Source organism: Staurois parvus, unplaced genomic scaffold (assembly GCF_062004578.1).
Source record: "Staurois parvus isolate SC_StPar_1 unplaced genomic scaffold, SC_StPar_1.0 ptg000048l, whole genome shotgun sequence".
NCBI classification, from domain to species: Eukaryota; Metazoa; Chordata; class Amphibia; order Anura; family Ranidae; genus Staurois; species Staurois parvus.
The window spans coordinates 17,899,926-17,972,014 of NW_028317844.1; the positions used below are offsets into that span (position 1 = coordinate 17,899,926).

Genomic DNA, 72,089 nt, shown 5'->3' on the forward strand with positions numbered 1-72,089 from the left:
AAAATGGGAGTGGGTACCTGTCAAATTTGGGTACCCACTCCCCCCCCCCCCCGCCCCCCAAAGGTGCCAATCCTTAATGGGGAGCGGGGAGCAGCCCTTAAAGCAGAACTTCCCCTTTTGGGGGAAGCTCCGCTTTAAGAGAGATTTCCTCTCTTTTCCTGTTGGGTGTCCAGGGCAAGAAGTGAAAGATATATCCTAGCTGGACACAGACAGAAAAAGACAGGGGTGTTAGCCCCTTCCTACTCTATAAGAAATATTTAAAAAAAAAGACGGTTTTGGGTTTACATAGACTTTTTTTTCTGCACAATGAGTTGTAATAAACAAAGCATGGAATAGTATAAAAATAATATTTTTATGCATGGTTTGCTGTTATAACATGTTTTATTGATATTTAATATACAAGTACATAAAATATTACAGTGCAGTAAACAAAAACACATATGTTTCAAAAGATTCCAATCTGATGTAGTCCTTGTCCCATCACTTACTAGTGCTTTTCTAGCTATTAGTCACTGTTTCATGATAGCTCTTGTAGCCCAACTCTTTCACTTCCTCTTCCCAATCTCCTTCTCATCACTTACTACCATGTTTTCCCATCAGATAACATTACAAACATTACAAACACATAACATAAGTGTGTAAAGTAGAGTCTACAATGTGGCATAATCGCTGGTTCATATCAGCTCTGAACACCAACATCTATCAGTTCCAATAACTGGGAACGTTTACACTGCTTTTGATTTATAAGTCCATGGCAACACTCTCAATGTGTAATTTTGTATCGCAAGATAGGATTTATTATATATCACGTTTGGTTGGGTCATTACACACTTTTAGTGGAAAAATATGGAGGCTGCCATTGCTGACCTCTCCTTCTGAAAGTGCTTATCATTTGATTGCAATATTAGACTTTCCTGTAAGGGGATCAACATTGGCAGCCCCTATATTTCCCTCAAGACATGTTTACATTAAAGTACATTTTGTTCCTATTGGGACAAGCTCAGGTTTTTTGTATCACTAAGTCCCTGGTCACACCGGTGTGATTTGACTATCTATCAAATCGCATGACAAGCCACACCCTATTGTCCCCATTGCAAGCGGTCATTTCACTGCAATTCCAACTCCGTCGGTGTTGCACCAATTTCGAAAGTATTTCATGCACTACGTTTTGCAAGTTTACATGCGACTTACATTGTCATCTGTGCATGATGTCGCACAGATGTCTTCCAAACTCCCACTTGAAGTTAGACTGACATCCACCTTTAAAATCGTGCAAAATCAAGTGAAGTTGCACGGTTTCAAAGTCGGATGTGGTGTGACCGAAGACTAAGAGGATCTTGCTACAGTTATCTAGAGAAGACTAAAGAATGCTTTGTAAGGATCTACAATTTGCAAATGGCACCAAGCATCTTCCACTGGACACGAGCAATTATATATGTAAATATATTTTTGCAGAATTACTTTCATCTTCTTTGGGTTGTCAGTTATCTAGAAAGGTATGCATGGCTAGAGTAAATTTTATTAATGGATTTAAAATAAACCTGTACTTTGCCTATGCACAGCAAAGCAACATGTTCACATTATTGTCAATCCCACCAGAAGCCTATATCTGTGTAGCACCCTCCTAGTCAGCTAGGGGGAGCTAAAGTTCAGTCAGAGGCTGAGTAGCACCCTGATGCAACAGTCAGAGGGGTCAAATTTCGGTCAGAGTTGAGAGGCTCTCTGAGACTTCCCCCTGCACTAGAACTTTGGAGAAGATTCTAGAAGAAGTGGGAGGGAGTGAGGAGTGGCTGGTCTGCACTCTCAAGGGATCCTTGCCAATCCCAACAAGAGGTTTGGCTTGGGGCCAGAACAGCCCTTAAGAGTTGCAGAGCCTGCTTAGCAGAAGGAGAAATCAGGTGGAAGATGGAGGGCAGGACCCTGGGACGGGGCCCAGATAGAGAGGGGCTTACCTACAGGCAGAGGATCTTGGGAGGAGGAAAGCTTGAGACTTCACTGCCCCCCACAGGGAGGACCACCTATTCAGCAAGGAAGGAGCAGTCCAGTTAGAAGGCCTGGTAGCAGCCACCAACCCACCAGCAGCATGAGAGAAGGACAGAGTGAGTAGACCTACCCCCCTGGGCCAGTAAGAGAAGAAAGCACTTCAGTTGGAAACTGGATTATCTTACTACCTGGGACTGTCTTCTTTTAAAAGTAGCAGATACTGGATCCCCTGTCCAGGGATTCTTTCAGGCAGCTAGATAAAGGAGGATCTGGGGTCTAGGGTGGTACTACAGGAGATGCTGGATAGCTCTCTAAGAAGATAATTTTTTGATGTAAAGGCTTGTATATAGTTACAAGAAGTTTGTCCTCTGTTACTGTTCCCTTAGGCATCCCATACACCCCTTACCCCATCCAAGTTGAATTTCCCCTAATAAAATCCCCAAAAAACAAGCTCAAGAACTGGTTACTGTCTCCTGGATGCAAGTCTGTATGGAAAATGTGTGTTGCCTGGCTGTGCAAGACTATAGGGGGACCCAAATCTCTAGCGACTCCTAAGGGAGTAGTGCTACATCTGTCTTTCCTGCTGTTCCATTCAGGTACAGGGAGTGAGGAAAGTCACAGCTTGGAGCTTACACAGGGCTCCCCTATCCTCATGTGACAATACTGGGTGTCTAAATGGCCAATCATGTAGGAGGAAGGGGGCTAAGTCACAATTTCTCCACAGTTGAAAGTACTTGGTATATTTCCCCACTTGCAGAAGCACAACAAAACATAGGGAAATATGCTTTGTATAAGCTGCTGCAAGTCTTGCCATTAAAGTGAGACATTGCTTTACTTTGCATTGGCATAGATTCATTAGCAATTTGGCAATTTGGCTGTGCATTAAAAAAAGCTATTGACTGTCTGAAAACTAGCAAGCAGAAGACTTCTTTGTTCTTTTACACTTGATACATTATTATAACATTTATATAGATCGCTGCTTTTTCAAGCACCTTACAATTTTGTAATTATGGACACAGTTTTAAAAGTTTCAAGGTTGTATTTTATACAGTTTTGAACTTTTCAATAAATTTGCGTAAGTGCGGAATGCTGTAATATCTAAGTGGATAATTTAAGACAACCAGTGATAAAACTAAGCCCACATGGTATGACCCACATGGTAGACATGCATGCTTATGTGCGATTTGCTTAATAAAAGCTTAAAACTACACATCAAACATCTATGAATTTATACATCATGACCACACTCAAGGCACAGTATACCATTATCCCTTTGGAGAAATTTTTGGCCAACGAGTGAAGCAGTGCATTTTGAACAACTGAAGCAGTCTGTGTGCCAGTGAAAATCCTCAAATGAGATATATTTGCCACCTCCTTGACCTGCAATGAAAAGAAATGTCAGATTACTGTGGCAAATGTGAGAGGTGATACATTAGTGTTAGCGAAGTACATGGTCCATATAATGCTGTCAAGAAGTCATTATCTCAATATGTGTCCAGAATTAACTGTCACGTAGCAACCAGCACAATATTTTGCTTGGTACCTATTTTAGTATGAAGAATGAGTCACAAAGAATCTGACAACGGGAAGACATACGAGAACTGATTCGAGGTGTCCTGTGCCTAATAGTAGTTGTCAAGTTGATAACATTGTACTAATTCTGTTCAGTTCCACAATGATGGATACAGCTGGAAATGTGCTTAAGAAGTTTTAGTATTTCAAAAATGTTAAATGGTAATCACAGGTCCCGTTATACCAACTAGAAGAGATTTACAAGTATAAATATAAATTAGAATCTCTATGCCTCCATGCACACTGGCGTTAAAAAAAAATGCCAGTTCCCTTGGCAGAAACAAATGCTCGGACAGAGCGTTTTTGTGCACTTTTAGGTGTGTTTAGGAGTGTTTAGCATTTTTTTCTGCCAGAAAACTCCAATCACAATCCAGAAGGGTTTTTTTTCTGCCTCTATATGCTCAGCTTAAACTATGCCTCTAATCCTCCTATGTACATGGACACATAAAATAACATTGAGCTGCTTCTACAGGCAAAACTTCTATAGAAGCAACAATTTTTAAGCCAGTGTGCATGTTTCCCCAACCTCCAAGAACAGGTTTTCTATTTAAATTAGCTACATTTTGTATATTTCATATGAATATTACATATTCTTATATCCAGCCAGCAGCTAAAAGCTTTATACTCCATATTTTGTGTTTTTTTTTTCCTTATCTGCTGTTGAAGAAGCCTGTTTTCAGTGCTCAATAGCCCAAACTGTCATTTACACAGAGAAGCAGAGTCAGAGCAGTCACTCATCCCCTCTTCTCAATTCGTTCCAGTTATATTGAGAAGCATTATGCAATAAAAAGAGATAACTACAGTTGTGCTTTCTACACCCATAGCATTGTTTGCCCTTCACTAAACTTCACTTTAGTTCTTCCCGCTCTTTTCTTGATCTTGAACTGAATATGTAACCTTGCAAGCAGCAGCTTGACATATTATTCCATTTGTTATGTACAGGTTTAATATTGTGCTAAGCAGGGCTTTTTTTCTCAGAGAAAAGTTACAGGAACTCACCCCCCTCCCCTAGATCACACTTGTCTCTGCCCCTAGAGCCACCCCTAGAACTGCCCCCTTTAGAGAATAGGAAATCAAGTATAATTTGGTGGGCTAGCATGAGCCCTTAGAGCTGTTATTGAAGTAAAAGCAATAATGGACCCACTACAGCAAGAATAGATTCCTCCAGCACACAATAGACAGCCCCCCATATCCAGCAATAATAGATAGCTCCCCCCATATCCAGCAAAGTGGCAGCCCCCTATATATCTAGCAAAGAGACAGCCCCCATATATCTAGTAAAAAGACATCCACATATATTCAGCAAAGAGACATCCCCATATATCCAGCAAAGAGATGGCTGATCCAGTAGTGAGACATCCCCATATATCCAGCAAAGAGACAGCCCAATACAGCAAGGAGACACCCTCATACAGTCAAACAGACAGTCTAATGCAGCAGAGAGACATCCAAAATATTCAGAAAAGAGACATCTCCCTATATTCAGCCAACCTATTATTCATATAGGTTTACTGGGGTTTTAACAACACACTCCCACCTTGTTTTCACAGTCAGAGAACAGTGATCAGCTGTGGAAAGCCAGTTGATTTAATATATCATTCTTTATATGAATGTTCTGGTTTAAATAGAATATATATGGGGGAATTCAATAAGACACTACCAACAGTTTTCTTGCAGTATGGCCCTTTAAAATGGCTTGCACCAGATTTACAAAACCCTACTGCCCGTTTTGATAATTTTATTGACATGTGCAGCAGATTCAGGTACAGTAGTTCCTAAATGCACCACTTTTTACAAAGTAACACTATTAATGCACTAAATTAAAAAATAATTATCTCTAGTTCGTAGATAACAAAACTGGAAGTAATTCAGGTCTACTCTAGCTTGCTGCACAGAGAAAGGCAGGGTGCCAGTCCCTGTACACAGTGTAGCACAGCAGCAAATATGCTGCTGCTACCTTCTCACTGTCACTGGTTGTTAAGGAGGTCATCGGCTTCACAGCCAACAGCCTCCTAACAACCAGTGATGCTGCAGTGGAAAGTTGAGAAACTAGTTCCTCATCAGGTCTGTTCTTACTTTCTAATTGACAGAAGACAGTGGGACGATTCTATAGCCAATAGCGGGCTGTCTATTGGCTAAGGGTCAACCCACTGCCAAATTTTTAACCACAAGGGGAGTGAGGGTGGAGTGTCTCTGTATGAATGCTGTGGTCTCAGTGCACCTCCACACTCGGTGCATGCCCCAGATTCATGTACCTGGCTACAACAGGTACATGAATCTGTCACCCACACCAATATTTGTCACTCTGCTTACGTGCCTTTGTCACAGAACTGCTCCCTCACCACTGGGACAAAAGACCAAAAAATTATAGCCGGGCATTGCACCCAAGGACTAGAGGACACTAGCTTAAGTGCAACTGGAACTGTTTATTGAACAGAAATACAGGTTTTTATAAACTTCAGAAATAGGGGCAGTCCGCACATGAACAATAAAAACAAATATTACACATTGGGATAAACATCACACACTGATTAGTTAACAAGGTAAAGTTGACACCAGACTAATCCCATCATGAAGGGACCTCCAGGAGGACTAGCCAAAGGGACAGAAACAATAGGTGACTCAATTAACAATGGGACAAATACACATCAATAAACACGTTGCACATTGATAAACAGATTACAGCAAGGGACTTAAGCATCAGGTTGTTTTGAGCTGATTATATTAACATCTGCTTAGAGTCTAGGAGGGGGGTTGAAGCTGTCAATGGTGGTTTGGGCACAGAGACTCCAAATCTATATACTGGTCCTCCAATTCTCAGAGTCTGTGTGTTTTGCGGACACATGGTCTTGAATCCGAAGTAAAAGGTGCCTCCAGGCACACACTTCCCAAAGAACAGAACCCCCTCAAATACCAGGGCCCAGGGGTGGACTGACCATTTGGAAACTCTGGCACTGCCCGAGGGCCCGTGGTCAGTAGGGGGCCCCATGAGATGCCCCTGGTACCTTTTTCATAGGTTTTTTGAGCTTGGGCAAGGACACAGGGGCCCCATGAACCCCTATTGCCCAAGGGCCCCATGAGTTGTCAGTCCTCCCCTGCCAGGGACCATGGTCAGTAGGCAAGAGGCTAGCCTGCAGTACCCTCCAAAAGCCCCTGTCCTGGTTGGTTCTGTCAATTGAGGCATGGCACATTGGACACTATTTTTTTAATTCCTCTGGTAGTCTTTTTAACTGTTTTAAGTGTTGTACAGTGCATGAAAATTAGATAAGTTTTATGTAATAAATGTTTATAATTTTCAGTCATTACATATGCAGGCTCTGCTTTTTGATTTGCAGTCTAACACAATGGGGTTGATTTACTAAAGGCAAATGGGCTGTGCACTGCAAGTGCAGTTGCTTTAGATCTGAGTGGAAGCTCTGAAATGAGGCGAAGCTCTGCTGATTTCTTTCATCCAATCAAGTGCAAGAAAAAATGCTGTTCTTTTATTTTCCTTGCATGTTCCCTTCAGATCTAGAGCAACTGCACTTTCAGTGCACTTGCAGTGCACAGCCTATTTACCTTTAGTAAATCAACCCCAACGATTGTGCTTTGCTGCTCCTTCTCACACCGCAGTGCAAAGTAAGTTTGTGAGTCTACCAATGCATTGAAAACCATGCCCCCCTCCCCCCCCTAGTTTGACTTGTATCTGAATTTAACAGTTGTTAAAACAGTGATGGTAAGTAGAATTAACCATTGAGTGTCTGCAGGCTGATCTATAAATCTGTATATCTAATACAAAACAAAAAGATGAAAGAATAAGCTTTTAATGTAAAAGTAGTATCAACATTTACTATAAGGTAATAGTAAAAATTATCGTTACAAATGTATTTTACGTAATTAGAAATGCACGTATTTTAACAGAAATGAAATAACATGCACACAATCTCTATCTCTGTTTTCTAAAACAATATGGAACTTACCAGTAATAGGTTTAGCACATGCAGTACACTTTTTGGCATACAGATTACCAAAGCACTCTAAACAGTATGGATCCTCATCTTGCTCTGTGAACTCTTGTCCCGCCAGCTTCTTCTTACAATTTGTACATACAAAGCATTCACTGTGCCATGGCTGATCTTGGAAAGAAATTCCTGATGTGATGATAGCCTTTTTAAAAAAAAAAAAATGAAAGGTACATGTCAGTGCTTTGCTACACTTAGATAATCAAATGAGAAATACAAACAGAAATATATTTAAAACAGAACTTCTGCCAAATATACCACGATAAAAATGAATTTCCCTCTTAAAGATAAAATAGCAAAACCATTTTGCTTTTTCTTCAACATTTAGCTCCAACCCAGATATATCCCCATCAGTACTTTTTGTCACTAAATGTCCTCAGTCTGAAAGATAGCATCATTCAATAGTGATGGGCCAAACACCCCCCTGTTTGGTTTGCGGTCGAACATTTGAACATACTGAAAGTTTGATCATGAACTTCGAACAGGGAAAATTTACTGAGTGGTATCTTACTGCATCTGAGTATGCGGTAAGATACCACTCAGCTAATAAAATACTCCATAAGTTATATTATTAATTATTTAACAAGGGGGCCCCCAGATCCCACCCCCCATCCCATGTGAATGAGTATGCGGTACCGCTGCCCATTCACAAAGAAAAAAGTGTAGTAAAAAATTATAGGAGACAGTCTTTGACAAGCCCCTTATTAAAAATAAAACAAAAAAAAATGTTTCCTGAAGTAGATCCAATATCAATCACAATGCCCCCCACCACCACTGACCTAAAAAAGAAAAGAAAAAAAAAAAACGCTCTGCTCTCTACATTGACTCACGGCCATCTGACAGCTGCACCGGAGTGACTGTTCTTAAATACTATGATCACGTCACAAGGGGGCGCCACCCTCTGTTTATGAGTCATTATGCGCTGTGAATGGCCAAAGCATTGCACCTGACCTGTGGTCAGGTGTATTGCTTTGGCCAATCACAATGCACTGTCAGGGCACAGTGCATTGTGGGGCACAGCGGGCAAATAGCCCACCGAACGCCCTTACCGTTCGGATGTTTGACTCAAACATGAAGCACATCTCTATCATTTAACCCTCTTCCTAACCCAGGTCATCCTAGACTAGCCTGTGACTGGACATTGAATGGAGAAGCTGTACAGTGATGAACTCATCTTTCCGTCACGCTGCTCACTTCTTTTATCAGCATGCTTCTTGCCAGCACAAAGTGACTCCTTGTACTACTTCTTCTTCTCACATTCCAGCCCTGCTATACAGGGACTGCAAGAGTCATATACCAGGTCAGATTCAGGTATTTCCATTCCTTTTTTTTTAAATACAGGCGTACCTCGGTTTACGAATTTAATACGTTCTGCGGGACTTTTCGTATTGCGAAAAATTTGTAAACCGAAACACGGTTTCCCATAGGAATGCATTAAAAACCAATTAATCCGTTCTGGAGGTCAGAAGAAAGTTAAAAAAAGTTTTATCGGTTCAAAACTCTTTATAAAGAGCACTTTAAAGGCATAAATAGTGTACAGGGACATGATTAAAAATTAATTCGTAAATGCATTGAAAACCAATTAATCTGTTCCGGAGGCCAGAAAAAAGTTTTAAAAAGTTTTATCTGTTCAAAACTCTTTATAAAGTACACTTTAAAGACATAAAGGGACATGATTAAAAAAAGAATTGTAAATGCATTGAAAACCAATTAATCTGTTCCAGAGGTCAGAAAAAAGTCAAAAAAAGTCTTATCTGTTCAAAACTCTTTATAAAATGCACTTTAAAGGCATAGTATTATACATGGACATGATTAAAAAAAAATTGTAAATACATTGAAAATCAATTAATCCGTTTGTATTGCGAAAAAAATTTGTAAACCGAGCCATTATTTACAATGGATTTTCATTCGTAAACCAAAAATTACATTAACCGAGGTGTTTGTAAACCGAAGTACGCCTGTACATTAAAATGATGTATCAAGGATTACAGAGCTGTATTGTTTAAAGTATGTTCTTTGTATCTGCCTGACAGTAATCTTTAACCACTTGCTGTCCGGCCGCTGTATATAAACGGCTGGAAGGTGGCAGTCCAGGGGTGGGTTGCCATTCATAAACGGCGCCCAACATTTTGGACCGTGCGCGCTCCCTGGGAGCGCGCAGCACTGCGATCCAGTGCCCGCTGTGTTCGAACACCGATCGTCCTACGGGACCTCTGGGCGAGGTCCCGATCTTGTGATCGCTGATTGGCCAATCAGCGATCACATGCAGAGTAGTAAGCAAGATGTCACTTCTAACATCATTGGTTACAACGTCTGAAATCTGTGAATGATCAGAGGTCACATGGTACAAGGCTATTCACAACAGCCTTGTACCATGTGACAAGCTGTGACCAATCACAGCTCACACAGTAGTTCTCAATGGCTGCAAGAATGCAGCCAGAGAGAAGGAGAAATGATTGCTTTTACAGCCTTTATGGGTGTAAAAGCAATCAGTGTAAAAAAAAAAAAATCTTCATCACCCCCCCACAAGTAGTACAGTGTCACCATGGTGACACTATACTGCTAGGGTGACAGTATGTAGAAAAAAAACATAAATAATAATATAAAAAAAATATATAAAATGTAAAAAAGAAATTAAAAAAAATAATTTGGGTTTTTTTTTTTACTAAAAAGACACCGGAATAAATTTTGGGCAAAATTTATGATGAAATATTATATTATTTATTTGCAAAATTGACATTTTCTTTTATATAGCACAAAATATAAAAATCCCAGTGGTGAATAAATACCACCAAAATAAAGCTTTATCTGTCTCAAAATAATGCTAAAAAATTCATATGGGTAGAGTGTTGCATGACCGCGCAACTGTCATTCAGTGTGATAGCGCTGAAAGCTGAAAATTGGCCTGGACAGGAAGGGGGTAGAAGTGTCCGGACTTGAAGTGGTTAAGGTGTATCTAAAGGCAAAACTTTTTTTTTTTAATTTTGGATAGAGTATTGAAGGGTTAAAAAAATGTTCAGGTTTTTTTCTGCTGTCTGTGGATTTTTCTATGTTCAGGTGAATACTGCCATTGGGACAGAAAATTCCCCAATGGAACATAGATATAAAAGTCTTGGATTTAGTATTACTTCAGGTATATGCACATAGGTGGCATGGCCTGTCAGCAGGGGCGGACTGACAAATCATGGGGCCCCCCGGGCAATAGGGGATCATGGGGCCCCTGTGTCCTTGCCCAAACTCCAAAAAGCCTATGAAAAAGGTACCAGGGGCATCTCATGGGGCCCCCTACTGACCCGGGCCCTCGGGCAGTGCCCGAGTTTCCAAGTGGTCAGTCATTGCCTACCTGTCAGTGTCAATTCTTGGCATTTTCAGGTGCTTGAGATGCATCTGTATACAGCATCCAGCCTATCAAAATCTATGACAGACTGAAGTATCCTGTGGATTTATGCTGTACCAAGCAATACTCTAAATAAGCATTCATATGCATTCAGGGACATAGATTTTGAGTGCAGAATTCCTGCATTCAGGGCATACATCCCTGAAATCATATGGTCCTATACCACAGTACTGCTTAGCACAGCGTCATTTTTCACTCGGTCATAGATTTTGATAAACAGCTGGCAGCAGGGCTGGACACTGCACCTGTGGCTCCTGGGCACCCAAAAACACCAGAATTCAATGCAGAGTGTTCAATCCGCCTGTGCCAATGAGGCCTTAAAAGCCACCTTCACCTTCCCACACACTTCTGCCTGTAGACAAGCCCGCAGTATCGTCACTTATAATGCAAGACTGATGGTCCTGCTTAGTATATCATAATGTCACAGCTGTGACCACCAGTCAGAGCGCCGAAGTGAAGCGGCTGCAAGACTGGACACATTGAAGAAGGAGCCTGCGGGAGCAAGGAAGATACTATAACTAAACATGCTTTTTACTGGCACTTTAGGCAAGGGTAGCCCTACTGCAAAGGTATTTTTTCCCATTTTGCCTGAGATCAGCTATAAAGCATAGTGGAAAAGGGAACACACTGGGTTGCACAGAAATGACCTCTTTAATCATTTAAAACACAAATTGTTGCACTTTGAGAATTAAAATTTGGTACAGAATTAATAGGCTGAAGTTCCTGCAGGCTCACATCAAACGCCCGTGTAGGGAGGCAATCAAACACCTCTGTAATGACTTCAAAGGTAGAAGATGCAGATGGCGCGCACTTACATGGTTAGAGTGAAAAACTGGACATTGAAAACTAAAGCGCTGTATACCTTGTTTTAATTCTGTAAATGCAACTATTTGTTTTTTAATCTATTAAACAAGTTGATTTCTTCACAATCTCTTTTTTGCCATATTTTAGCCTTCTTCCTGCAGCATGTGGGAATGCCGTGAGCTTGCATGGATAAGCAGGTTGCAGACTGTGCCCACCAGTTAACGTGTTCTTTGTAAAGTTTTTTATTAGTGATATGGTCCATGGACTATTTTCACAAGCATAACAGCCAAGAAATTTCAGATCCTGTTGCTGTATGCAATAAATATTTTTTCATTAGGTTGGATGAAGGAGCGGACTGACAACTCATGGGGCCCCTGGGCAATAGGGGATCATGGGGCCCCTGTGTCCTCGCCCACACTCAAATAACACCCAAAAAAGCCTATGAAAGGTACCAGGGGCATCTCATGGGGCCCCCTACTGACCCCGGGCCTCAGGCAGTGCCCGAGTTCCCAAATGGTCAGTCCTCCTCTGGTTGGATGTATACTCTAAGATGCCCATACACACATTAAAGTGGGGTTGAGACTTGTACAATGTGTTAACACATGCACATTATGGAGAGTTTTTATGTGTATGATGTTAAGGCAGCCCATTCAACTTGAATGTGCTGCTGATGCATCCAAAGTTAGACCTGAACATTTTTTTGGGAATGCAACACACAGTAGTGCATTGCAACAGGCTACAGTCAGGTACATTACTTTAGTCCGTTGGGGTGCCAAAAAAAAAAGAAATAGGTCAGCACAACAGTTTAAACCTGGCCTTACAAGGTGTAGAAAAGCTGTGACATCGTTATATTAACAAGTGTAAGAGAACACAATAAATATTTTTCAGTTGAAAAAAATGTAATATACTATACAATGAATCATCTAAAAGTAATGCTAATATAACTTAGATACAAATGTACCAATTTTTGCAAAAAAAGTTATCATGTTATCTTTTTCTATAACAGTTCTGATTCTCAAATGTAAATGGAAGAGATGTGTTGGATTTCAGCAAAGCTTTTAACCTCCTTGGCGGTATGATTCTTTCCGATTTTGTGTGCTGAAAGCGGTACCATTTTTTTGCATGGAAATATGTAGTTTTTTATTGTAGGCTGTAATTTTTAGGAATAACTCACTGAAATCTGTACGAACAAGAGTCTAGTAAACATCCCGGGTATGATAAAATTTGAAACACAAAATCATAAATTATAATTTAATAAATAATCATAAAAAATAATATAATAATAATAATACATTTAATTCAATAATATAATCAAACCAAAAACACTGAAATTTGAAATACAGAGGCAAATTCGCACATCGCTGAGCAAAGTCGCAAAATCGTTTTCAGTGTCTGATGACAAATTTCCCCATGAATAATTATCACTCAATTCTGCAAGTGGTTCTGATTTACTATCGCTGTTCTAAAACCGCTTTTGACGTAAAGGGACACTTTTTGGACGCCATGGACTTTTCTAAGTTTCCAGGAAGAAAGAACAGCCAAAATGCAGGCAGGGCACAGGACAAAGCAGTAGGGACAAAATATATGTGAAATGCTTTGAAACAGCAATGACAGCAAAAATTACATTTTTAAAAATTTCAAATTTCCCACCGGTTCCGGCGCCCATACGTCCCGACATCACAGGGACCAGAACACAGAAGCCGGATGCCGGCATCGGCCAGAGGAGATGGCCGGGGACGCTGCAGGGGACACATCGCGGGAGCGAAGGACAAGGTAAGTGCTGCAGGGAGCCCCAGAGCAACGCCTGAGTGTAGCTCGGGGTTACCACTCTTGGTATAGAAATTTTACCCCGAGCTACACTCGGGATTACCGCTAAGGAGGTTAAACAAAAAAGCAACATTTTAATATTTTCTGGGACTATGTTTTTTAATTCAACCATCTAACAGTGTCAAAAGTAGCAATGATGTGTACATGGCAATGACCCCTGGCATGCAGTCATATTTCAATGTTAATCATTTAGAGACTGCTAATTGGTTACTGTAGGAGACTATATTTATTTATTTATTTCAGGTACTTATATAGCGCTGTCAATTTATGCAGCACTTTACATATACAGTCAGGTCCATAAATATTGGGACATCGACACAATTCTAAATTTTTTGGCTCTATACACCACCAAAATGGATTTGAAATGAAACAAACAAGATGTGCTTTAACTGCAGACTGTCATCTTGAGAGTTGACAGCAACAGATTCCAAATGCAAATAGCACACTTGAAATTAACTCTGGACCTTTTATCTGCTCATTGTTATTGGGATAATGAGGGAATAACACACACCTGGCCATGGAACAGCTGAGAAGCCAATTGTCCCATTACTTTTGGTCCCTTAACAAGTGGGAGGCACATATGCAAACTGTTGTAATTCCTACACCATTCACCTGATTTGGATGTAAATACCCTCAAATTAAAGCTGACAGTCTGCAGTTAAAGCACATCTTGTTTGTTTCATTTCAATCCAATGTGGTAGTGTATAGAGCCAAAAATGTTAGAATTGTGTCGATATCCCAATATTTATGGACCTGACTGTATATTGTACATTCACATCAGTCCCTAACCCTCAAGGGGTGTACAATCTAAGGTCCCTAACTCACATTCATACATACACATACTAGGGCCAATTTAGACAGGAGCCAATTAACCTACCAGCATGTCTTTGGAGTTTATTTGGGGTTCATTCTGATAACCCACACTGTCACATGGAGAACATGCAAACTCCAGGCAGGTGGTGCCATGGTTGGGATTTGAACCAGCGACTCTAGTACTGCCAGGTGGAAGTGATAACCATTTAGCCACTGTGCTGCCCATTCTCCCAAATGCTTATTGTCTTACCCCCATACACTTTCTTTCAGTAATATCTGAGCATTTTCAGAAAACAATGTCTGATAGAATTGAATGATGATCATATTTAAATTGTTCCTGAACTTTTTACCTTTTTGCAAGATTTGCAGTGACTCGCAAACTGATTTTCAAAACATTGCACACAGTATAAACTGGATTGTTTTGGAATAAACGGCTTGCTTCCTAGGGGCTTCTGACAACTTTCACATACAAAGCATGTTTCATGCCAGCTACACCCCTTGTACTCCATTTTACGAGAACCTGCAAGAAGAAATATGTAAAGTATGTGAAAAGAAAGGTACACAATTAAATATTTTATTCTCTCTATAAAGACATATATTCTTATAACAACCATTGTAGCATAGCTTGGTTTTGAGCAAGTATTTCCTATAGTCCATTATAGTAGTTCTAATTTATTTGGCAATAAAGGAAGTAAGGAAGAGTATTAGTTTCATTTCATTGCTGACTTGGGACTTTCCTTATGATGCTAATAGGCTCAGCAACAGGGAAAATGATTCAAAACAATCAATCATCAACAGCTACACAACGTGTAATCGTCTTTAATAGGTAGACTGTACTGGAGCACAATGGTAGGCTTTCATTTCACTATCAGCTGCTATCTTACAGAGCTCTCAATTAAAACCCAAATCTGGGCTATTTTTTAATGTCCTCCAGCAGCAGTGTTTGCTGCAATATCACATTCAATCTGTCCCCCCACAGAAATCCTTTTTAGTCACTAGATGTCCTCAGTCTTTCATATTGATTGTTGAAGATTGCAGTGGTACTCACCTCCTCTCTGGTCAGTACCCCCTCTACACTACATGTTGTCTTCTTTCTTCTGGGTTGAATGATGTCCAGCATTGATCAACCCCAAGACTCAGGGCATACTGTAAATATGTCTGCAGTAAGTATGCACTGTGGGTGCATCACCTCCGCGCCCTGCATCATTCAACCCCAAGGTTGGGGACATACTGTGAAAATCTATACTGTAAGTATATACTGTGAACACATCATCACAGCACCCTGCACACGCCATGTGATGACGCAAAGAGTGCTACCGATGTCATCATCTCAGCTTCTCTCTCTGGAACACCAAAGAAGAATTATAGGGTTACTAAAATAACAAATATGCTGATTGGAAGATATGATCTAAGTTGATGTTCAGTTAGGGACTTTAGATTGTTAGCTCCTTGAGGGCAGGGACTGATGTGAATGTACAATATGTATATGTAAAGTACTGTGCAAATTGACAGCACTCTATAAGTACCTGAAATATACTCCTGCTAATTCTGAACCCACATACTAATAAAACCTCCAGGACACTGGGGCATGTCCCTACATATAAGTCATACTCTCATATTATCTCTCTCTCACCCTTCTGCTTCTCCTAACATCTGGAAACATTTCCCCAAATCCTGGGCTGCCATCATTTTCCTTTGACCAACACACCTGACACCCCCTATCCTCTAACAGCGACCACAATCCACACAATCTGGTTATTATTGCTCCTCTTCCTAGAACCAGCCTCCCTTTTTCCTGTGACCTTTGGAATGCCTGCTCTGTCTGTAACAAACTCATCTCTGTCCATGACCTTTTTATCACAAACTTCTTTAACCTACTTGCAATTTCTGAAACCTGGCTTCACGAACTGACTTTCCCTTTTCTGCTGCCATCTCCGATGGTGGCCTTCTCTGGACTCCCTCTCCTAGTGGACAGAAGGGAGGTGGAGCTGGAATCCTGCTTTCCCCTCAAAGCACTTTTCAGGTCCTTCAGTCACCTCCCTCTCTGTCCCTCTCCTCATTTGAAGCTCACTGTATTAATCTATTCTCTCCAGTTTCTTTAAAAATTACTGTGATCTCTAGGCCTGCTGGACCGGTATCAAGGTTCCTTAGTGCCTTTTCTGCCTGGCTGCTGTACTTTCTCTCTTCTGAAATTCCCACAATCATTCTCGGTGACTTCAACATCCCTGTTAATATTAACACTACTGCTACTTCTAAACTTCTGAGCCTAACTTCCACTTTTGACTTAAAACAATGGACACACACTTCTACTCACTCTGATGGTAACTGCCTTGACCTTCTCCTACCTATGCACTCCTTGCAACCTCACCAACATTCTTTTTCCTCTCTCTGATCACTACCTTATTAGGTTAACTTTCTCCTTGTCTTCCTCCTTGCCTTCCAACCAGGGGCAGACTGACCATTCAGGCTCTCGGGCACTGCCCGATTGCCCAGGGTCAGTAGGGGGCCCCATGAGATGCCCCTAGTAAGTTTCGTAGGCTTTTTTGGTTGTGGTTTTGACTGTATGTGAGGACACAGGGGCCCGTGATCCCCTATTGCCCGGGGGCCCCATGAGTTGTCAGTCCGCCCCTGCTTCCAACTACCTAACAGTTACCCATAGAAACCTTCGCCATCTTAACCCCTTTCTTGTTTTTTTCTGCAACAGATTATCTCTATGACACAATCTCAGCCCTGTCCTGCCCCAACCTGACCACTGCTGTCTACAATAGTTCACTGTCATCTACCCTGGACACATTGCCCCCCCCTCCCCCCCACCCCCACTGCACAGAGAATCAGGCCCCGACCACTACAACCCTGGTAAACAGACAATACCAAATGCCTCAAAATACATATAAATCTGCCCTCCAAAAATACAATTCTTGCCATCACACTACCAAACAGACCTATTTTATCAGTCTCATTAACACCCTCTCACGCAATCCCCATCAACGCAATCAATACTTCCCTTTTTTAACCCAGCTACTACAGAGGAAGTCACTAAACTTTTTTTCTAATGCCCACCTAACCACCTGTCTCCTGGACTCTGGTCCCTCGCACATACTATGGTCACCCTCTGGCTCTATCCTACACTCTGTGAATCATATCTTCAATCTCTCCCTTTCTACTGGCATCTTCCCCAACCATCTACAACATGCACTAGTAACCCCCATACTTAAAAAGACCTCAATGGACCCCACCAATCTTAACAACCTAAGAGCCATCTTCTTATTCCCTTTTGCCTCCAAACTCCTTGAACATCTAGTCTCAACCAGCTGAGCTGCCACCTCATTGACAATAACCTTCTTGATCCCCTTCAGTCTGGATTTTGCCCACAACACTCCACATAAACTGCTCTCCTAAAACTCACAAAGGACTTACTAACAGCTAAAACCAACAGTCACTATTCCTTACTCTTACTCTTGGTCCTATCCGCTGCCTTTGATACAGTTGACCACCTCCATGGATTAGTGATGAGTCAAAATGCCCATGGTACAAATTTAGGGTAAGTTTGCAAACTTAGAGAAAGTTCAAGTGCTGAATCTGAACCCTATTGAAGTCAATAGGAATGTTACTGTATACAACCTACTATAGCAAAACTGACATTTACAAAGAAAAAATACAGTTTAAATTACTGGTAATTGACTAGTCCTGAGAATTCTCTTAATCTATATCAGATTCTTGTCCTGGATGGCATGGAGTCCCCTCCCTATTCCAGACTCCTAGGCAGGTAGTCTACTTCTCTTCAGATTATTTACTTTCCAGTTTGTTAATTGATAATAATAAACTATTAACATTTCTATTTCTGAAAGCATTCTTAATCTACAGCATTTTTTCACACTTGCCTATGATTTTTGCACAGTAATATATATATATATATATATATATATATATATATATATACACAGTGGATATAAAAAATATGCCCCTTTTAAAATGTCAGGTTTCTGTGATGTAAAAAAAGAGACAAAGAGAAATCATTTCAGAACTTTTTCCACCTTTAATGTAGCCTATACCATAAGCTGTACCACTCAGTTGAACAACAAACTTAAATCTTTTAGGGGTAGGGAAGTAAAAATAAAAAACTAAAATAATATGGTTGCATAAGTGTGCACACCCTTAAACTAATACTTTGTTGAAGCACCTTTTGATTTTATTCCAGCACTCAGTCTTTTTGGGTATGAGTCCATCAGCATGGCGCTTCTTGACTTGGCAATATTTCCCCACTCTTCCTTGCAAACACTCCAAATCTGTAAGGGAATCTCCTGTGCACAGCCCTCTTCAGATCACCCCAGAGATTTTTCGATTTGCGATTGGATGCAAGTCTGGGGTCTGGCTGGGCCATTCCAAAACTTTAATCTTCTTCTGATGAAGCCATTCCTTATCTTGATTTAGATGGATGCTTTGGGTCATGGTCATGCTGAAAGATGAAGTTCCTCTTCATGTTCAGCTTTCTATCAGAAGCCTGAAGGTTTTTTACCATCTAATGACTGGTATTTGGAACTGTTCATAATTCCCTCTACCTTGACTAAGGCCCCAGTTCCAGCTGAAGAAAAACAGATCCAAAGCATGATGCTGCCACCACCATGCTTCACTGTGGGTATGGTGTTCTTTTGGTGATGTGTAGTGTTGTTTTTGCACCAAACATATCTTTTGGAATTATGGCCAAAAAGTTCAACCTTGGTTTCATTAGACCATAACACATTTTCCAACATGGTTTTGGGAAACTTCAGGTGTGTTTTTGCTAAATGTTTGGATGTATTTCTTTGTAAGAAAGAGCTTCCGTCTTGCCACTCTACCCCATAGCCCAGACATATGAAGAATATGGGATATTGTTGTCACATGTACCACACAGCCAGTACTTGCCAGATATTCCTGCAGCTCCTTTAATGTTGCTGTAGGCAAGGTTGGCAGCCTCCCAGACCAGTTTTCTTCTCGTCTTTTCATCAATTTTGGAGGGATGTCCAGTTCTTGGTAATGTCACTGTTGCGCCATATTTTCTCCACTTGATGATGACTGTCTTCACTGTGTTCAATGATACATCTAATGCTTGGAAATTCTTTTGTACCCTTCTCCTGACTGATACCTTTTAACCACTTGCATTCCAGAGGATTTACCCCCCTTCCTGACGAATACAGCGCTGAGTTACTTTAACTGACAATTGAGCAGTCATGCAAAGCTGCACCCAAATGAAATTTATGTCCTTTGTTTCCCACAAATAGAGATTTCTTTCAGTCGTATTTGATCTCCTGTGCGTTTTCTTTTGCGCTATATACAAAAAATGACCGACAATTTTGAAAAAAAAAACCCCCAATATTTTTGACTTTTTGCTATTACACAAGTCCAGTAAAAACAATTAAATTTCGTCATAAATTTAGGACAAAATGTATTTTGCTACATGTCTTTGCTAAAAAAAATCTCAATACGTGGAAATTAATTGGTTTTCGCAAAAGTTATAGTGTGTACAAATGGAGCTATATATACAAAAAAATTTTTTTTTACTAGTAATGGCGGCGATCAGTGACTTATAGGGGGACTACGGTGGCCAATCTGACACTGGGGGGAACTGCCTTGGTGTCACTGACATCCCCAGTGACAACAATACAGTAATAAGTGGTAATAAAAAGCACTGACACTGTACTAATGACACTGGGCAGTAAGGGGTTAACATGTGGGGCCATCAAAGGGTTAACTGTGTGCGGTGTGCTGTTTTACTATGTGGGCTGTGTGTGCTTTACACTGTAAGATGCAAGGTCATACAAAGCAGTGTGCAGGAACTGACAGGGGAGAGATCTGTATTGTTTATATACCAGTCTCTCCCCTGTCTGTAATACTCTTGTGCGCCCCCTACCCCGAACTGCAAAATCACATACATAAACGTGATGTTGCGCACTCGTGCTGCCCTGTAGTAGTATTTCTGCTATAGGGCAGTATGGAAGCTGTTAACAATGAGATCCCTCTGATGTTTTGGAAGCTCTCTGTTGACCATGGCTTTTGCTGTAGGATGCGACTAAGAAATTATCAAGAAAAGACCTACTAGAACAGCTGAACTTTATTTGGGGTTAATCAGAGACACTTTAAAATGATGTCATGTGTGTACTGACTCCTATTTAACATGATTTTGAAGGTGATTGCTTAATTCTGAACACAGTTACATCCCCAGTTATAAGAGGGTGTGCACACTTATGCAACCACATTATTTTAGTTTTTTTATGTTTACTCAAAATACATACAGTATTAAGGCCTTTAAAAAAGGATGGCAAACTTAAAATATTTTGTTTTCTTTTGCAAATGTCAGCGCTTAAAATAAAAATCATTGCTCCTGGCCAAATAGAATATTTTTTAAAAAGCTACTTTTTCTTTGCATATTATCCAAAAAAATGGGCATATTTTATTTGAAAAATTCAGCTTTCAGGGTTTCAGTGGTGTCTGGCATCTGAATCTCTTTGACGTTCACAGAATTCTGCTCAAACTGATTTCAAGGACTATGGAGTGATTAGCCTTTATGTTATAGAAGTGGGAGAGTGGGGGGTCTGAGCAGTATGGCACCAGAAAACTAGGCAGGACTGACACCACTCAGTCCATAAAAAAGCTGTGTGTTGTCAGCCCACAGCAGGACTTCGTAACTGCATTACTTGCAGGGTCTTTCAAGGGATAAAACATTGGGAAATGTGCTTTTTTTAAAATTTTCTTTCAACATACACTTTAATGAATATGGTAAAGTTATTTTCACTTTTATTATCCAATAATGCCAGCATACTTTTCCCTTATTCACTGTTCACTGTTATGTGAACATTTGCCCAGAAAAGTGAAAACTGTAATTCCTAAGTAGAATACAGGTTGTGTAAAGGTGATAAACATAGACTTACAGGGTTAGTCATTACTTCATATTACCCCTGTTTCCAGAAATCAATCATTTGTGGTGGAGAAGTCTTACCAGGCATTATGGTGGCCTTGCAGTTGAAGCATTTGGAGGAATACTCATTGGAATAGCAATCGATGCACAACAGCAGTTCATCCTTGGCAGCAAATGGTTTCTCTACCAAAGAGCAAGTGCATTTGGCACACTTGAAACAAGATTCATGCCAGTGGCTGTCTTTGTAGGCGAGATCCTTGAAGATAAACACATAAAACCATTGATGGACAAATAAAATACATCTTTGTAGCTTGAAATGTAACATAAATATTCCTCAGTGGTTATTGATTTTGATATGGTAGTTGATTGATCATTTTACTACTATTTATAAGAAGTAAAGCTAGCTCCCTTCCCTAAAGTGGAACTTTGGAAATTATTAAGCAGTAAAACTTCCTGTACCTCCAGTGGATGATGAATATAGTGCTTGCTTTTCTAGGGGTTTATTTAATCCTATTGGATCCTGCAGTCCATTCCTCGACTTGCCAGCACCAGAATGTGGGTGGGCACTCCTACGTCATCAATTACAATACCACAAGTACAAAAAACATTAGAAGAATAGCAATAATCCCAGCTTCAGGGGGGCAGAAATCATAACCTGAACTAGCAATGTGAAAGACTGCAGGACCATGGATTAAGGTAAGTATCTTTATTAGATTACACAAAAAAATGTAACTGCGCAAATCCCCCACTTCTACAATGTACAAAGCTGCAAACACTTTAACAGGATATCCTCTCTTAATGTAAACAAATTAAAAAACTATAAACGTTGCGCTATGTGAAAAAAAATCAATAAATGAAATACACATAATAAATGTGAAAACAACCATAAACATAGTGAGTGAACAAATTAGTGTATAAAGACATTAGTGTATAAAGACATTAAGACATTCCATATACAGGGCTATAAAGTGCACGTGAGTGATGACCTCCAGAAATTATTTGTGAGACGGATTTTTTGTTCCTTGAATATAGTGTTGATTATATAAATTCTCTTCAATTAATCACCAATCATGTGCAAACCACCACCGTGTGAATAAATGAGAAGACCCCTTAACTACAGGGGGTCATTATCAGCTTTATGTCGATGAATTATCATCCAGACTTCCATAACCTGTCAGAACCAGGGGCAGACTGACAACTCATGGGGCCCCCTGGCAATAGGGGATCATGGGGCCCCTGTGTCCTTGCCCAAACTCCAAAAAGCCTATGAAAAAGGTACCAGGGGCATCTCATGGGGCCCCCTACTGACCACGGGCCCTCGGGCAGTGCCCAAGTTTCCAAATGGTCAGTCCGCCCCTGGTCAGAACCCAAGATCTCTCAAATCGTGTCAGGACCCAGAATCCCCATACATCAATGAGCCATCCCCATTGCGGTGTCAGGATAGTGTCATGGAAAATAAAACATGCTTCTCATAGTGCAATACGAACAATGTACCTTTATTTGCGCAAATAAAATCCTACCTACAAAGAAATGAAAGCATTAAAAAAAACGCTTCCAAGATGGCAGACAGCACAATGACATCAGAGGGAGGCTCCGCCCCAAACGTTTCATCATCAGAAGATGGGCAAAGCCTCGCTCTGACATCATTGCGCTGTCTGCCATCTTGGAAGCATTTTTTTTGTAATGCTTTCATTTCTTTGTTAACCTGTAACTAGGATTTTATTTGCACAAATAAAGGTACATTATTCGTATTGCACTATGAGAAGCATGACATGACACTATCCTGACACCGCAATGGAGATGGCTTATTGACGTATGCGGATTCTGGGTCCTGACACGATTTGAGAGATCTTTGGTCCTGACAGGTTATGGAAGTCTGGATGACAAGACTGCTCTAACTGCTGATGAGAAAAGGTATTTAGCAGTTTATATTTACTAAAATAATTGCATTTCCATGTTCTGTGTACTGTGGGAGAGCAGATATAATGAATGCAGGGTTTAGTAACACTTTAAAAAGTGTTAGCTGGAGTTCAGTTTTAGTTTGTTAGTCAAATCCATCTACATCTTCCATTACTCCTCCATAGTGTGGAGCCACCCTAAACCTGACCATAGATGGATTTTTTTTTGTTAATCAGCCAGCGGGCTGATAAAAAAAAAGAAATTAACAGATTTCCCCATCCATACATTTAAAGTAGATAGAGGAATCCTCCCCGCTTTGATATTGTATTCTGACAGCAGGAGTCCACCGTGATCAGTATACACTGATCAGCGCTGCAGCCGATTGACTGCATGCGCTGATTGAAAGAAAAGAATCTGATGATTAAATTTCTCTCAAGCCATAAGGACACAGGTTGGTCAAAATTTGTTTGGCCTTTGCTAAATCGGCCAATTTTCAATCCATCTATGGCCAGCTTAAGATAAGCAGTGTGTTACTGGCTAGATCACCAGATGAAAATAAAGAGAAAAAAAGCTTTTTTTTTTTTGGGGGGGGGGGGGTTAATATCGCTCTAAGCAGTACAGTCTTTAACAATGCTACATAAACTGAGATAAAGCCACTCGGCTACATAGAGGCAACTATTCTTCAAAAGACTGAGCAGACTGACAGACCTGAACTGAAGGAAGTGAGCATTAAAACATAAGTACAGCCTTTGTATCAAATGAGTGAATACAAATATTTCCATATGCATATACTGTCAGTGGCGTCCTTAGGCAGGTGTGGGGGGAGCACGCTGCACTGGGTGACACCTGTTGCACGGGGTGACACCAGACCCGCTCCGCGAAAAGGTAAGTTTTAAAGCAAGCCAACGATCATCGCAGGATGGATCGGATCTGCGGATTGAGCATAATGGATCGGAGTCTGATCCATTATGCTCAATTCGCAGATCCGGTCCATCCTGCGGGGATCATCGGCTTGCTTTAAAACGTACCTTTTCGTGGAGCTCGTGGAGAGATCAGTTAACCCCATATAGGTTGCAAGCAGATGATCCCCGCAAGATGGATCGGATCTGTGGATTGGGGAAGATAATGGATCGGACTTCTATCGATTATGCTCAATTCCGATCCATCCTGCGGGGATCGTCGGAGGGGGTGTCAAGTTTTACCGCACCGGGTGATACCAACCCTAGGGATGCCTCTGTATACTGTATATATTTAGAAAATATTCATAGAAACAAAGGAATGTAGGGTAAAAGATTTCATTTAGAAGGAATCCGTCACCTAGTACAAGATGTTTGAACTTTCAGTAATTCAATAATTGGATAACTTAACTTGTTTCTGACAAAATGTGGCAGTGTACACTTTATTATTACAATATGATGAAATTCAATCTGGGCAAATCCTCTCCAGATTATCCTCTGTGCTATGTAGGCACAGAGCAATTTCTTGACGGTTGACGTCCATGCTGCTTGTATACAGTTGGTTAGCTACTCCCTGCAAAAGTTTGGGAGAAGTAAATGAAAGGGATCAAACTGATGATTGCCAACTGCTGATTAGTTAGCAACATCCACCTAAATTTAAAAGTAAAAAAAAAAAAAATGCATTGTAGCTAGCCATACAATAAACAATTTTCTTATTCAATATCCTTTAGATTTACCTTCAACTATGTAATGCAAAGGCCTGCATGACTGCATACAAACTGAAAATGTTTAGGGTTGATCTCATATTATATGGTTTTGGTAAATCTAAAGGAAAATTGAAAAAGACAATTGTATGATGTATGGCCAGCCTTAGTGTGATATACAATATTTGATCTTATCTCACTTATTCCGTATATATAAGGCAGACAGGTTGTTTAAAACGAGGTCCACATAAATGTCTGTATTACCTTGGAGTCACATTCAATGGGTTTTTTACATCCTTCACATATATTCGCAAAAAGGTTTTCAAAGCATTTAATGCAGTAGGGATTGTCATCCTTAACAGTGTATTTCTTTCCATAGAGAGATTCCTCACAGCTCTGGCAGTCAAAGGCATCGTTATCCATGGCAGAGTGACAGCTGAATACAAGGAAATATTCTGTTAATAGTATAGATTACTGGAGAGCTATGAAATGACTTTATTTGGATTTTGGTATACTATAGAAAATATATGCTTTATATTCATTTGGTGCGCCTAATCTTTCGACATTTAGCCTGGGTTCACATATATGCGGTGCGGTATATCGCATGTGATTCGCACAGGAACCGCACCACATTCCTGTGCAAATCACATGCGATTTGTGTGCGGTGTGATTGGAGCAATACATTTTGCATGGCTCTAATCGCACCGCATCTGCAACAAAAAGGAGCAGGACCCTTTCTTGGGTCCGCACTAGAATCGGATCTCATGGGTATTCACACCAATGCGATCCCATTCTGCACATCGCACCGCGTTTTGTGGACTGCTTTCAGGGTGTTGTTAACTTAATATACATACCCGCAGCGGTTCGCATGAACGGAGTGCAATTCTGATGCAGTGCAGAATTTGCACAGAAAATGCTGCAAATTCCGCACCACTTCAGCGTGAACCCAGGACTAAATAAGCTTTCATTAGATTTTTAGGATACAGAAAAGTACACAAATATGGACAATACACAATTATTTGCTCAAACTCTAACAGTCAGTATCACAGGGGTCACATTCAGGGTAGGTTCACACCTAAGCAGGTTGCGTTTGAGCGTTTCTACATTGCGTTTTGTGTTGAATTTTGCGTTTTTCCGCTTGCATTTTTCCAGTTTTTTGAAATTTTCTTGTTGCTAGGCAGATTTAAAACACAAAATGCATCACAAACGTGCCAAAAACACAGCAAAAACACAATACATGCTTTTCTGCAGCGTTTCCATTGAAGTCTATAGAACCAGAAAGGCCACTTTTTGCGTTAAAAATTGTCCCTGACCCTTTCCCAAAAAACGCACCAGATGAAAAAGCACAGATGTGGACATGTCCCATAGGAAATCATGTTAAATGGATTGTACTGTGTTTTTGCAAAACGCAAAACACTGCAGAAAACGCTTAGGTGTGAACCTACAGTAAGCACACTGACCCTAGTATATACAGTACTTATAAAAAACTGCTGTTCTGAGAGCAGCATCTATAAATGAGGCTTTCAGCCCTGGTTCGCACTGATGTGGTGCGGCACACCGCATGTGATTTGCACAGGAACCACACCGCGTTCTTTGATCCACAATTTCTGTGTGGTACAATTTGAACCATATATACTGCCTGGCTTAAATTGCACTGCATCCACAGAAATAGTGCAGGACCCTCTTTTTTGTTTGCACCAGTATTAGTTTGCGTGTGTGTTCACACCCACGCGATCCAATTCTGCACATCGTACCGCATTTTGCAAACTGATTTTGGGGTGTTGTTAACTTAACCACTTGCCCTCCTGAGGATTTACCCCCTTCATGACCAGTCCATTTTTTGTGGTATGGCACTGCGTTACTTTAACTGACAATTGCGCGGCCATGCAACACTGCACTCACATTAAATTTCTATCCCTTTTCCCCCCAGCTTTTTTCTTGCCTGTGCGTTTTTTCTATAAACAAAAAAAACCCGGCAATTTTGAGAAAAAACAATATTTTGGACTTTTTGCTATTAAACATGTCCTGTAAAAAAATTTTAAAAATAAAATTTCATTATAAATGTAGGCCAAAATGTATTCTGCGACATGTTTTTGCTAAAAAAAATCCCAATATGTGTAAATTAACTGGTTTATGTGAAAGTTATAGCATTTACAAATGGCAGTATAGCTAATGGGATTTTTAAATATGTTCCTACTAGTAATGACGGCGATCGGTGACTGTTAGCGTTACTGCGGGACTGCACCGGACATTCTGACACTGGGGGGAACTAACTTGGTGTCACTGACATCCCAGTGACACCAATACAGTGATCAGTGCTAAAAAAAAAAGCACTGACACTATTAATGGCACTGGGCAGGAAGGCATTAATGTGAGGGGCAATCAAAGGGTTAACTATGTGCTGGAAGTGTTTTACTAGGGGGCGGGGGTGTGTGTGTGTGTGTGTTCTTCACTGTAAGCACACTGATCGGGATGGCTGTACTGTGCACAGCCATCCCGAGCAGTGTGCTTGAGCTGACAGGGAGGAAGATTGTTTGTAAATAAAACCGCACCCCGTAAATAAACCGCACCCCGTAAATAAACCGCACCCCATCTGCTCCTCCTTAAGCTGACAAGGTAGGGGCCAGAGCTGTACACATGTCATGGCCATGATGCATTGTTTCATGATAGCGGTAGGCAGGGGCGGACTGACAACTCATGGGGCCCCCAGGCAATAGGGGATCATGGGGACCCTGTGTCCTTTCCCAAACTCAAAAAAAGCCTATGAAAAAGGTACCAAGGGCATCTTGTAAGCCATGTACCGGGGTGTGCTCCCCAGGATACAGTGAAGTCACGAACGAGGAAAGCAACCCCAACACCAGCTTTTGCCACAACAGAATTTTACTTAGATGTGGCAAATAAACACAACCACAAATGCTGGAATTTACATACACCCAGCCCAAAGGCTGAGACCCTTGTGCTGCACAGCACGGCGCCTTCTGATGGATGAAGGTAGAAGGTGTAGTAATTTACCTACTGGCGGGCACAACTAAGCTGCCACACCTTACCTGTTATTACCCTAAAAGAGCAGGAATCAGTGTATGGGTGTATGGTATGGGCTAGCCTGCGGTGCAGCGCAACAGCTTACAATCTTACACAAATCTACAGTATTCCCCCTCCCATAACTGGTCCTGTAGCACGTGCCTGAGTATTCCTTCTGAGCAAAACAACAGTCTAGCTTGAGTTTGTGGGATTTTTTCAGCTCTCCAATGTGAAATGTCACTTTAAGTTGTGGAGTCCTTCCAATGATCAGTAATAACACTTGTGGCCTGACACAAACAGAGACCCTAACTAACAAACTATAGGCCTGTCTCAGTCCTATAGGCGCCAACACTGAAATGAGGTGCGTGCATGATCTTACCGACCCGGGTCTGCTTTGTATCTGCTGGTGACTCTGAACAGAACAACTGTCTCTCCACTAAGCATGCAATATCACAGTATATAGATTGCTTAGTTCCTCAGCTTCCCATCAGCTTCCTGGAAGCAATCTTCCTTTCTTTGAACAGGGTCAGCTTCACTTAACTGAATTTCTGATCACGGAGGGCTGTCCTCACATCTGGATGGCATCGGATTCTCAGATCACACAGCCCCCCTTCTCTCTCTCATGCATGGCTGCTCTCCTCTCCTTTTCCTGTTCACTTCCCAAGTCTAAAACCCCACCTCTTCATGAATATAGAAATCTCTATGAAGTCTGAGGCTGTGTTAGAAAAAACAGTGACATCTTGTGGCTAAACTGCAGAATGTCAGTCAGAACGTTTTTAATTTACTTCAATCAGTGTTCAAACAATGAAAGCTGTTTCCCCATCTCACAATCTCATGGGGCCCCCTACTGACCCCGGGCCCTCGGGCACTGCCCGAGTTTCTAAATGGTCAGTCCACCCCTGGACGTAGGAATTAAACCCCCTGTCACATTCAGCAGACACTACTGCATACTAAACACTACCCATTCAAAGGAATGGAACCACGCTGCAACTGTATACAATGAGAAGGTGACTATCAAACAACTCTAAAAAACCGTCTGAGCATAGATCGCTTTTCAGAAGCACGCCTGACCTTGCAGCATATATAAACAAGCCCTAAAATAGAATATCCAGATAAGGTTTTTATAATTCTGAGTTGCAGAGGTGTGTGTTCTGACAATTGGAAGGTAGTTCCCACCAGTGTACATTTCTAGTAGAGCACTTTGTTGATGAAGGGGATGGTCTGGATCAGTCTACATTTCATGTAATGGCTGCTGTGTGTCCAGCACATGACGTCAGCATTTTATTGGAGACGAGCTTCATTTTTTTCCTCAAAGCCAGAAACCTTCTGAAAGGTCATTTACTTCCAGTGTGATCATCCACAAACAAAAAGTACAACTACAGTATTCATATGTAGAACTAAATTTTCCATTCAGTTTACAGATTGGCACTGTGTCAGTGTTGTTTTGTTTTTTTGTACCTGGCACAGTTTACAACAGTCATTTGCTAACAATGCTCAGCAGCAGGGCTGGTACTGTGTGTAAGGATAATATTTTATGTGTTCGTTAATTATGTACAGAGACAATAGTGGCAATGGACGGCTCAGTAAATACTTTGCTTTTGTTTACTAATTGTAAGATGCAGTAAGTACCCTTCATATGAACGTTCAAGTTGCGAACTTTCAAAGATGCAAACATGTAATCACATGTCCAGTCATGTAAATCTGGGTACACACACTCAGTTTTTTTTTTGTTCAATCCACTGGGCTAAACGGAAAAAAAAAAAAACCTGAGAGATTGTCGTACCAACACAAGCAATGTTGGTGTGGTGATCTCCCCCGCTGTCTGCCGTCCATTGTCTGCAAGCATTGATCTTTGTTGGACTTACAAACAACTTGGACTTATGAACGCATTTGTTTGTTACACATGGAACTCGCTCAGAAGTAGGGGGCGTACTTTACTTTTTTTGACGTTTTCTTGTTCTGTTCACATATTGTTAGTGACAATACTCCCATAAGCCATAATTTTATGACCATGGACAGGTTACATGAATACGTTGACTATTTCATTACAATAGCTTCTGAAAGTGGGTGTTCTGTCTTTCCAATCTAACCATTGATAGTGTGATCTCTGTAACTTACAGTTGTGATGAGATAGCGATAACTCCAATATCAGTTGGATACCTCATTCAGTGACTCAATCGAGATGATATTGTGTAGATCTTGTGAAGTTTATTCCATAAACTGAGAGAATCTTACAACAATGAACATTCGATAGGTCAAAAGATCATAATGTGTCCTGCTTCATGACATGAGGCTAGAGCTGCAGTGCATTTCTGGGAAAAAGGGTGGGCTATCTATACAGCATTAACTAAACCAAAGGAAAGGGAGAAGCAGAGACAAAATATAGAAAACACTTAAAGGCATATGACAGTCATGTGAAACATGACAGGTGTGATATATTAGACAGCAAGTGAACATCCCAGAAGTTGCTGTGGGTATTGCAGTTTGTTGCCTATGAGGTAGCGTAGCCATAGACCGGTCTGGGTGCCTATGCTGACTGGTGTCCACAGCCAAAAGTGCCTACAATGGGCATGTGAGCATCAGAACTGGACCATGGAGCAATGGAAGAAGGTGGTCTGACCTGATGAATCACATAATCTTTTACGACAGGTGGATGGCCGGTTGCATGTGCATTGCTTACCTGGTGAAGAGATGGCACCAGGATGCACTATGGAAAAAAGGTAAGCTGATGGAGGCAGTTTGATGCTTTGAGCAATGTTCTACTGGGAAGCCTTGGGTCCTGCCATTCATGTGAATGTTAGTTGACACATACCACCCTACCTAAACATTGTTGCTGACTGAGTATACCCCTTCGTGGAAGTGGTATTTCCTGATGTCACTGGCCTCTTTCAGCAGGATAAGGTACCCTGCCACAATGCAAAAATTATTCAAGAATGGTTTGAGGAACACAACAATGAGCTTCAGGTGTTGACTTGGTCACTAAATAGTAGAGATCTCAGTCATATTGAGCATCTGTGGGACATGCTTGAAAAAGACAATGTATACGAAAGGTGCAGCGCTAGTAAACAATATATAATATATATGCAAAAGTCCCTGGTGGATCAAAAGATATAGGATATGGGGTAGTCCCGTAAATAAATATAGATGGTGACTTTGATATCGCCAAATCTTTTTTTTTGGTGACCCCCCTCTGAAGACGTGCTTGAGCACGATACGCGTCAGGAGGAGCCACATCACGCCGTGACGTCACGCCGCCGGAGCAACGTGGCGCTCCGGCGGCCATCTTTCATACCAGCTGGTCAGTTACTTTACAGACTACTGTCTGCAACGCTGTTTTACCTGTTACACAATTTTTACCTGATACACCATATTTAATAAATTTGGGTTTAAACTTACTACACTATGGGAGTGTTCTTGTCGCCCCCTGGGGGAGTGCTCTAGTCCACAGACCTACTCCAACAGCGGATCACTACTCACCACCCTGGCCATCTGGAGTGACAGCATCCACTAGGACCATATAGGGGGATCTCTGGAGGAGAAGGACAACCTACCTAGGATCCTAGAGAGGGAGGACCACCCATCACCTGGCAGCAGGATAACTATATACAAGGCGCATTTAATATGCGCGTCCGGTGAGTGCGCATTCCGTTACCACCTCTACCCGGATATCAAAGTCACCATCTATATTTATTTACGGGACTACCCCATATCCTATATCTTTTGATCCACCAGGGACTTTTGCATATATATTATATATTGTTTACTAGCGCTGCACCTTTCGTATACATTGTCTATTCCATAGGTCATTGGTACCTATCTTGTGCATAGCAGCTTGTTGATTTTTACTAAGGCGCTTTTTACTACTTCTTGTACATTATGCTTGAAAAAGAAGTTTGATCCATGGAGGACCCACTTCACAACTTACAGGTCTTAAAGGATCTGCTACTGACAGCTTTGTTCCAGATTCCACAGCATACCTTCTCAGGTCTAGTGGCATCCATGCCTTGACAGATCAGGGCTGTTTTTTTTGGAAAAAGGGGATCTAATCAATATAAGGTGGGTGGTCATAATGGCTGATCAGCGTATATAAGAACTATTCATATGAGTAAGATGCCAAGCTGCAACATATGATAAGAGGTAAAGCGTTTACATTTAAATCCTCAGGAAAAAAGTTTCTTTATAATTTAGTGCAGATTTTTCTCAGTTAATCTACTTCCTGATGTATAGAGAAATTCATTAGTTTTCTTAATTTCTCTACTTATTACACTAAGTGATGCTGACATATAATGATTACAAGTCTGGCTGATTCAGTTAACTGATAATTATACTGACTGACTTCATAGGCATATCTAGGGCAGACAGTTCATACTGTCTGACATCCAGATTAAGTGTTTAGAGGCAATATTTTAAATGCTTTCTGGGAATACTGGAACATTCATTTTTCAAAAACAGGACAAGCGATGAGCAAGTCAATTTACTTAGGGTTTGGCGAATATGGTTCAAAGTTCAGTAAACCCAAACTTTGTGGCGAATCCCACTGAAGTCTATCAAAGTGTATCCTGCTGTCAAATTCTGTCCATTTTTGGGCTAACGGGCAAACTATTGTAAAACATAGAAGGCATAGGTTGCTGGGCATTGCAATGGACAATATATACAAAGCAAAAAAAAGTTTTTAAAAATACTGTAAGGTGGGAACTGGGAAAATTAGGCTTCAAAACCATTCCTCACATTCCTCAAAACCTCTACCATTCTCTTATCCCAAATGTTTCCAACAATCTTTAAAATATAGATCTCAGATATGTGTTTGGTAGAAAGTAGGTAGCATCAGGACAGTACATGAACACTTGAATAGGCTGCTAATAAAGAGAGACATGGCAGGTTCTGTCTTGCAATAAAAATTTGAATGTTTTATCTGAGAGACAACAGCCACAAAATGTTAATGTGGCTGGATAGAATGTAAGAAGATTGGTTAAGTCGCAAATTAAGAGAGTGAGAAGAGGCAGTTTTTATCTGGAACTCAAAGTTAGAGTGTATTATCTGAGAGTTAGTAGCCACAACTAATATACAATTGCTGGACACTATATTGTAAGCAACTTGGTGAGGCCACAAAATAAGATAAAGAGACTAGACAGATTTTAGGTTTTATCTTAAAATAGATATTGGACTGTATTATCAGAGACAACAGCCACAAATATTTTGGAGTGCTGATGCAGTGAAATAGGCTGCAAACTTTGAGGCGCAATGTAGTAAACATTATAAATTTTGCAGCTGACATTGGGCTGTGAAAACATTGTGTGACACCCTTACAGTGCCAAAGGATAGATAGAATAGATCACAAACATTGAGGCACAATTCAGGATTTATTCTGAAACAAACAGCAGAAAATTTGTAGCTGAAGTCACACTGCTGCAAAATTGTCTGTCACCTTTAAAGTCCTGTAGCAATGGAATAGGCCAGGAGAGGTGGCAATAACTGGTAATTGTGGCTAGCGGGTAAATGTTTAAAAGTTTAAAGTTTAGCGTGTAGCATCAACTGCAGGGGTTTGTGGTCACTGGTAATCCAAGCCTGGTTCAATTTAATGAGAGTGACCTGGTCCACACTGACAGGGGACAGGTGGATTCACCTCTCCATATTCATAACAAAAGCTTCTGCTGCATTGAACGCCTTCTCAGACAACCAATTGGCTACAGGGTAAGCCAGAAGCTTGAACATATACTGTGCAAACTCCTGCCAATGGTTCAGCCTGGACACTCAAAGGTCCATGGGGTCCTCACTGCTAAGAGTGTGTGTATCAGCTCTGGACCCAATGCAGTCAGTCGTCATTGTGCCTGCACTACCTGTGACTGCCGTCTGTAGCTGGGTCTGGCAGCCACCACTGCTCCACCTATGCAGAACCTCTTTAAAATGCTAAATTTGGAGCTCAGATCAGCCATGTTAATCTGGTATTAGGGATTTAATAGGATGGCCACCCATTTGAGCATAAAACACCCCATTATCCACAAACTGCAGAGAGTTTCAAGTCTTCAGTGTTGCTGAGGACTGTCCTCAACAACTAAACCTCACCCATGTACATGCAGGAATTGGGTAGGGTTAAACACCCCCCTCCCAAAACCTGTCCCATTTTCCCCTGTTCATCACCTCCAGCACTCCAACCCCCTCATCCTCCTATTCCTCCTCAAGCTTCCTGCTGCCTCTGCCTCACAGGGATAGAGGTAGAGAGCAAATCTTCTTCCTACTGCTGCTGTGCCTTTAATACCTGGTCTATGACACCCCACAGTATGTGCTCCAGGAGGAATCTAATAAGGATTGTGTCAGCAATCTCTGCCATGTCATGGCTTACAATTTTGTCCATGTTCTCAAAAGGTACCAAAATGCTGCATGCATCCTGAATGATGAGCCATTGATGTGATGAAAATAACCCCAGTTCCCCAGAGCCTGTCCTAATGCCATATTCACAGAGGTGCCCACTGGTGGCACAGTGGTGCTGGGGTAGCCTTTGCAATATGGCAAACATTGAATCCCAGCTTGTGGGGGTGTCAACGATTACACAGTTGGCAGGCAGCTGGTGTTGGAGCTGCATTGCTGTCTAGTGAGCTATGGCCATGGCGTCTATTGGCATAATGTCCTCCTGGAACCCAGTGTAAAGTCTAAAGACATGTTCCAGGCAAGGAATGTGTATGCAGACAGTAGATTCGTGTGAATGTCAAATATAATCACAGACCTCAAACCCAATTCAGGGAATCTGAAACTCATCCCTAATTAGAATACATTTGTTAGTAATCATGGGAGGATTCTGGACTGTTCATACCAAATTCTTCTTAATCTTGTTAACTTCACATCCCTTCTTTTCTTTGAGTGACCATCTGGATCACTGCAGTTGTGCAGTAACAGACGTATTAAAAGGACAGCTGTACCATTGTAATAAAAACTGTCCATGTTAACCTCCACTTATTCCCTTCTTATTATACAAAAGATAATCCCTCAAACGCAGCACTGTTCTGTCTATACAGCCTGTTAGGCAGTATTTACTTCACATTTTCTTTCCAGCTATTGTTCTCAACTTGGGAGACCTCAACTTGACAAAGACTTGTGCCAGTATTTGATCCTTCCACAGGTATTTCTGCCCTACAGGTCCAAGATACATATACAAATGGGAACACACCAAATATTACTACTAAAAATAAAGGCTAATGATTGCTTCCTGTAGCTGTGAACTATAGCTCAGTGCTATTGTAAAAAATAGCATTTTAATTTAATTTAAATTGGGCTTTCAGTTTAAATCAATGAAATGCATTCCAGGTGCATAAGAACACGAGCTGTGCAAAATTGTTTTTAGGAAGCGGCCACATCCTGAGTAGAAAAGCCTGCTCCCTTCCAGCATTCTGAAAAGAAGGACCCTTGCAGTGTTCAATGCACCCCCTGCTGAGTCAGAACTAGAGCTTTACGATCAGCAGGGAGCATGCGGTTTGCTGATTGGGGAGCTTTAGCTCTTTCAGACCTCTTCAGGAACACCATTCACACAAGGAGCAAGGATTCCTTTATGCAGCATGGTGGCCTGGGATAGGCTTTTCTACTCAGACTGAGGCTGCTTTCTAAATGGAGAAGTCAGAAACATTGCGTTCCATGCTGTTAAAATCTTCTTTATTAAGGATCTAACAGGAGTTACACAATCCTATACAAAGAGAATGTTGACATGTTTCAGCCCGGGTGGGCTTTAGATGACTAAAGCCCACCTGGGCTGCTTTTAATAAAGAAGATTTCAAGAGCATGGAACACGATATTGCAGACTTTTTCATTTGGATAATCCTCTTAAAGTTTGTGCTGCTGTAGCCCGAGTACTCATGCAGCTCTTTCATACGCTATGTAAGTTTGAGGGGTTGTAGCATCACATCTACTTATTGCATATTCTAAGTCTGCTTTCTACAGAAAACTGTAAGACTTTGTTCGTCAATTTATTTTGATTCACCTGCATTGTATTTAAGTGATGTAAACTGGAAGTTAAATTGGACTTTAACTACTTCCCGTCTGGCCCATGTATATAAATGGCTGGAAGAGAGCAGTGCAGGGACGGGTTGCCGTTCATAAATGGCGCCCACCATTTTAGCCTGTGCACGCTCCCTGGGAGTGCGCAGCACCTTGATCGAGTGCCCGCTGTGTCCGGCGGATACAGCGGAACACCGATTGCTGTACGAGGTCCTGATCATGTGATCACTGATTGGCCAGTCAGTGGTCACATGAACAGTAGTAAGCAAGATGTCACTTCTGACATCATTGCTTACTACTAGTGAAATCTGTGAATGAACACAGAGATCACATGGTACAAGGCTATTCACAACAGCCTTGTACCATGTGACAAGCTGTGACCAATCACAACTCGCACAGTATTTCTCAATGGCTTCAAGAATGCAGCCAGAGAGAAAGAGAAATGATTGCTTTTACAGCCTTTATGGGTGTAAAAGCATTAAGTGTAAAAAAAGAAAAAAATCTTCATCACCCCCCACAAGTATTAAAGTGTCACTATGGTGACATTGTACTGCTAGAGTGACAGTATGTTATAATTTTTGGTTATAAACTAATTTGGGTTATTTTTTTTTCTAAAAAGATAATTGAATAAATTTTGGCCAAGATTTATGAAGAAAGATTATTTATTTGAAAAACACAATTTTTGGACATTTTCATTTATATATCCAAAAAAATAAAAATCCCAGTGGTGAATAAATATCACCAAAATAAAGTTTTATCAGTCTCAAAAAAATGCTAAAAAATTAATATGGGTACAGTGTTGCATGACCGCGCAATTGTCATTCAGCGCTGAAAGCTGAAAATTGGCCTGGACAGGAAGGGGGTAAAAGTGTCCGGACTTGAAGTGGTTAAAGCCTCGTGCACACATGGCATTTTTGCAGTCACTTTTAGGGGGATCATGTGGCTTTTTTTACTGTTTCCAAATGGCCCTCCATGTTATTCTATGTGTCCATGCACACACTGACTTTTAGAAGCTTATAGTAGCAGTAGAATTTACTAGCAGGAAAAAAAAACCCAGGGCCAATCATCCAGGAGCTTCAGCATTTTGGCAGGAAAGGCACGTTTAGGACTTGAGCATTAATTCATTTCAATGGCCAGAATAAATGATCATTCTGGCCAGTGAAATTAATTAACATCCAAGGGCTTGACTCTTGTACACCCGCCTAAATGCTTGAAAAAGTGTTAGCTACCTTTACAAGCGTCAGGGGTTTATTCTGCAAAAACGCTGCTGCCAGGAGGACAGCTTCTAGAAGAGTTTTTTTTAACGTCCTGTGTGCATGGGGCCTAATGCTCTGCTATGATGCTGCCTGTGACATATTTGTTTATTGTGTGGTTTGAAGATTGTAAGCAAGTCACATAGAATCGAATCTGAGAAACAAACATAGTATATTACAAATATCCACCTGTTTCCATTACAATATTATATATAATATGTAATGCAACTCCCACTACTGACAATAAGCAGGGCCAAACAACTGCCAAAAAGTATGGATGCTCTAGATCAAAATGTAAAAATGTTTAAAAGGTGTTTTTTTTTTGTTATATCTTAATTTGCAGTATAGTACATAAGAAGAGTTTTCTGCTCCATAAATCAGGTAAAACATGTCCTGGTGTTCTCCATTAAATCACCCCAATTTCATTAGTTTTCTCTTGTGCTAGCGATTCCCCTTCTAGAGGTAAACTTGCAACTTTCCCAAGAGATAAATTTGAACAGGGATAGTTCTGATATAAAGCAGATGCTCCTGGTGTGATCTCTTTGTTCTTTATTTTTTACAAAATATTCAAGAATGTCCTAGTTTTGTAACAATGGCAAATGTATGTTCTTTAAATAAAAAACTATAAGTTGTCACAAAAACAAACGTATGCAGGCAACACTGACCAAAAAACATGTTTCTACTAAATCTCTTAGATTGTAAGCTCCAAGGAGCAGGGCCCTCCTTTCCCTCTTGTATTGAACTGTATTGTTGCTGTATTGTCTCCCTTTATATTGTAAAGTGCTGAGCAACTGTTGGCGCTATATAAATCCTGTATAATAATAATAATAAATGCATACTGATATAAATGAGAAAAAACATTTGCCACGTAATGTTTCATTACAGAGTTTTACAAATTGTTATATCGATCTCATTGGACTATCCTTTAGATTGTAAGCTCCATGAGCAGGGCCCTCCTATTCCTTCTGTACTGAAATGTATTGTAATTGTATTGTCTCCCTTATATTGTAAAGCGCTGCGCAAACTGTTGGCGCTATATAAATCCTGTATTATAATAATAATAATCGTGGTTTGTGTAACTGAGTTTGAAAAGACAAAAATTGGACAGTTGGACAAAGTAAAAATAAAAAGTAGGCAGAGCTCTATGTAAACTTCATGTTGCCCTCGGCATCAGCCCTTCTGTATAAACTATGCCCGTGTCATAGTAGTTTTTGTAAATAAATAGAGCTAGAATGCACTGAAGAAGAAAGCATATTGCCTACTTCCCAACCTGAACTACTTTTAAACAGCGAAGACCATCAAACAAATGAAAGAAAAGATAATTACATGTTTTCTGAACTATAAAAATCTCTCTGACTCCCCTAAGCATACCCTGTATCTGCTTCCCTTACAGTCCTCTTGTTGAATTTAGCCCCAAATGTCCAAAGGAGTTTGAAAGAGAAAACATAATCTGGAAATAGTTATCCCAATTTGTAAATATTGAAGCTTTGTGCTTTCACCTGGGCCAGGGGCTGACTGACCATTTGGAAACTCGGGCACTGCCCGAGGGCCCGGGATCAGTAGGGGGGCCCCATGAGATGCCCCTGGTACCTTTTTCATAGGCTTTTTTGAGTTTGGGCAAGAACACAGGGGCCCCATGATCCCCTATTGCCCAGGGGCCCCATGAGTTGTCAGTCCGCCCCTGCCCTGGGCACTGTCCATCAGTGCCTTTACGGTTAATATAGCACTGAAAGTTTGCTGCAGTTATGTTCCATATTTGGTGATTATTAACTGATACAGATACAATACTCATAACATACAAAAAAACCTTTTGAAATATAAAAAACATATACGCTCTAAGGGGGAAAAGCCCATTTGTTAATCAGGATGGGTGTGCTTCTTGTTCTCTATCATGTCTTTGACAGACACGGTACATAGAGCAGTACAGCTGGAGCTGCATGCACCGGATTCCTAAAGTTCCAACTCTTACAAAAATTATTGTGCAGCAATTTTACTAAATATATTATGACATTCATTATTTTGTGATACTATAAAAGGAAATAAGCTGATGTACCATACATGATATGCAGGAATAAAGACACCCTATAGGCTTTGTTCCCTTTAAGCCTAATGCGACATTCAGCCCTGACTACTGCCATCTAATTTCAAGCCTTGTGAAAGCCATGACATACTTTCTTCAGTTAACTACCTTATAAAATATACATGCCTTGTCCATTCTTAGTGATAGGATCTTTGCTGTTTTCAGGAGAAGGGAAATTGTGACATGTGCTTGTTTATGAATGCACTGTAGGAATGCTGTCTTAAATAGAATATAGGTCCTACTTCCATAAGAAATAAGTCTGAAAATGTTTGTGCTGTCCATAGCAGTCACGGAGTCTCCAGGTGTTATCTACCACACTTTAGACAACAAATGCCATGTCCTTTCTGATATTTATGTCTAATGAGAAGTTCAAAACCTTCTCCTATTATCTTCCCAGACCCTAATGGAAATCATACATATTTGGTTGTATATTTATGGCCAGGCTAGCTCCTGATCAGGACCAGATATCTGGATAGCTAATAAAGGTCAAAGAAACAGAGAAAAGTGACAGCAGAAAAAAGACCAACTGGTTAATCAAGTCTCTCCCTTGTATTTTTTATATATATATATATATATATATATATATATATATATATGTTTTGTATTTATTTTTGTTTGTTTGTTTTTTTGTTAGCTTTTTTTGACATGAGAAAGTAACAAAAACACTTTTTTTTTATATACATGTTTTGTATTTTTTTTTGTTAACTTTTTTTCTATAGTTTCTAAGTATAGATCTATGTTTGCCCCAAGTATGCCATGGCAAGAGATGGCAGGGTTGTAAAAACAGCAGGCATTCACCCACACATCCAATATTTTGGTGACAGCAACATTTTACTGTGTAATAAGAGTTTCTAGAAAACTGCTTTGCCTGCCAGTGTAATTTGTCTTGATCCTCCTTGTTTTTTTCCTCTCTCTCCTCTATCCTGTCATCTCCAGATGGAGCCAGCCCAGCATAAGACCTGAAGGCAGCCACCAACCCACCACGCTAACAGGTAAAGACACAGTGAGAGCTCCTACACCCCCTTGGCCAGATAAGAAGAGAGGGCTGTCAGGTGCAATACCCAACTAGTCTTTTCCAGGACTGTTCTAAATTTACAGCTCTTGGACCCCCTTGCCAAGGGATACCCTCAAGGCAGCTTGGTGAAGACGAGGAATGATCCAGGGTCTGAGGAGGTACACCAGAGAGCCTTTTGTATTCTCAAAGGAGTGACTGTGCCAAGGGCGGACTGACAACTTATGGGCCCCCAGGCATTAGGGGATCATGGGGCCCCTGTGTCCTTGCCCAAACTCAAAAAAGCCTATGAAAAAGGTACCAGGGGCATCTCATGGGGCCCCCTACTGACCCCGGGCCCTCGGGCAGTGCCCAAGTTTCCAAATGGACAGTCCGCCCCTGGACTGTGCTATCCACATTTTTTGTACATAGTTGCTAAGGAGTTTGGCCTCGGTTTCTGCAGTTCCTTGGGCATCCCATATACCCCTTAATACAAAAATCACAAAACCAAGCTCATGGACTGTTTAATGAATCTTGTGTGTAAAGTGTGGAAAAAATGCGTGTTGCCTGGCTGAACAAAGCCTTAGAGGGACCCAAAAACTCAGCGGTTAGTAAGGGGGTAGTACTACACGTTAATGTCTGCTGCCAAGGGAACAAAGCAACAAGAAATTATCGGACATTTTCAACATGGACATGAGGAAGAAACAATAAACACTTTTTTATATACATGTTTTGTATAGATCTATATTTGTCCCAAGCATGCCATGGCAGAAGATGGCAGGGTTGTAAAAACAGCAGGCATTCACCCACACGTCCAATACATTGGTGACAGCAACATTTTCCGATGCAAAAAGAGGTTCTAGAAAACTGCTCTGCCGCCAGTGTAATTTGTCTGGATCCTCCTTGTTTTTGTCCCCGCACAGCATGTGCAAAGGGGGACGGTGTATTACAGTTTACCTACTCTGAGTCTGCACACCAGGAACCAAACTGCTAGCATACAAGGGTGACAGCTGACTTCCAGTCAATTATTCGAGACCTATTGATGTAAAGTGAGCAAAGTGACTTTCTAAGTCTTGCGTGATCTAGTTGGTGTGGCTGGACAGGAACATAACAAGACAGTAGGGACCAAAAGTTTTGGGGGACCAAAAATTAGAAACAGTGGGGAAGTAGACATTCTGAAGAAAATGCATATGTATACACACACACACACACACACACACACACACACACACACTTTCTTACTTTCATTTCAAAATTCTAATTACCAGAAAAACACAGCATAGTAAAAAAAATAATTAATTTTAGTATCATTATACATTCTGTACTCTTGAATAAAAGAACAACTTGCTCTGTTCACTGATAAGAACATTTGGCAATCAATGTTAATACGTGAGAAACAGAAGTGTTTCTATATAAAGACAGCACTGTATTTGGAAGGTTCCATTCCCATTAGTGGTTAATGAATGCAAACACACTACAAAGAAATAAAGACTACTAGTACCTAGGCATAACTATCAATATTCACATCTAGTCTAAAGTACTTAAAAATACATTGCCCCCTGTAATTAATATTATTAATAGTTTATCAGATATAAAGTGTAGACCTGTACTTGGATCCCCTATTCCCTTATGCCTTCCAGTCTCCAAGATTTTCTGTGGTATACTAGCAGTCAGAACAGCTGATAGAGGACTTCACTTTCTTGTTTCTTGTATCCTATTTCCAAAGCAGGGCAGGATAATACACCACTGTTGGATAGGTGCCATGAAGCAGTGACTAACTAATAGCGGCACTACAGTTATGTTTAAAAAGGGATGGGGTTTAATACTAGAGGACTCCTTAAAGTGGAACTTTAGTCAGAAAATTAAGTCCTGCTAGATCACTTCAAGCTGGTATCTTTTGCAGGTATAGCTATGTAAAACATTTAAAATAAGTGCCTATACTGTTTAAAATCCAGTAATACACTGTCTAACCCTGCCCTGCACATGTTCAGTTGCTCGGCATATTTAGGCACTGTGCGAAATTGTAGAGGCCGATCTGCTGACAGTCTATATGGATTAAAGTGAAACTAAACCGATCGATATTAAAGTGTTACTAAACCCAGAACCCTGCATTTGCTATATCTGGTCTTCCACAGTACACACAACGTGAAAATGCAATTATTATAGTAAATATAAACTGCAAAATACCTTTTCTCATCAGCAGTTAAAGTAGTCTTGTGACTTCAGCAGAGCACTAGTTAAAGCTTGTAAGAAAAGTTTTCTTTCTGCTCTAGGAGGATACAAACCCCTCTGTCTGGACAGTGCGGATTGGCCCTGTGCTGATCACATGCACTTTTCCAAGAAAAAAAAAACTCTCTAGCAATATACACCAAACTGAGCATGTGCATGTGGCTACGGGTTCAGTCTGTCTTATCAGGTGGACATTTGAACAAAAGGAGAGGCAGAGAAAACAGGACCAAACCTCCTTTTTATACAATGCAGAGGATTAACCCATTAGGTTCTACAGTGAGTATAACAAGCATGCTTTACTTCATATACAGACTGATTTTACTGTTGTGGGTTTAGTAACACTTTAACAGTTTCAAAAGACAGGTACATTCTCAGCATGCTGCCTTGGCTGAAAAGGATAGGAGGGTTTAGTTCTGCTTTTTCTTCTGCTAAGGTGTCTGGGCTTTAACAAAATGGCAGCCTCCAGCAAGAAGAAACAGGAACAATGCTGGAGGCAATTTACAGCACACACTCATTTTGGTAGCATAATTATTAATGTGGAATGTCTGTTCCTTGCTAAAGAACCTTATTTTTTACCAATTGTTATGAGTAAAGTTATTGTCTATTTTTTAATAGAGTGGGGGATTAGAATCTGTCCAGTAATGCTATCTAGGGCTACAATAGAGAGATTTCCCTCATGCTGGAAAATTTCCCAACAGCATCAATAAATCATTTATTGAAATCATTTATTTTGTCATTAGAGTAGGGTAAGGTTAGATCCCAGCTACCCTTGTCTGTAACATATTGTCAGACTTTCTCTTTAGTTGTGTTTGGTCAAATTGTTGTCCCTGTGACAGGCTAAAATCTCTCTTACAGAGCCAGGGCCATCTTTAACGCAGGGCAAAAGGGGCAGCTGCCCCGGGCCCTGTCATTGTTGTTGGGCCCAAAGTAGTTGCCCGGACATTACAGCCACACCCAGCCCCATAATGACACTGCAGATCGGCCTGATACACAAAGGCAGCTCTGTAATATATTTCACAGCCAACAGGGGTGGGTGCGGGGATGGGAGCTCCACTCAGGGCCGTAGATACGGGGGTACCTCAGGTCCTCCTGTACAGGACCCAGGCCAGCAAGGGGGCCCAGGCAGGTGGGTGAATCAGATGTGAGCAGGGAGGGTGATCAGGACGGGGGGGGGGGCAATTACTGGAACTGATTCCCTCTATGGCTCTCTCTGCAGCTGCTGTAGAGAAAGACAAACTGGGGGTGGGTTCCAATAATTGCCCCTCCCCACCGCTGCACCCATCGCATTCCCTGTGCACCAAATATTTCCCCCTGTTCACCAGGCCCCCGTGTGCCCCCACCACTGCAGTGCTGCTGGCTTCCCTCCACTCCTTCCCACCAGCAGCATATGTCACATTTACCAGCCCCTTCCTTCCCTGAATGAACACAATGAGTGATCAGAAATGATGACTCAATCAGGTTGGCTGTATGGGGTACCGTGGTTTCTAACAGCAGCCCTGGCTCCACTGATGCTCTAAACCCCGTCCCATGCAGCCCGTATAGTTGGGAGGAGGCGGCGTCTCGTGGCTGCAGTAGAAGCTAGGAGGTGGGTTTGGATTCTGAATGAGAGTGATTAGCGGTAGCGCTGAGAGCCCTGGCCATACTGTGTCCATGGAGCACATGGTGAGCTGGCTGCAGGTAGGTCCTTCTCCCCAATATCCAATAGACTGCGTGGATTGTTTCCTAACCCTGACCTGTGGTGTTCACCAATTAGAGCATGGGCCATCCCCATGGCAGTGACACATCTTCCCACTGTCTGCTACTGCTTGATGGCGGGCTTTAAATGTTGTTGATGTGCACATTGCAATAGATCTGAATGTAGGTGCATCCAAATGGCAGGCAGAATATTTCACTGCAAAACAGTGTTCCTATGTATTGTCATCTCTGAGATGTCCAATCCTTATTTCATCCAAAGACTTAAGTGGTTATAAAGGGTGACTTTTTTTACCTTCATACATTCTATGCATAAAGGTAAAAAAACCTTCTATGTCCAACACCCCCCCCTTCCCAATTATCTGAGCCCCATCTCAATCCAATGACATGCACGAGAGCACCAGCTGGTCTCTCTCTCCCCATTGCCTGAGATACAGGAGTGGGAGCCATTAGCTGTCAATCACAGCCAGTGAGGAGGGAGATGGAGGCAGGGATTGAGCCATGCTCTGTTTGTCCTGTTGACACACAGAGCTGGCTCAGGAGCAAGCATGCATCAGTGCCCCCAAAACAAACAGCTTGCTCTGGGGGCACTCGGCAAGGGAGAGGGGCCAGGAGCGCTGGCAGGGGACCCAAAAAAGAAGAGGATCGGGACTGCTTTGTGCAATACCATTAGACAGAGCAGGTAAGTATAACATGTTTGTTATTTTAATGCAGTACTCTCCTAATCAACACTGAATTTTATTTTAAATCTGTGACGCGAGCTTTAGTAAATATATAGGAAAGTATATTCTATTTACTTGTTTTGAACTTTTTTTTTTTTACATTTCTTTATTATTATTATACAGGATTTATATAGCGCCAACAGTTTGCTCAGTGCTTTACAATATAACGGGAGACAATACAGTAACAATACAGTTCAATACAAGAGGGTTAGGAGGGCCCTGCTGCTTGGAGCTTACAATCTAAGAGATACTGTAGCTACTTTCTGGTTTCTTTGCCTAATCAAATGATGACATACATCCAGGAGTCTACCGGAGGGGAGGAGGGGGTTTTCTTAGCTAAGCACACCCTCCTGCCTGCATGCCTGAGCTAAGGGCAGATGGATCCAGGAAGTAAATGCTACATGAATCATCTGGCCTTATACAAGATGACTGCAGCCAGAAATGCCAGAGGGTTGTTTTGTTGTTTTTCAAAGTGATTTATCAGTAAAATAAAGCATGGAGACATGGATGGATGGGGGAGTTCACTTTAAATATTAAAAATTAATTAAATAGCATTCCTGATTTGTGGTGCTCAGATGCAGTGTAGTTCCTGTAGTTCCTCGTAACAAAAAAATAAAATAAAAATAAAACAACAAACCTGATTTTTTTTTCTTTTTGTCCAAAAGGAAGTCAAGTCTTTCTACTGCTCTCATTCACATGAAATATGTTACATAAGTCTTTAGACATGTTATCACCACTTAACCACTTCAATACCGAGCACTTATACCCTCCTTCCTGCCCAGGCCAATTTTCAGCTTTCAGCGCTGTCGCTTTTTGAATGACAATTGCGCAGTCATGCAACACTGTACCCATATGAAATTTTCACAATTTTTTTCCAATAGAGCTTTCTTTTGGTGGTATTTAATCACCACTGAGTTTTTTTTTTTTTGCTAAATAAAACAAAAAAAACCTGAAACATTTGAAAAAAATGCATTTTTCTTTGTTTCTGTTATAAAATTTTGCTTTATGAAGAGATAAAACATCTCTTCATAAAGTTGGGTCAAAATGTATTCTGCTACATTTCTTTGGTGAAAATACCCCAAATTAGTGTATATTATTTAGTCTGCAGGAAAGCTATAGAGTCCACAAACCAAGGTATATACAGGTATATCTGACAATTGATCAATCCTGATGTACTGATGGCCCATCTCATTTCTTGAGGCCTGAAAGCACCAGGATAGTACAAATACCCCCCAAATCACCCATTTTTGGAAAATAGACAGTTCAAGGTATTTAGTAAGAGGCATGGTGAGTTTTTTGGAGGTTGTAATTTTATGTTACAATTTTTTGGAAAATTTAGAAATTACATATTTTCACCAGTCCAGTACAGCATTATTATATAACTGGTGTGGTGGTGATTAGAGACTGGTGACAGTATGTAAAAAAAAATTAAAATAATAATTTAATTTGTATTTATTTTCATATTTTTCTATTATATTTTTTATTAAATTATTTTTTTCCAATTTTTTTTTCAACACGCTGTGACCAAAGCAATACAATGCTACCATAATAACATTGAACTACCCTGGGCAAGTTATCAGGATTTTATTCTTCTTTTTTAACACATTATGATTACTAATACCAATGCATTTCATTGACATTTGCAATCATTGTTACTGAATGAAACTGATTAATTCAGTCTTTTGTTGTGATCAGCTGTGATTGGGCAAAGCTCATCACATGATACAGATGGGCTGTGATTGGCCCTGCCTGTATCATGTGACTGCTTTGACCAGTCACAGCTAACAACATAATTGTATACAATGGATGGCATGACAGGAAGCCATCCATTGTATACAATTGACATGTGATCTGCTGTGATTGGTCACAGTGGTCACATGACACTGGCAACGGGTCGGTGTAGTGATATCTCATTGGCTGTGTCTCCTGAACACAGCCGGTGACAGATCGTGCCGCTGTGCAGCCCCTCGGCCACATGAGTGGCTCGTTTTGACAGGACATCATATGACGCCCAGTCACAACAAGGAGTGTCCCACCTGGCCATCGTTAATTTTTTTCCTTATCATGATTTCAAGTGTACATATTTGCAAAGGTTACACTGTCTCACAGTAACACTGTCTAACAGTATAATTGAGGTGCTAATTTGAAAAACTCACTTTGATACCCCTTAAGACAGTATATTTAAAAAGATATTAGTATATTTAAAAAGATATTACACAAATATATTGCATAAAAAGATAAGACACAAATACATGTTTCTTGTATAAAACAGTAAAGCAAAAACAAACAAAAAAAAAATCCACAGCTACAGAAACCAAAAGCCTCCAGGGACTACTTATGTATTGCATTCCCTTTTCTTTTTCCAGCTTTGTCATGTTTTCTCAAGTCTATTTTTAGATAAGCCAGTGAAATGAACATGCAAAACTTTTCACCAGACTTCCTGTAGTGCTATGAAAAATGAGCAGTCTTGAAGGATCAACAAGCTACTTTTGTGAAACTGCATCTAGTATACAGTGTTTATGTATATAATATATATATATATACACATATTTATTTATTTTTTAAATTAGTTATCAGGATTTTTTTTTACTTCACATGCAGCAGTTGTCAATTGCCATTTTGGTGACAGGAGGCTTGAAGTGAGCGTTTGTGAGATTTTTCTAAGAAATTACAGGACAGGAAGTGTTTGTGTGCTGGTAAATATCTCGCCCCACTGTACCATTTTAATTTTACATGGAATCTATAATGGTTTAAGGCAGGCATGTCCAAAGTCCGGCCCGCGGGCCATTTACGGCCCGAGGGTCGGTTTAATACGGCCCTCCATGTCAGTGTGTCAGTGTGTCTTATGGAGCGAATATGGAGCGGCTGGTCCGGTATTTCCACCGCGGCCGTGTCAGAATACCGGGCCGGCCGCTCAGCTCTGCAGCGGGACCTTACCTGTTCCTCTATCCAGCGGCGCGCTGTCTTCCCGGCTTCTGTAGTGTGGGCGCTGGGCATGACAGCCGGGTGCCAAGTGCGCATGCGCAAGAAGCGGTGCTTTTTGTGAATGGTAAGGCGGTACCTGGGACACATGACAGATCCCAGAAGCCGCCGGACCAATCACAAAGCGCAAGTGCTTCTCGCTCATGCGCACTGGGCACCCGGCTGTCATGCCGAGCGCCATTACAGAAACCGGGAAGACAGCGCGCGGATGGATCGAGGAACAGGTAAGATCAAACAAAAACTCTGCGGAAGTAAGAGCGGGTACCTGTCAAATTCAGGTACCCACTCCCCACCTCCCCAAAGGTCAGCAGTCATCTGTACTGTCCGCAGGCTCTGGTCATCCCTGTGCTGTCCGCAGTCTCTGGTCATTCCTGTGCTGTCCGCAGTCTCTGGTCATTCCTGTGCTGTCCGCAGTCTCTGGTCATCCCTGTGCTGTCCGCAGTCTCTGGTCATCCCTGTGCTGTCCGCAGTCTCTGGTCATCCCTGTGCTGTCCGCAGTCTCTGGTCATCCCTGTGCTGTCCGCAGTCTCTGGTCATCTCCTGTACTGTGTCTGCAGTCCATTAGTTCAGAATTTTTTTTTTCCTGTTTTCTGCCTCTAAAACCTAGGTGCGTCTTATGGTCAGGTGCGTCTTATACGGCGAAAAATACGGTAACTTGGCATAAAATAATTTATTTGCATTTAATTGTAATGGTTCAAAGAATGTTTGGAAAAATGTTCGGCCCTCCACCATGTTCACTTCATCCAATCTGGCCCTCTTTGAAAAAAGTTTGGACACCCCTGGTTTAAGGTTTTATTTTTTTAAGCTTTAAAACTAGTGTTTTATATCAGTTATTTTATACATTGTATGTGTGCAATATTATTTAAAAAGAACAAATATTCAACAAATAATTCTCAAAAAACTATGAGTTATCTGACCTGACAGCACAGCTGGTGGCACCTGCCTTTTGGCTTGCTTTACCTGTTTGAAACTTCAGATGAAGCCATCTTATAAGGGATAAGTCACTCCTTTAACTCTTTCACTCATGTGTGTGAATTTCATCTAGCGCCATTGATCTTTGGGAACAGCAGGCTTTTCACCACATGCATTAAGGAGACAGAGGAATACTCTAAGGGCAGCCATAAAGATATAGCTTTCTCTTGTTCATCTGGCAAGCCGATTTCTCCATCCACATTAAACAGCTATTGCCTGCTGTATTCTTATAGCTGACACTCACGACTGCCAGAATACCAGAACAGCAACTGCATCTGTTTGAAGGCAGTCACTGTTCAGCCCACAATTTTCCACCTGGCTTCTTCAGCAAAAGTTAATTGAAAAATTAAGCCGGGGGCATGCCAACAGGGCCACCTATGGCTCACATCTTAGCTGTTTTGGCAGGCAGTGATTGAAATTCAAGCTGTGTATTGGGGGCTTAAAGCTTTTCCTGCTGGTTAGAGAGAAGAATACATAATATTCGTGTATACTATTTCATATTTATTTCATATATTTCATACTTTTAATTTCAGTTTAACAAAATACATACAATCTCTCCAGTTTATTAGTTGTGGGATTTTCATGTTTTTGGTCTGAAAATGTTTATTATTGTAATTATTTGTAATGTGGTGCTACTGAACAGATCCTAGACTCACCAGATCTTATAAATACTGGAATATTTTGGTTACATCAGTGTGACAAATATGAACTGAACTAACGGCTATAGATGGGCAGATGCTTCATAGAAGATCATGGGTGGTGTTACATCTTCTTAGTAGCCACCATGCTGCCACTACCTGCTGCCAACACAGCAATGGATAGTGGCTGCACACATACATCATAAAATGTATTCCACTTTTCTCTACTGAAACAAACAAGAAACTCATTCTACATTATAATGAGCACTTTCAGCAAGAAATGACTCGTTATCTATTAGAAATATTTCACACAGACCAGTCATGGCTCAGTATTTGCAAGTAATGCTCAAAGGAAACACCACTTGCCTGTATACATGCAGCCTAAACAGGACCAAAACAGCCCTAACCCCATTTCTAGCATTCACTGTAACCTATCAGCAGTGCCGTGACAGTGAATATCTGTACTTGACTTTACTGAGTACAGTGCTGATCCTAAAACTAGGTTTGGTCCATATTAGTTGCATACCTGAGCAGCATTTAAAAACAGAATACTAAAGGTTAGATTTTTTTTTTCTAAACAAGATGAGATTTTTACAAGCAAACTTGTATGCACCTTTGCTAAGAGAATACAGTTTTTATTGGCTCAATCATGGGAAATTCATAGTGGTGGTAAGTAATCACGGCGCTCTTCCTTCTCCTGAATATGTGGAGAGCACCAGAGCTAAAGACTCTAAAAAGCACAAATATAACTTGGCGGGGCTAAGAGGGCACAAAGTTCCTGTCTCTATCAAAATTCACCTGACATGATAGAGCAAATATGAAACATGAACAGAGCCAAAGAGAAAGGGATACTAACATGTGCAATGTTGTTAGAGATATTAACCTGTTTTGTTAAACATCAGGAAGAAAAAAATCTAAGCCTGTTAGGTTATTCATGCTTTTGCTTTGTTCTTTTGCCAAACATTGGCTTAATATCTGTAGGTGGAATGTTGCTGTTATGAAGCACAGATTGTAAAACTCTCCAAACATATACTTGATTTATTCAGCAAAGCATGTGAAAAGTGCAGTAACCAACTAGAGTCATATTGATTGTTAGTAATGGTGTATTTAGGTTTTGTGCTGCCCTAGGCAGCAAAAAAATCAGCGCCCTTTCCCGCAGAAAGAGCCTGACATTGACCAACAACACCCCTGCCCCCCAATCGAGAGAGCCTTCCACTACCACTGCTCCCCATACACCATTGCCCATGGTGGGAGAGAGAAAGACACTCACCTTCACAGCTCTGGACATCCCCAGGAACAAGAGTCGGGCTGTGCTGCATACACTGTCATGAAACCCACAGCCTCTCTCGGAAAACCACCAGGTCCCCATACCACGTGTGTACCTTTTTCCATCCCTTCTTCCAAAGGGCCGTGCTGCCCCCCTGAAAAATGCCACCCTAGACAAATGCCTTGTTTTCCATGTGGTAAATACACTTCTGATTGTTAGGAGATACTGTATGTTATCCCAAATAAACCAGTTAGCAGCAATATACCTAGAAGGGGAGGAATATAACATATGTAAAGTGAACAAGGTGGTCTATACAGCATGCCAATATTTTGCTGTATAGTGTCTGAATAAAATATAATATTCTATGCATGCAAGGATGTAAGAATTTACTAATACCTTTGGTATTAATAAGGTAGGTCTGGCATAGGGAGTTAAAGTCAAGACCTGGGTGAAAATTGAAGGTTTGAAGGTTAACATTGAGAGTTAATGTTTGGGTAGACATTCTTAAAGCCCAAATCTTAAAAAGAGCCCCAGCAAACGTTTTAAAAAATACATCAGATTTGGCTATAATAGATTATTAGACAGACAGATTGTCAGAGTGACTACTAGTCAGATTTGGGCTGTCTCCCACAAGGTTTCCTTTTGGTTGGATAATGCACACCACCAGGAGAAGATCCAAAAAAAGGAAGAGGACCCTAAGGGGTTTATTTACTAAAGCTGGAGAGTCCAAAATCAGACTCCCTTCTGCATAGAAACCAATCAGCTTCTAACCTCAGCTTGTTCAATGAAGCTTTGGCAATGAAACCTGGAAGCTGATTGGTTTCTATGCAGAAGGGAGTCTGATTTTGGACTCTCCAGCTTTAGTAAATAAACCCCTAAGTGTCACATGCATGGACTGAAGACTTCAGGAAAGAGGTAAGTATATAAAAAAATACAGTAAGGGGACCTTTCAGCACTGTGCTGGAGATATGAGCCTGGAGTTTTGCTCTATAATGTAAAAAATAGAAAGTTTGGCTCTATTAATGTCTAGAGTAGAAACAGTTATCTTTATAATTATGAGAGTCATTTCTACTAAATATAAAGATACAGTAGAATATACACTGTTACTATAGATTATGATTTATGTTTTAGTTCTAAGTTTTTTTGCTACAAGCAGATGGCCATCACTGTTGCTTTGTTTTGTTTCAACTTCCCAATGCTATGCTGCAAATCAAACTTGTGAACACTGCTCCAGGCTGAACTTGTGACTGTCAGGTGCTATTGTAGACTGCCAATGGACTCACTCCAACTCCCAACTTCCATGAACAAACAGTGCATAGAATGCAGCCACACTCTATCTTCCAGCATGTATAAGGTCTTATTGAAAGTACATGTCCCCTCCAGCATTTCACCTCTACTCTTAGGAAAAATAATAACAAATTACTACGACTACTAACAATATTAATAATGGCAACATATACTAAAAATAGTAAAAAGATACAAAAGAAAAAAGTTACAATGAAATTTAGGTGTAAAAATCAAGTCATAATCTATTGTCCAACTGGAGCCCAAACTTTTTTGATCTCATAGGAAAAATGGGAATGGTTTTGAACCTCTAGCCGGTTTTTATTGTGGGATTTGGGAGGGGTTTCTTATCCAGAAAAATCTCTGCATTTTTTCAGGAAAATGAGGAAGGGTTATAACCTCTATTGGGTCAATATTTCATTCTGTGTCTTCCTTTCCTAGTTAGCAATAAAACTTGATAGCATTATTTATACTTTGTTTTAAAGCTGAAAAAAAGTTTTGGCTCAAGTTGGGCTTTAGGTTTTGAAATTGATTAAGAGTTGTGGGGAGGTTAGATGTTACTTTTTAGCTATGCTTTAGGAGTGGGGGTTACTTGTTAGGGCCATAATATAAGGGTTATGTTCAGGTTAGGGGTCAGGGAATTTTTATTTTTTAAAACTTTTCTCGCCATTGCAAGTCACACACCAAACACTACCAGCGACAAGTTTTCAGTGCTGAAAACCAAAATGTGGCAGGAAAATAACAGATTATGACTGATATAGCACCCTCCTAGTTAGTGCAGGTGCAAATTTAGTTTAGCTCCTCTGTAGTCAGTGGATCAGGGGTTGACTACTCTAGCCTGCTCAGTGTCTTACAGGCTGCTGATCTGATTGCTTTCCTCTGTATTTTAGAGGATTCCTGAATTATAGTTGGAGGAAGAACAGAGGAGGCAGCCTGAATATTTATAGGGATCCAGTAAATCCCTAGGGAAGTGTGCCCTGTAGGTGGTTGGAGAGCCCGGGGCAGAAGAGACCCCTGTGCAGGGGCTATGCCCCAGGGGCAGGATTGCTGGAGGTGCCATTTAGGAGTCATCGAGGTCCCAAGTGGGGCTTAACCTGGGGCTTATTTATAAGGTCTGGTCCTGGAGTCAGATTGGGCCTGGAGAACTCACTGGAGAGTACCAGGAGCAAGTCGGTGGAAGAGGTCCAGCTGCCCTACGGTATTGTCATTCTGTGTCTCCCTCACTGAAGAGTGCCCATTAGATATCGGAAATAAGCAACCGCTGATCCTGCAGCATTGTGAGTAGATGACTTACGTGCTGGGCATTAGTGACTGTGTGTAGCTATGAGTTCTTTGGAAGAAGTCATAGTCACCTGTAAGCAGTGGAGAGATTGTGGGACTTTTTTATGTAGCTCAGTAGGAAAGAGAACAACCATCAATAGAATTAGTTCAGCAGTTTTGGGGTATCCCATTGCTACCTTTACCCCATCCAAGTTCTACTTTACAATAAAGCATCAAAAATAGACACCCCTAGACTGTTCTATTTGAGCCAGTGGATCTGGAGAAAATGCTGTGTGCCTGGATGTGTGTGCGCTAATCATGGGGTAAGGAATCCATTCACCAGCAGATCTTTTGGCGGTGCATTACATCTATCTACAAATATCTTAAGGTATTCTCTAAATCAGTTTTTAATGTCTATGGCATTTTCTGATCTTTGCATGGTAACTGTAGTGCAGCATGTTTCCACCGCACAGTATTGCACAAGCTGCTACACTCTAAACCTGCTCCAATGTGAAGTGTCCCCTGACAATATGGTAAAATGTTGGCACCAGTCATAGACTGCTCACTGAAAAATAAATATGGTGGGAACATTCCATGCATTCTGAGACTTACTGTAGCAAGAAATATAATAAACTGCTGGGAAAGTATGCCTGGTTCAGTCTATGAATATGCTTCCTCATAAGCCATGGCAAATATTCAGTGGCAAGCTTGACACATCTGTAGTGCAGCTGTTATCACAGGTAGGACCTGTAGAACTGTGGAGCCCAGTACATCATTCCCTGTCATTTTTTCCTGTTCAGTCAGTGCACTACATAATGGAACTCCTGGGTATAAAATAGACTGTGACACATCACAAGTAAATTAAATTGACACAGATCATTTTCCTGCTTTCAGAGCCAAATGCTGAGCTATAAGTAGATTTTTTACAGTGTGGTCCAAGCAAAATCCAATTGAGAAGTAATGAAATGTATCTTGCATGGTATTAACTACTACTGTTACATGCTTAAGAATGAATTTTGCCTCTGTGTATGAGGATGATGACAAGATCATATAAGGAACATGATGCATCAAAACAGCAGCAGGGGACGGGATCCTACGCAAAATCTATTTTATATAATATGTGCATCCTACAAAGATCACTGTAATATAGCTGAAATCTGTTTGATTAAAAATCTGTTTTATGGCAACTAAATAGGACTAAATGCCTGCTTATCTCCTACCATCTTTTCCCATGGAACACAATCTCACTCCTGGAATGTTATAAAACAACAGGAATAGGTTGCAGTTTATTTAACTGGATTATCACTTTGGCAGAAAAAAATACAGTTGAAGTGCAAAGTAAACTAAGATATAATAACTTGCAGAACTTCAAGCAAAAATCATAACCTAAGGGCTTCTATTATAGGCAAATGACCAAATGGAGGTGCTCAACCCCCTCCACCCAATTTAGATGAGATGGAATATAGGTGCACAGCTTTGGCTCTTGCAGGCAAATGCACATACCATGGAAAGAGCTGGCACTCAGATGCAGATCCTTTGGATGCAATTTACAAGCAAACTGGTAAATTACGGTCATGACAAAGATGCCAACATGTGGCGGCTAATGAGGTCTTAATCATAGCTATGATTAAGGCTTCATTGGCCAAAAGCCATGAGCGGTTTTGTCATGAATGAATTTTAGCAGCTTAATAATAAATTGCATTCATAGGATTTGCATCCAGCTGCTGTCTCTTTCTATGGTACCACTATTACATGCTTCTATATATCTCCTACATCGTCCACATACACAGTTCAAAAACCTTCTTTCATGGAAATCTTAGTGATCATGCTCATCAATGTAATGGTTGATTACAAAAGAAAATAGCTTCCTCCTTTAGTCTTAGTAATAGTGTCCTTCAGCCTGCTGATTTCACAATGAAGGAGAAGCAGCACCCTGACAAGCTCATCACTGTACTTTTCCAGCCTGCAAGCATGTTTTCAGTGTTAGTCTGATTGCACTTGGAAAGCAGTGGAGCACTAATTGTCTCCTATTGCTTGCTTCCCTCTCCCATTCTCAATGCTGCTCTGTAGCAGACCACTGAAATGTATTATAAAATAGATTTTGGTATTTTTTTAACCTGTATTTAATATTTTTTAAAGGCCCCTTCACACTTGTTTACTATATTGGAATTTTGCATATTAATATGCATTGTGTAAGGGCAGCCAGTTTGAATAGGATGCCAGTGCACCACAGCAGAAAATACCTCAATTCACCATTTTTGTAATACAGTGAACCACCATGTATAATGCACAGTAAAAATGCATTACACCACAAATTAAAGGATAAGTTTACCTTCAGGAACATGTTATATGTTCCACCAATTTTTAGGGTAACATGTTCCTGCTCCTGCAGCTCTCCCCCAGATCCCCCCCTCCCCCCTGTGACAGTGGGCCTGGGATCTTCTCAAGTATAATGCACAGGGATGTATTAGGGGCATACAACATAAAATTTTGCCCTTTTTTTCCAAGGTTCCATGATCACCGCTGCTCCTCACAGCTCCCCATGAATGGCTGTGCACGGTTATACACAGGTATAAGCCAATACTTGCATAGAGGCTAGGTGAAGGTCTAAGCTCTAATTAAATAAATTCTTATTAATTAAATACTTGCATAGACCCACATATAGCATACAGAGGTATGCCGCAAATGCAGAAAGTTTACAAAGTTGAACCCATTTAATTGTGTTCAAAAGCACATTGGTTAAGCTGTGAAAACATTTTTTTAGAGTGAGCCTGTCATAACAGAAATTGTGACCTTACCATTATTAACTTTTAATAAGTTGTGAGCTAATTCTTATGCAACACCAAGGTCTGTTGGCTTGTATTCTGGACTAACTCTCTGTAGAAATGAATGAGAGTATTTAGCACATGTGCAGACCCACCAGTATTATGTTAATAAGAGGCTGTTCAGCCTTGATGGGGATGTCTTGTTGCATTGGGGACAAGTAAGCATAAGACTGGTGGGGAGGGGTGCTACAATAAGTGTAACTGCACCAAACAAGTTCAGCCTAACTCTCAAAACCCTTATCTCAAGCACAAGCCAGTTCCCAACTTTAAACCCAACTAGTACTAAACTAAAACTTTCTCCTACTTTGTTACAAAAAAATGTCTGGAGCTATAACAGTGTTTCGCAACCTTTTTTCAGTCAAGGTACCCTTTACAATTATGGACAGTCCAGAGGCACCTCATTCTAAAATGGGGTGCCTCAAGACTGTCCAACATTTTAAAAGGGCACCCTATTCTAAAATGTGAAAAACTGTTCTAATAGTTTTATATAATGCAGCAACATCCACACATGTAGGACACCCAACATTAGAGGTGATTTATTCTTCCAAAGCAAATAAACTTTTGCACACTGGTACTGACTAGTAATCCAGTGTTTCTCTTATCCCTCAGTTTCTATCCATCACTGAGCTAATGCGACCCCAGCACTGATGGAGGGGGCAGAGGAGGGTCAAACTAGGATGTTGTGCAGGCAACTGACATCCTTATCAACTGATGATGTCATTGGTTGTCAGGACACTGGCGGCTAGAAGATCGTAATGGTGCACAATGAAAACCTATGGCTTTGTGTAACTAAAAGGTAGGCTTGTTCCTCCCACTGGATTGTATACAAGTTTTGTGCAATTTTTAGACATTTTGACAAGGCACCCCTGAAGAAACCTTAAGGCACTCAAGGGTGCCTAGCACTCTGGTTGAGAAAGGCTGAGCTATAAAGTACAAACATATATCTTCCATACATAGACAAGAGTCTAGGCACCCCTGAAAATCAGACTATAGTAATCTGCAAGTTCTTGGTATTGTTGAGGGCGCCTTCGTATTAGCATTTATGTGCCTGCACGTTCTAGCTCTGGTCAACTGTTAACCGATCCCCAAACCTAAATATATCCGTACAGTTAACTTTGTTGTTACAATGTAACACCTAAACATAATCTCTGAATCCCACCTGGGACAAAATCTGGATTTGTAGGTTCCCATGCCTACTTGGCATTCTGCTTTTCATTCCATAACCCAAAAACATACTTTTAGACTATTTGGCTTTTCAGCAAATTGCCGTAAGTGTGCAAATGAGTGTATTTGTTTCAGAGAACAGGGGCTGATCTATGTATCTGTAGATCAATTTGTAATAATTTAGAACGAAATAAATACTAGAAATAAATGCATTAAATATCAAGATAAATAAAATCATAATTTAATGATTCTAATAAATTAAACAATTTTGCTGATAACTCTGTGCTGATAGCAACAGCAGCCTAATCTGTAATCATGGTCTTGACCAAAAGAAAGGAATTAAAACCCTAAGACCAGTTATATGATCCTTGTGTGTAAGTTTGTACTGCGTTGTGCTGGGCAGACTTGCCCAGCACAGGCACGCAGCAAACACATTGCAATTTGCCTTGTTTTCTATGTAGTCAGTTCACACTGCTGTATTCACAAAAGTACCGCATGCACTACTGCATCCCAATGCCCCTGCAGTGAAAAGAACTGAATTTTTTTTTTTTTAAAGTTTCAATGTTTTTACACATATAAATACAAAATCATATTCAACTCCTCATTTAGACATCGATACACAGACACATAATGAAGTCTGTGAGCAGAGGTTCTGTAAAATTCTCTCATTTTGATATGACACATAAGGTAAGACAAAAAGATAGGGATAGGTCCCATTGGCCTTTTCCTTCTACTATATCATGCCATAAGAAAATCACTTTCTATCTCCTCCTACTATACTCATTTCTTCTGCTACTCTTCTTGCCCTCCTGACTCATTCCCCTGTTCCACCGATACCACAGTCTCGTCGGCCTTTTCACCCCAGATAGAACTGAATGAAATTATATTGTGACATTTCAATAAAGTCCTAACTAAAAACCCCAAAAAGCTACAAAAGAAAATCCTGTTTTATGATGCACCAGGATTAGTACATTGACTCTCTTCCTCCCAACATACACCAGCAGCCATGCAGTCAGGGGGTTTGCTGGTATGAGCAAGTCCTGAAAGCCATACTTAATTCAAGAGATGCATCTTAAATATTGAAGAAAATGATATAAAAATATGCAATAAAAAAGTAAATAAGTCGTAAAATAACCATATTTGTGGTCTATAAAAATAATTAAAATTACCATTTATTTACTAACTTCAAATTTGTAGCTATATATATTTTTAAATCACATTGAAACATTTCTTTTGCCCAAAATGCATACCAGTTTTGGACACCCCCATGGGTAGGATCATTAATTAAACACACAGAAAACTCCTCCAATTTTCATACTCCTACATCATAAAAAGTATATTTTAGAAGATTACACTGTTAAAGAAGGTAGAAGAAGAATTGAAGGTAAATGTATATAAACGTAGGAGACCAGTCTAGAGGTATTTCAAACCATTGTTTCTATATAAACAAGTAGCATTTTTAAGATAGATACTCACATCTGTCCTTCCTCTCAGCTGAGCTGCTGAAAGCTTGTAGGGACGTTTCCCAGACACATACTGAAGTCTGTGAGCAGAGGTTCTGTAATTCAATTCTTGTCAGATTTTGGCTCTTGCGCAGACTTGGTTTCTTCAAGCTTCTCCAAATGTCTGTCTTTCACGCAGCAATAAAGGATGTTTATGTAGGGCTCCTAAACTTGCAAATGATAGAAAGTTAACATAGATTTAATGAAGAATGTGAAGTCCAGCCTATTTCCTTTTAACCATGGCCAGGACCCAAAGGGCTAACCTGATGGAATGTCAGTGGTCATAGTAACCACTGGAATGTGTATTTGATGGTGCAATGGATGCAAAGCAAAACACACATATGACTCAGTGTTGCTATCATTACACATTTAGCTGTTCTTACATTTCAATTGATATGCTTTATTTTAAATATACTTTTACTTTACAGTTTAATGAAACCATGAATGAAATGAAATAAAGAAGAGGTTGTCAAGAAATTTGCCATTCCCTGATGCATGCTAACGTAACCACAAATCAAAATATTACATGTGGTTACTTTTAGATGTAGGGTTACTTATGAATACTAAGCAGAACTAAAACTCAGCTATGTTTACTAAAAATCAAAATTGTGTTTTGTGCAATCAGCATTATACGAATGTTAAAAAAAAAGGTGTGTTTTAGGTAAAAAAAAAACACATAAAACAAAAATGTGCACTATTGTTTCTGGGCTGTAGTAAACACACTGACACTGACACTAACTGACACTGATACCAATTAAAAAAAAATCTGACCATTGACCTTTGACCCATACCTTGAACCAAACACTAACCCTGGCACTAAACTAGACTAAACTTTGATCTAGGTATTTTTCTTTATTTTTTGTTTTATTTTTTAATATTTATTTATTTAGCTTTTTTCTTATAAACAGTTGTTTGTTTTTCTCTCCTCAATGAAAGAGAGAGAGATATAATGTATCTCTCTCTTCCATTCAGGTAAAACAAAAACCAAGGGGGACGGACTTCACAGTGACTGATCACTGCGATAGCCAATCAAAGGCTATCACAACGATCATGTGACCCAAAATCGGGAGTCCTGATCGTTAGAACGGGACCTGGGGCTCTCAGCGACACCCCAGTCTTTGTGCTGAGAGAGCACTGTGTGGCACGCTCCCAGCACAAAGACAGGTTCGCACGTATGCGGCCCCACGGAAAAAAAAAGCCCAGTTCTGTGAGGCCGCATATTTGTGAGACGTTGGCATCAAGGGGTTAAGGAGATTCACTCTCTATCCCCATTTACCATAATCATTGAAATTGAAAGTAAAAGAAAACCCCACATTTTGGGTTGTCCCTATAAAAGTAGTTGTTCTGTCCTCCTTATGTGTGAAGGTACATAGCTTGACAGACAGCTAAACCTTTCTCGGCAATGAGTTGACAAAGAAGCAACGTCCAACTTTGTCTTTATTGCAAAGATATAAGAGGTGAAACTGAGGAACAGAAAATAAGGCGCTTAGTAACACTGTCTGCCATGTGACAAAGCATATTATACATTACAGTAAGGCAATGCACATATAAACACATGTAAGACATGTAGGTTACATAAAACACAGATGCATAAGATATAGACATGTGTGTAGACGTACCGACGATGCTATTGTGAACCTGAATGTGAGGGTTGGATCCTACCAGCAGCGTGGTTACCACAGGAATGGAGTCTGTGATGAGGAAATGGCTGCTATGAGCAGGGCTGATGATGTAATCAGAGTTCATAGGCTACAAGCTATGGAAGCTGAAATGGGTCAAACTTCTACTGTGAAAAGATGCAGTGTATACAAACAGCCACTAGATGGAGCAGTTACACAATGAACAGAGAATTACAAACTGATAAGGCATACTAATAATGCCTAATTAACAAAGAACAAATTGCTGAAGGCATGACAGTCCCCGTCTGGTATCTAAAGGATACCACATTAAATCACCCCTGGAGAGAGCAACAAAACCAGTTCAGTAACGGGTCTGAGAAAGAGTTTGGGCTCCTGTTGTCTGCAGACCTTGACCTCCACTTTTCTGACTTTCCCATCTTCACTTGGGAACACCTTGGTTATCAGTCCCAAAGGCCAGTCATTTCTTCTTGACTGAGAGTCTTTGACAAGAACAACATTACCAACCTCCATGTTGGGTTTGCTGGTTTGCCATTTATTCCGGACATGTAGAGTAGAGATGTATTGTTTTCTCCATTTATCCCAGAAGGTATCTGCTAGAGTTTGCACTTGTCTCCACTGACACTTGTACAAGTCTTTAGCACTAAATTCGCCAGGAGGAGCCGATGCTGTACCGACTTTTTGGGTGAGAAGAGTGGAAGGGGTGAGCAAGAAGGGATCTTCTGGATCACTGGATATTGAAGTCAAAGGTCTGGCGTTCATGATCGCCACTAGAGATGAGCGAATCGAAGTAGCCGAAGTGGAATTCGAGTCGAATATCGGAAAAATTTCGATTCGCACCGAATCCGAAAAATAGCCTAATTCGGACGCGCGAATCGAAATTTTTCCGAAAATGGCGGCTGACATGTGCGGCGACGGAGCGGGGATGTCTGGGAAGGCGCGCAGACAAGGCGCGCTGACCCATAATGCATTCCTCAACGACATGTGATCGCATCAGCCAGCCAGCTAGCACTGTGTAATGGTCGAGCTATAAATAGCGGCCATTTTGGAATTCTTCATTTGCCTGCAGTCATTGAACAGAGGCAGACCGCTCTGTATTAGGGACAGGGACAGAGTTAGGGCCACAGAAACGATACTTGGGGACAGAGAAACGATACTTAGGGACAGAGAACTATTACTCAGGGACACAGAATTGTTAATTAGGGCCACAGAATCGTTACTTAGGGACAAAGAAACGCTAGTTAGGGCCACAGAATTCATACTCAGGGACAGACAGAATTGTTACTGAGTGCCAGAGAATTGTTACTTAGGGCCACAGAAACCTTATTAGGGCCACAGAATTGTTACTCAGGGACAGACAGAATTGTTACTGAGTGCCAGAGAATTGTTACCTAGGGCCACAGAAACGTTATTAGGGCCACAGAATTGTTACTCAGGGACAGACAGAATTGTTACTGAGTGCCAGAGAATTGTTACTTAGGGCCACAGAAACGTTATTAGGGCCACAGAATTGTTACTCAGGGACAGACAGAGTTGTTACTGAGTGCCAGAGAATTGTTACTTAGGGCCACAGAAACTTTAGTTAGGGCCACAGAATTGTTACTCAGGGACAGACACAGAATTGTTACTGAGGGCCACAGAACTGTTACTTAGGGCCACAGAATTGTTACTCGCACAGACACAGAATTGTTACTCGCACAGACACAGAATTGTTACTGAGGGCCACAGAACTGTTACTTAGGGCCACAGAATTGTTACTCGCACAGACACAGAATTGTTACACAGGGACACAGAATTGTTACTGAGGGCCACAGAACCGTTACTTAGGGCCACAGAATTGTTACTGAGGGCCACAGAACTGTTACTTAGGGCCACAGAATTGTTACTCGCACAGACACAGAATTGTTACTCGCACAGACACAGAATTGTTACTGAGGGCCACAGAACTGTTACTTAGGGCCACAGAATTGTTACTCGCACAGACACAGAATTGTTACTCAGGGACAGACAGAATTGTTACTGAGTGCCAGAGAATTGTTACTTAGGGCCACAGAAACGTTATTAGGGCCACAGAATTGTTACTCAGGGACAGACAGAATTGTTACTGAGTGCCAGAGAATTGTTACTTAGGGCCACAGAAACTTTAGTTAGGGCCACAGAATTGTTACTCAGGGACAGACACAGAATTGTTACTGAGGGCCACAGAACTGTTACTTAGGGCCACAGAATTGTTACTCGCACAGACACAGAATTGTTACTCGCACAGACACAGAATTGTTACTCAGGGCCACAGAACTGTTACTTAGGGCCACAGAATTGTTACTCGCACAGACACAGAATTGTTACTCAGGGACAGACAGAATTGTTACTGAGTGCCAGAGAATTGTTACTTAGGGCCACAGAAACGTTATTAGGGCCACAGAATTGTTACTCAGGGACAGACAGAATTGTTACTGAGTGCCAGAGAATTGTTACTTAGGGCCACAGAAACTTTAGTTAGGGCCACAGAATTGTTACTCAGGGACAGACACAGAATTGTTACTGAGGGCCACAGAACTGTTACTTAGGGCCACAGAATTGTTACTCGCACAGACACAGAATTGTTACTCGCACAGACACAGAATTGTTACTCAGGGCCACAGAACTGTTACTTAGGGCCACAGAATTGTTACTCGCACAGACACAGAATTGTTACAGAGGGACACAGAACTGTTACTGAGGGCCACAGAACCGTTACTTAGGGCCACAGAATTGTTACTCGCACAGACACAGAATTGTTACTCGCACAGACACAGAATTGTTACTCGCACAGACACAGAATTGTTACTCAGGGACACAGAACTGTTACTGAGGGCCACAGAACTGTTACTTAGGGCCACAGAATTGTTACTCGCACAGACACAGAATTGTTACTCGCACAGACATAGAATTGTTACTGAGGGCCACAGAACTGTTACTTAGGGCCACAGAATTGTTACTCGCACAGACACAGAATTGTTACACAGGGACACAGAACTGTTACTGAGGGCCACAGAACCGTTACTTAGGGCCACAGAATTGTTACTCGCACAGACACAGAATTGTTACTCGCACAGACACAGAATTGTTACTCGCACAGACACAGAATTGTTACTCAGGGACACAGAACTGTTACTGAGGGCCACAGAACTGTTACTTAGGGCCACAGAATTGTTACTCGCACAGACACAGAATTGTTACTCGCACAGACACAGAATTGTTACTCAGGGACACAGAACTGTTACTGAGGGCCACAGAACTGTTACTTAGGGCCACAGAATTGTTACTCGCACAGACACAGAATTGTTACTCGCACAGACACAGAATTGTTACTCAGGGACACAGAACTGTTACTGAGGGCCACAGAACTGTTACTTAGGGCCACAGAATTGTTACTCGCACAGACACAGAATTGTTACTCGCACAGACACAGAATTGTTACTGAGGGCCACAGAACTGTTACTTGGGGCCACAGAAACGTTAATCAGGGACACAGAATTGTTACTGAGGGCCACAGAACTGTTACTTAGGGCCACAGAATTGTTACTCGCACAGACACAGAATTGTTACTCGCACAGACACAGAATTGTTACTGAGGGCCACAGAACTGTTACTTGGGGCCACAGAAACGTTAATCAGAGACACAGAATTGTTACTGAGGGCCACAGAACTGTTACTTAGGGCCACAGAATTGTTACTCGCACAGACACAGAATTGTTACTCGCACAGACACAGAATTGTTACTGAGGGCCACAGAACTGTTACTTGGGGCCACAGAAACGTTAATCAGGGACACAGAATTGTTACTGAGGGCCACAGAACTGTTACTTAGGGCCACAGAATTGTTACTCGCACAGACACAGAATTGTTACTCGCACAGACACAGAATTGTTACTGAGGGCCACAGAACTGTTACTTGGGGCCACAGAAACGTTAATCAGGGACACAGAATTGTTACTTAGGGCCACAGAATTGTTACTCAGGGACACAGAATTGTTACTCAGGGACACATAATCGTTTAATTAAAGAGTATGTCAGACAACATGCAGAGGAGTGGCAGAGGAGGCAATGTTTTAGGAGCGAGCAGACGTGGCAGCAGAGGAAGGGGTCGAGGCAGCACTATTCGCAGCCAGAGGCCAGTGCTCCCGGTGTCATCCAGCGGTCGTGTCTCCACCGACAACCCTGCCGTCATCGATTGGTTGGCTCGGTCGTCTTCCTCTTCCCAGGTCACCTCTGACACCTACAGCCAACGGTCGGTGGGTACGTCAGACACAACCGTTAGTTGGCATGGCCCGGGACCAAGCCCACTGAAATCACGTGTCCTCTACCTGCCCCTGTCCTTTGGTGTTCCCTCACCAAGCGAAGTATCGCATGCTGTGGGCTCAGCCCCACTGTACAGTGAGGAAGAGCTAACAGAGGGCGGTCAGGAACGGGGGGAGACATCCGCCTTTTCAGCAGCCAGGCGAAGAAGTAGTGGCGAGGAGAGTGGCCCGGTAGCCGGTCTAGAGACAGGTCTGTCTCCTGACCCAGACGCAGCCGAGGGGGCTAGTAGTGAGGCGGAGACCCTACTTGATGATGAGGAGGTTGATCGCACTTGGCAGCCTCGTCGTCATCAGGCAATTTCTTCCGCATCATCAGGAGAAGAGGGTGGCAGCTTGGCAGTGAGCGAAACAGTCGGTGGGTTGCCCAGGAGACAGCAGCAGGGTCGCAGCAGTGTCAGTGGAGCCAAACGGCCACGGAGTAGAGCACCAGCTCCACTGCAGCCTACCACCACGGCCAGTAGTGGTGCCGGTGTGCACGGAGGAAGCAGCAGTCAGCCAGTGAGGAGTATCGGGGGCAAAGTTTCCTACTCGGCGGTGTGGCAATTTTTCATCAAGCCGCCCGAGGAAGTAAACGTAGCCGTATGTCGACTATGTGGCCAGAAAGTCAAGCGTGGCCAGGGGGCCCATGTTGGGACTACAGCGTTGCGGCAGCATATGCAGCGTCGCCATTTGGTGGCCTGGGAAAACCGTGATAAAGATACGGCGGTTCTGCCCGCCCCAGCCCCCGCTCCATCACCCGCTCCGTTACTTGCTCCGTCTCTGCCATGTGCCACTTTCAGGTCTCCTCACACTGCTGGTGTGTTGAATTTTTTGACATAGGGTGCTGGCAGATTACGGGCCTCCCATAGCTGCTGCCAGGCCCCTAATCTGCCATGGGCCCCTATATACCGCCTCCTCATGCTGCTGCCAGGTCCAGAGTCTCTCATGGGTCCCTGTACGGCCTCCCATTGCTGCTGTCTCCATCGCCACACTCTGCCATGTGCCACATTCAGGTCTCTTCACACTGCTTGTGTTTTCAATTTTTTGACATAGGGTGCTGGCAGATTACGGGCCTCCCATAGCTGCTGCCAGGCCCCTAATCTGCCATGGGCCCCTATATACCGCCTCCTCATGCTGCTGCCAAGTCCAGAGTCTCTCATGGGTCCCTATACGGCCTCCCATTGCTGCTGTCTCCATCGCCACACTCTGCCATGTGCCACTTTCAGGTCTCCTCACACACTGCTGGTGTGTTGAATTTTTTGACATAGGGTGCTGGCAGATTACGGGCCTCCTATAGCTGCTGCCAGGCCCCTAATCTGCCATAGGCCCCTATATACCGCCTCCTCATGCTGCTGCCAGGTCCAGAGTCTCTCATGGGTCCCTGTACGGCCTCCCATTGCTGCTGTCTCCTTCGCCACACTCTGCCATGTGCCACATTCAGGTCTCCTCACACTGCTGGTGTGTTGAATTTTTTGACATAGGGTGCTGGCAGATTACGGGCCTCCCATAGCTGCTGCCAGGCCCCTAATCTGCCATGGGCCCCTATATACCGCCTCCTCATGCTGCTGCCAAGTCCAGAGTCTCTCATGGGTCCCTATACGGCCTCCCATTGCTGCTGTCTCCATCGCCACACTCTGCCATGTGCCACTTTCAGGTCTCCTCACACTGCTGGTGTGTAGAATTTTTTGACATAGGGTGCTGGCAGATTACGGGCCTCTTATAGCTGCTGCCAGGCCCCTAATCTGCCATGGGCCCCTATATACCGCCTCCTCATGCTGCTGCCAGGTCCAGAGTCTCTCATGGGTCCCTGTACGGCCTCCCATTGCTGCTGTCTCCATCGCCACACTCTGCCATGTGCCACATTCAGGTCTCTTCACACTGCTTGTGTTTTCAATTTTTTGACATAGGGTGCTGGCAGATTACGGGCCTCCCATAGCTGCTGCCAGGCCCCTAATCTGCCATGGGCCCCTATATACCGCCTCCTCATGCTGCTGCCAAGTCCAGAGTCTCTCATGGGTCCCTATACGGCCTCCCATTGCTGCTGTCTCCATCGCCACACTCTGCCATGTGCCACTTTCAGGTCTCCTCACACTGCTGGTGTGTAGAATTTTTTGACATAGGGTGCTGGCAGATTACGGGCCTCCCATAGCTGCTGCCAGGCCCCTAATCTGCCATGGGCCCCTATATACCGCCTCCTCATGCTGCTGCCAGGTCCAGAGTCTCTCATGGGTCCCTGTACGGCCTCCCATTGCTGCTGTCTCCATCGCCACACTCTGCCATGTGCCACATTCAGGTCTCTTCACACTGCTTGTGTTTTCAATTTTTTGACATAGGGTGCTGGCAGATTACGGGCCTCCCATAGCTGCTGCCAGGCCCCTAATCTGCCATGGGCCCCTATATACCGCCTCCTCATGCTGCTGCCAAGTCCAGAGTCTCTCATGGGTCCCTATACGGCCTCCCATTGCTGCTGTCTCCATCGCCACACTCTGCCATGTGCCACTTTCAGGTCTCCTCACACACTGCTGGTGTGTTGAATTTTTTGACATAGGGTGCTGGCAGATTACGGGCCCCCTATAGCTGCTGCCAGGCCCCTAATCTGCCATGGGCCCCTATATACCGCCTCCTCATGCTGCTGCCAGGTCCAGAGTCTCTCATGGGTCCCTGTACGGCCTCCCATTGCTGCTGTCTCCATCGCCACACTCTGCCATGTGCCACATTCAGGTCTCTTCACACTGCTTGTGTTTTCAATTTTTTGACATAGGGTGCTGGCAGATTACGGGCCTCCCATAGCTGCTGCCAGGCCCCTAATCTGCCATGGGCCCCTATATACCGCCTCCTCATGCTGCTGCCAAGTCCAGAGTCTCTCATGGGTCCCTATACGGCCTCCCATTGCTGCTGTCTCCATCGCCACACTCTGCCATGTGCCACTTTCAGGTCTCCTCACACTGCTGGTGTGTAGAATTTTTTGACATAGGGTGCTGGCAGATTACGGGCCTCCCATAGCTGCTGCCAGGCCCCTAATCTGCCATGGGCCCCTATATACCGCCTCCTCATGCTGCTGCCAGGTCCAGAGTCTCTCATGGGTCCCTGTACGGCCTCCCATTGCTGCTGTCTCCATCGCCACACTCTGCCATGTGCCACATTCAGGTCTCTTCACACTGCTTGTGTTTTCAATTTTTTGACATAGGGTGCTGGCAGATTACGGGCCTCCCATAGCTGCTGCCAGGCCCCTAATCTGCCATGGGCCCCTATATACCGCCTCCTCATGCTGCTGCCAAGTCCAGAGTCTCTCATGGGTCCCTATACGGCCTCCCATTGCTGCTGTCTCCATCGCCACACTCTGCCATGTGCCACTTTCAGGTCTCCTCACACTGCTGGTGTGTAGAATTTTTTGACATAGGGTGCCGGCAGATTACGGGCCTCCCATAGCTGCTGCCAGGCCCCTAATCTGCCATGGGCCCCTATATACCGCCTCCTCATGCTGCTGCCAGGTCCAGAGTCTCTCATGGGTCCCTGTACGGCCTCCCATTGCTGCTGTCTCCATCGCCACACTCTGCCATGTGCCACATTCAGGTCTCTTCACACTGCTGGTGTGTTGAATTTTTTGACATAGGGTGCTGGCAGATTACGGGCCTCCCATAGCTGCTGCCAGGCCCCTAATCTGTCATGGGCCCCTATATACCGCCTCCTCATGCTGCTGCCAGGTCCAGAGTCTCTCATGGGTCCCTGTACGGCCTCCCATTGCTGCTGTCTCCATCGCCACACTCTGCCATGTGCCACTTTCAGGTCTCCTCACACTGCTGGTGTGTAGAATTTTTTGACATAGGGTGCTGGCAGATTACGGGCCTCCCATAGCTGCTGCCAGGCCCCTAATCTGCCATGGGCCCCTATATACCGCCTCCTCATGCTGCTGCCAGGTCCAGAGTCTCTCATGGGTCCCTGTACGGCCTCCCATTGCTGCTGTCTCCATCGCCACACTCTGCCATGTGCCACATTCAGGTCTCTTCACACTGCTTGTGTTTTCAATTTTTTGACATAGGGTGCTGGCAGATTACGGGCCTCCCATAGCTGCTGCCAGGCCCCTAATCTGCCATGGGCCCCTATATACCGCCTCCTCATGCTGCTGCCAAGTCCAGAGTCTCTCATGGGTCCCTATACGGCCTCCCATTGCTGCTGTCTCCATCGCCACACTCTGCCATGTGCCACTTTCAGGTCTCCTCACACTGCTGGTGTGTAGAATTTTTTGACATAGGGTGCTGGCAGATTACGGGCCTCCCATAGCTGCTGCCAGGCCCCTAATCTGCCATGGGCCCCTATATACCGCCTCCTCATGCTGCTGCCAGGTCCAGAGTCTCTCATGGGTCCCTGTACGGCCTCCCATTGCTGCTGTCTCCATCGCCACACTCTGCCATGTGCCACATTCAGGTCTCCTCACACTGCTGGTGTGTTGAATTTTTTGACATAGGGTGCTGGCAGATTACGGGCCTCCCATAGCTGCTGCCAGGCCCCTAATCTGCCATGGGCCCCTATATACCGCCTCCTCATGCTGCTGCCAGGTCCAGAGTCTCTCATGGGTCCCTGTACGGCCTCCCATTGCTGCTGTCTCCATTGCCACACTCTGCCATGTGCCACATTCAGGTCTCTTCACACTGCTTGTGTTTTCAATTTTTTGACATAGGGTGCTGGCAGATTACGGGCCTCCCATAGCTGCTGCCAGGCCCCTAATCTGCCATGGGCCCCTATATACCGCCTCCTCATGCTGCTGCCAAGTCCAGAGTCTCTCATGGGTCCCTATACGGCCTCCCATTGCTGCTGTCTCCATCGCCACACTCTGCCATGTGCCACTTTCAGGTCTCCTCACACACTGCTGGTGTGTTGAATTTTTTGACATAGGGTGCTGGCAGATTACGGGCCCCCTATAGCTGCTGCCAGGCCCCTAATCTGCCATGGGCCCCTATATACCGCCTCCTCATGCTGCTGCCAGGTCCAGAGTCTCTCATGGGTCCCTGTACGGCCTCCCATTGCTGCTGTCTCCATCGCCACACTCTGCCATGTGCCACTTTCAGGTCTCCTCACACTGCTGGTGTGTAGAATTTTTTGACATAGGGTGCTGGCAGATTACGGGCCTCCCATAGCTGCTGCCAGGCCTCTAATCTGCCATGGGCCCCTATATACTGCCTCCTCATGCTGCTGCCAAGTCCAGAGTCTCTCATGGGTCCCTATACGGCCTCCCATTGCTGCTGTCTCCATCGCCACACTCTGCCATGTGCCACTTTCAGGTCTCCTCACACTGCTGGTGTGTAGAATTTTTTGACATAGGGTGCTGGCAGATTACGGGCCTCCCATAGCTGCTGCCAGGCCCCTAATCTGCCATGGGCCCCTATATACCGCCTCCTCATGCTGCTGCCAGGTCCAGAGTCTCTCATGGGTCCCTGTACGGCCTCCCATTGCTGCTGTCTCCATCGCCACACTCTGCCATGTGCCACATTCAGGTCTCCTCACACTGCTGGTGTGTTGAATTTTTTGACATAGGGTGCTGGCAGATTACGGGCCTCCCATAGCTGCTGCCAGGCCCCTAATCTGCCATGGGCCCCTATATACCGCCTCCTCATGCTGCTGCCAGGTCCAGAGTCTCTCATGGGTCCCTGTACGGCCTCCCATTGCTGCTGTCTCCATCGCCACACTCTGCCATGTGCCACATTCAGGTCTCTTCACACTGCTTGTGTTTTCAATTTTTTGACATAGGGTGCTGGCAGATTACGGGCCTCCCATAGCTGCTGCCAGGCCCCTAATCTGCCATGGGCCCCTATATACCGCCTCCTCATGCTGCTGCCAGGTCCAGAGTCTCTCATGGGTCCCTGTACGGCCTCCCATTGCTGCTGTCTCCATCGCCACACTCTGCCATGTGCCACTTTCAGGTCTCCTCACACTGCTGGTGTGTTACATTTTTTGTCATAGGGTGCTGGCAGATTACGGGCCTCACATAGCTGCTGCCAGGCCCCTAATCTGCCATGGGCCCCTATACCGCCTCCTCATGCTGCTGCCAAGTCCAGAGTGTGTCATGGGTCCCTGTACAGCCTCCCATTGCTGCTGTCTCCATCGCCACACTCTGCCATGTGCCACTTTCAGGTCTCCTCACACACTGCTGGTGTGTTCAATTTTTTGTCATAGGGTGCTGGCAGATTACGGGCCTCCCATAGCTGCTGCCAGGCCCCTAATCTGCCATGGGCCCCTATACCGCCTCCTCATGCTGCTGCCAGGTCCACAGTCTCTCATGCCATGTGCCACTTTCAGGTCTCCTCACACTGCTGGTGTGTTCAATTTTTTGACATAGGGTGCTGGCAGATTACGGGCCTCCCATAGCTGCTGCCAGGCCCCTAATCTGCCATGGGCCCCTATACCGCCTCCTCATGCTGCTGCCAAGTCCAGAGTGTGTCATGGGTCCCTGTACGGCCTCCCATTGCTGCTGTCTCCATAGCCACACTCTGCCATGTGCCACTTTCAGGTCTCCTCACACTGCTGGTGTGTTCAATTTTTTGACATAGGGTGCTGGCAGATTACGGGCCTCCCATTGCTGCTGCCAGGCACGTAATCTGCCATGGGCCCCCGTACCGACTCCTCATGCTGTGACGTTGCAACAAGGTGGAATTCAACCCTACATATGTTAGACCGCCTTTACGAACAGCGAAAGGCCATCACAGATTTCCTGATGTTAAAAGCGGATAAAGGTACTCCCTGTGTAACTTAGATGTCAGCCATTGGCAGCTCATGCGTGACACCTGCGCTTGCTCAGGCCCTTTGAGGAGGCCACGCTATTCGTGAGTCGGCAGGACTATGGGATGAACGACGTCATTCCTCTGTTGCACGTCCTGGAACAAATGCTGTTAACAATGGCTGGTCAGGATGCGGTAGACGTGGCGCACAGATCTCAACGCCACATGACCCCTGTGGGGGCAGGACAGGAAGAAGAGGAGGAGGTAGAGGAGGACATTGGTGCTCAGGAATTATTGAGTGAAATGGGTGGTTTTTCCACTCAGCGGACAGGAGTGGAGGAGCAGGAGCATCTGGTAGAGGAGGAGGAGGAGGAGACAGAGGACCCAGACGCACCGTGGCAGTATGCTGTGGAGATGGAGGCAGGGAGTCCCTCGCATTCCTTGGCACAAATGGCCCATAGCATGCTCGCTTGCTTGCGTAGCGACAGCCGAATAATAACCATCAGACAGAGGGATGACTTTTGGCTGTCCACCTTGTTGGACCCTCGCTACCGTTCAAAAATGGTGGCCTTTTTCACACCTGCTGAGAGGGAGGCCAAAATAACGTACTATAAAAACCACCTATGTAGTCAGCTGGTCTCTGCCTCTCTGCGCCAACGTCCATCCTCAGACACTGTGGGCCCTGTGCGCTCGCGTTCCGCTGCCAT

The 72,089-nt window shown here is 42.6% G+C and overlaps 1 protein-coding gene across 2 annotated transcripts; it reads right to left on the reverse strand.

Moving 5' to 3' along the window:
• Window positions 1-362: 362 nt before the first annotated feature.
• On the reverse strand, window positions 363-58,896 carry FHL5 (four and a half LIM domains 5). 2 transcript variants are annotated; one of them, XM_089665327.1, is made up of 6 exons: window positions 58,688-58,896; window positions 25,113-25,284; window positions 21,371-21,545; window positions 14,748-14,917; window positions 7,515-7,701; window positions 363-3,363 (listed from the first exon to the last, which is right to left on the reverse strand). In XM_089665327.1, the coding sequence occupies exons 2-6, from the start codon at window positions 25,269-25,271 to the stop codon at window positions 3,212-3,214; spliced, it is 843 nt and encodes a 280-aa protein (XP_089521453.1). In that variant the 5' UTR covers window positions 25,272-25,284; window positions 58,688-58,896; the 3' UTR covers window positions 363-3,211. The 2 variants fall into 2 exon arrangements, with proteins under 2 accessions (XP_089521453.1, XP_089521461.1); XM_089665335.1 differs by lacking the exon at window positions 58,688-58,896 and adding an exon at window positions 41,781-41,880.
• Between the last annotated feature and the right edge of the window lie 13,193 nt (window positions 58,897-72,089).

What these genes read in the sequence shown, in the direction of transcription:
- FHL5 (XM_089665327.1), bottom strand. Translation starts at nt 25,271, where the DNA reads ATGGATAACGATGCCTTTGACTGCCAGAGCTGTGAGGAATCTCTCTAT. An exon ending in CCATTGAATGTGACTCCAAG is followed by an intron (nt 21,546 to 25,112) that starts GTAATACAGACA and finishes TTTATCTTCAAG; the next exon opens with GATCTCGCCTACAAAGACAG. An exon ending in ACTGCAAATCTTGCAAAAAG is followed by an intron (nt 7,702 to 14,747) that starts GTAAAAAGTTCA and finishes TTTTTTAAAAAG; the next exon opens with GCTATCATCACATCAGGAAT.